The sequence below is a fragment of the Molossus molossus genome, unplaced genomic scaffold (assembly GCF_014108415.1).
Source record: "Molossus molossus isolate mMolMol1 unplaced genomic scaffold, mMolMol1.p scaffold_m16_p_4, whole genome shotgun sequence".
Taxonomy (NCBI): domain Eukaryota; kingdom Metazoa; phylum Chordata; class Mammalia; order Chiroptera; family Molossidae; genus Molossus; species Molossus molossus.
The window spans coordinates 126939148-127010711 of NW_023425377.1; the positions used below are offsets into that span (position 1 = coordinate 126939148).

The following is a 71564-nucleotide window of genomic DNA, read 5'->3' on the forward strand; positions in this document are numbered from 1 at the left end:
GTTGGCTACAAATTTCAGAGTAACTCTCTTCTCCAAGAAATAGCTTAAAGAAAATGCCATATTGTCAATGAAAAAAAATGAGTAACAAATCTCTTCACAAAATGCAATACATTTTATTGTTTTGAGAGTCCTTCATTTTATTATTTTTTTTATTTTTATTTTTTTATCCTCACCCGAGGACATTTCTCCATTTTTTGTTCAGATAGAGTGGGAGGGAGAGAGAGAGAGAGAGAGAAACATCAACATGAAAGGGCCACATCGAGTGGCTGCCACCTGCACGACCCAACCAGGGCCGGGGACAAACTGCAACCGAGGTACATGCCCTTGGCGGGAACCGAACCTGGGTCTCTCTGGACCACAGGCCGACGCTCTAACTGCTGAGCCAAACCGGCCAGGGCAAGAGCCCTTCATTTTAAAGATGCTACAGAAAAATGTAAAATAATGAGACCCGTTCAAAGATTTTTACATACTGGAGTTACATAAAGTAAGTTAACCTCCTATTTTTCCCATTCGATGCATTTAAGAAAACATTATTAGCATATTGAGGGAGGTGGACCCTGGTAATTGGGGTGGGGAGGGGCAGCGGGCAGATGCCTTCGGTTAGACTAGGGAGTCTCTTGGTAAATACAGTCCTGTTTTCAAGTTCTGCTTTGGAAGCCCAGGAGAGGGAATGACTCAGTTCTGTGCAGACTTCTGAGAGGTCCTCCTAAGCAGGGTTGCGCTCTAACCTGGCTCCCTGAGGGCAGAGACCTGCCCCTGTCCAGGTGGAGCTCACCTGTGCTCAGTGACCGCAGATCGGTGTTTGAAGTAGGCACCCCATGTTTAAAGTGTTTTCTCAAAATCCTACCGGATTATATGTTGCTACTATAATTGTTTATCAAGAGAAGTAAGACGTCAGTCCTCCCTAAATTTGAGATTCCGACGGATGCCCCATCAGAGTAACTGATTGACCAGGATGACGAAAGGCATGGTCCGAAGCGGGAATCCCGGAAAAGTCACGGGACCCTAGTCCCTGGAGCCAGAGGACGCAGCCTAACAGAGGTGTGTGCGAGGCAAGGTCAAGTTCTTGACGGAGATCTTATACAGTTGCTGGGGGTCTGGGGTCTCCTCATGCTGCCGTGATTCAAGGGAGACATACACATACCTGAGAAAGATCACCAGTGGGTTTGTCTTGCTTGATTTAGTTTAATTGAAAGGGTTTCAACTAAGAGAATAGTCACTTGGTCACTCAGATTGTCTCAGTAACTGAATGTAAGAGAAACAAAGTTACTTCATTTCTTTTGAAAGTTAACGTGTTTAGCCCTGGCCGGTTTGGCTCAGCTTTTGGAGCATCCACCCGAGGACCAATGAGTCTCAGGATCGGTTCCAGTCAAGGGCACGTCCCTTGGTTTTGGTCCCTCCCCTGGTCGGGCCCCCCCCTCCCCCGGCCGCCCCCCCCCTCCCGCCTTGGTCTGGCAGCAAGTCCATGTGTCTCTTGCATCAATGTTTCTCTTTCTCTCTCTCTCTCCCTCCCTCACATTCTATCTGAAGATAAATAGAAAAATATCCTCAGGTGAGGACTAAATAAATAAATGACAACACAAGTTAACATGTTTACAGGGGAGTCATCATTATTGGATAAACACCTCCCCCACAAAATGGGGCACTTGCCTGACGTTCACGTTGGAAAGGCTGGAATGAGCCCCAGAGAGCTTCCCTGCAGGCTGGACAGAGGGAACCTCAGAGCCCAGGGCCACCTGCGGAGGCTTTGCTCCCTCCCTGTCCCTCCGCCACAGCAGCCCACAGCCTGGGGCTCTGGCAGGTGCCCACAGCAGCCCTCAGGGCCAGAGCCTGGGCACCCTGAGCCCAAGTGGGAGCCTTGGGTCACTGGGGCTGGCTCGGTTCCTCCTGCACACCGAGCTCACTGCTCTGACAAGGGGCCCTGAGCGGCCGCTGCCCTTAGGAATGTTCGCATTCACTGAGGGTCTCCGGGGGGAGGGCTGGGGAGGCTGGTGAAGGGGGAGGGATTCAGAGGCAGGGCTGGTAGTTAGGGAACAGTGACCGGTGCGAAGTACAGCATGGGGATCCAGTCGGTCACGTTGTGATGACCATGTATGGGGCCAGGCGGTACTGGAATGATCAGGCGGACACTTCGGAAAGTAGGACTGTCTAACCGCTATGCTGTGCCCCAGAAACTGATAAAAACAATATGAATGTAAACTGTGATTGGAAAATAAAGACTTTTCTGATGGAAGGGCCGCTGCTAATTAGCTAGAAAGGTAGCGAAGGCGCATGAGCGAGCCACGTGTCTGCAGGACTTGGGGGCTGTCACTACCAACCTGCAGCCCCCTCGGAGGCGCATTTCAACCTGGGTCCAGCCTCGGCGCCCCGTGCATACTGAGCCGTGGTTCTCAGCCGAGTCCTGTCTGGTCGGCCTGGGGCTGCGGGACCTTCCCGCCCTCCGGTCCCCAGCTGATCCCTGCGCAGGGGTGGCTGCGGGGTGCTGGGAGGTCCGATGGAGAGCGTCCTGCACGCTCTGGACCTGCACGCACCCCCTTCGCCTCTGGGAGGGAGGGAGGAGAACAGAGAGGGGACAGGGAGGGGACAGGGAGGAGGGACTCTGCCCCCGATTTGTCCACGCCTGGTCCCCACGCTCCGAGGGTTGGAGCAGCCTGGTCGCTGCGGGGAAGTGGGCGTGTCCCCGGGGCTGCGGGTGGCAATATTCCCAGCACCCAAAATTGGTCGTAGTTGCTCCCGGGGCGCGTCCTCCCCAAGCCTAGGGCGGTGGGTGGGAAGGGACAGGTGCCCCCGCGGTTCACACACGGTGATGCTGGTCCTCACAGTGAAGGGGCGCGATCACCCCAATCGCTGGGTAGCTGCGCTGCCACCTCCCTGGGCTCCGCGCCCCCTCTGTGCACCACACCGGCCAGAGCCGGATGCAGCCCCCCAGGCCCGTGTCCTCAGCAGGCCGCGTTCCAGGCTCAGGGGACAAGCTGGGGCCGTCACTGCAAGCCAGGTCTTGGATCTGTGGTGTGAGGGTTTGGTGTTCAGCATGTGTATTTTATTACGGGTCTTTTATTTTTATTATTCCCATTGTGCTCCCAGCTCACCCCGAACACATACGTATTTAATAAACGGGAACAACTTACAGTGATTTCCCCCCAGATATTTGCAGGTTTGCTGCCTAGCTCCCCTCCCCGCGTGGGAACAGGACCAGGTGCCCAGGCTCCTGCGTTGATAGCAGGTCACAGGGCCTGGGCCTGCCCAGCGGAAGTACTTCGTTTCCCTGGTAACAGAGATCTGCAGGTGGCCCAAGGCAGGGCAATCAAAGACCAAGGCAAGGCTGACTCTGGGACTTGGTGGTCCCTGCAAGCTTGAGTCACCAAGCCCTAGGGGTCCGTAGTCCCGGTAATCGATCCGTGATCCCTGTAATTGATCCGTGATCCCAGTAATCAATCTGTGATCTCTGTTATCTCAGCAGGGTTGATGCGCTCTGGTGAGAAACCGCCTGGGGGGCTGCTGACGGGTAGACGGGGGTGCTCATGGGTAGATGGGGGTGCTGACGGGTACATGGGGGTGCTGACGGGTACTTGGGGGTGCTGACGGGTACTTGGGGGTGCGGATGGGTAGACAGGGGTGCTGACGAGTAGATGGGGGTGCTGATGGGTACATGGGGGTGCTGACGGGTAGACAGGGGTGCTCATGGGTAGACAGAGGTGCTGACAGGTACTTGGGGGTGCTCATGGGTACATGGGGCTGCTGACGGGTAGACGGGGCTGCTGACCGGTACATGGGGGTGCTGACGGGTAGATGGGGTTTTGATGGGGAGACACCACCCCTGAGGGTGCTGGCTTCCTCCACCATACTGCAGATGACACTGGGTTTGTCCTTCACGCTAAGTTACAGTAACAGAAGCAAGCAGGCCACGCTCGGGCCCACACCGTGTTGTGGACTGAGTCAGAAATACCGGCGTTTTACTGTTTATTTTTAGTACAGAGAGATGAGTGCACATTTCAATCTAAGTGTGTACACCGGTGAGTATACTCCATACGGTTTCTATCTGTCTGCCGAGAGGGTGTCGCACAAGTGACAGCGGGAGGAGGCCTCGTACATGGACCCAAATATTTCGTTTAGCTACAAGGAACCAGAGATCCCTGGACAAAATCGGTAAGTAACTCCACTGCTCTCGGGGGGTCAGGAAGGGTGGGCCGGGCGTTGTGGAGCCGACCGGGACAGGCAGTGCCGGAAGGAGGAAGGAAGGATGGGCAGGCCGGAGGCACAGGGACGCCTCTCCTCCCAGGAGATTTCGGACTCACACACAGGGGGCAGCAGGGAGCTGGAGGCCAAGGTCAGGACATGCACCCAGTCTCGGTGCGCAGGGCCCCTGGCGGGTGCTGAGCCCGCGGGAAAGGTCTCGGGACAGGACGCTCGTGTCCTCCCAGCGAATCCCGGCACGGGTGCAGCCCCTGCGGCGGTGGTTTGAACACTATCTACACGTGTGCGTGGTCCCTCCACCCAGAGGTGTGGGTGGGACTTGGGGACTCACGTCTAAGGATGAGAAGCCTGGTGGTTACAGCGGAGAAGCCTGGTGGACACACGTCCCCCTCACGCCAGGGTCAGCTGGTCTAATACCCTCTCCAACACACTGCGACGAGAAGCGACACCGTTTCTGTGGTATTTCCCCCCAAATCAGGACCTCCGTTTGATCGCGATAACATGTCAAACAAACCCAGGTAGGACATTCTCCAGCGCCCTTGGCCTGTGCCCTCCGCAGCCCAGGCAAGGCCGCGGGGGAGGCTGGGCAGCGACCCAGGTGCCTGAGCCGACGCGGTGACTAGATGCACAGCGTGGCCGTAGGCTCCGGAGCGGAAAGGGGAAGCTCCTAGAACACTGGGGAAGCCCAACGACCCCGTAGTGACCAGCGACCAGCACCCAGCCCCTGTGAACGCACCCCTTTGGTCAGCAGCCAGACTCTGAGATGCCAACAGCGCGAGCCAGAGGAGACGGGCTGGAGCCCGGACCAGGTGCAGCCCCCGGCCCATCTCAAACGATTGCAACGTAACAGTGCCCAGAAGAACAGATGCCAGGGCTCGGAGGCAAGCCCCAAACGGTGGTAAATACTGAGGCGTGTCTCTGAAGACGTCGCTCTGGAACTGCAGGGGACGCCCTGGGAGCACTCAGGTGCTCCTTGTCCAGGGCTCCCCACCGACCACAGGCGCATGATGGAGGGTCCTCCCGAGACCTCCACAGGTACCACGTACTCTGCTCTAGAAGGCGGGGGCAACGTTGCTTTTAGGGTCCCCAAGTGCACACGACAGAGTAGCTTAGAGACCAGTTGGAGACTTTATCTTTCGTTTAACATCCTTCCCTAAGCAAATAAGAAATTTGCTGTCAGTACGTAGCGTTTTCAAATACAAACCTGAACTGCAGCTGAGGTCCACAGGCGATGCCCCTGCTTGAGAAACGCCAGGTGGTTAAGCCCCAGCTGTGGTCTGTGTTGACTCATCTGACCTCGACCAGAGCAGCTGAGGCCCAGAGGGCTCACCGGACCCTCCTGCTGGTAAGTGTGGAAAGAAGCCTTCTGCTCAGACCCTTTGACTCGAGTTCACCCTCCCTCCAACAAAGGACACAGCATTGTTTCTTCAAAATCGGCCATATCTTTTGGTGTGTGGGCTACTGCAGTTATGGCACGTTCTTCAACGCCAGCGGTCTTTGTCTTCTTTTAGGTGTTATTTTTAAACTGGGCACAAAGCCTTTATAAACTCACATTTTCTCTGTTTCGGAAAATTACTTTTCTAGAATGTTACTTACCCTCGGCACAAATATTAATAGTTTCCTTTCAACTAAGTGGTAAGTAAACTGCTTCCATATGTCGAAGGAAGAAGCTGGCAGATGGGGAAGAAGAATTGAACCCCATTTCCCCGCATTACCGAGGTGTCCAGCATATTTTATACAGAAACTCTAGAGTCAGCTTCGTGGCATATTTTTATGGAGGGCACATGGCAGCAGTAAGTATAACAAGGAGAACAAAGAAAAATCACAACACTAGTGTAAAATGTATTCAGTAATTAAGCATACTACATTACTACCCTGTGATATTATGTTGCCATGAAAATAACAATGGACATGACTTCAGCATGGACAAAGCTACACAGTAAAAAGTGGAAAGTAAACTTTTGTGCAGACTCTTCACAAATATTTATAAGACCGAGTAAAATATTAGTACAATGAAAACATTACAAATTATTTTTGAAACTAGGTTAAAAACGCATACATGAATACCCCTTCTCACACATTCCATCCCTGACGGGGCCCAAGGAGGCGATCCTCTTGATCAGGGTTCGTTAACTTCCGTGCATACAGGGACCTGGCTGATGAGGCTTCACTTACAGTCTGCGGCCCCAGAAAACAGGACAACCACCGAGACGGGCCCGGAGGACTACAGGACTACACATCTAGACTTCGATGTGAATATTTCTTTGATGTTGGAATATTTTTTAAAAAATTAACACCAGGTGTCCGGCCGGTGTGGCTCAGTGGTTGAGTGTTGACCCAGGCACTAAGAGGTCACCGGTTCGATCCCCAGTCAGGACACACGCCCAGGTTGTGGGCCTGATCCCCAGTGGGGGGCGTGCAGGAGGCGGCCAATCAGCGTTTCTCTCTCTCTCTCTCCTCCCTTCCTCTCTCTCTAAAATCAATAAAGAAAAAGAAATTAATGCCATGGGCCAAGCAAATCACTTTTGCCATCTCCTATGATCTGAATGTGTCCCCCCCAAATCCATACGACCCCTAATGGTGTTCGGAGGCAGGCCTTTGGGAGGTGATTAGATCGTGAGGAGGAAGCTCTCATGGGCGGGATTAGTGCTCCATGAAAGGACCACAGATTGTCGGCCTCCTGCCAAGACGGGACACATGAGAAGTCTCGTCAGAGGAGGTCCCTTGCCTGACCACGCTGGCACCTGATCTGGGACTCCGCCTCCAGAACTAGAGAAATAAAGTACCGCTACTCACAGACTGCCCAGCCTGCGGCATTGGGCTGTGGCAGCCTTGTGGGCAGCGAGCCCGGCCCAGGAGTTAGACCAGACCTGGGTTCAGCAACCTCAGACTTGAGTTCTTTCCAGGTAACAATTCAGAGCCAAGACTCAAACGATAAGAGCAAGTTTATTGAGAAAGTCACAGGGACAGAAGAAATGGGCTCAGGAAACAAGTTACAGAGGCAATAACGAAAGGGCCCTTGGAGCTTAGAAGAGAGGAAGGTAAACTAAGGTTCCTGGGAGGAAGAAGAGGGGGAGGGGAAGGCGAGGGCCTGCTCCAGGCGGGAGGGCGCCGGGTCCCGAGTCCTGTGGGCTTTAAGGTGGAGCTGTTAGGGGAGTTCTCAGGGGAGGGCCCAACAGAGTGGTCATCAGCCCTCCAGGTGCATCCTTTCTGGGCCCTGGTCTCCCCTGATTGGTCGGTGGGCCCTGGATTCCCCTGATTGGTCAGTGGGCCCTGGTCTTCCCTGATTGGTCAGTGGGCCCTGGTCTCTCCTGATTGGTCAGTGGGCCCTGGTCTTCCCTGATTGGTCAGTGGGCCCTGGGCTCCCCTGATTGGTCGGCACCAGGCAGGCGGTCACTAGCCGGTGCAGCTGGTCCCAGGGCAGCCGTGGGTCACGGGTCTGTTCTGCTGCTTTCCTGGGCCTGGCGCTGAAACCCAGCTGAGACCTCGGAGTATTTGATGGGTCAGAACCTCACTGTCCTGGGGGCTTCGTGCTTCAGGGCTGTTCTCCGACCCTTGTTCATCACCCCTCTAGGGTCTCACCGCACGGCCAGCATCCTGCCAGGGAGGGAAGGTCAGGGGGTTGGGACCACATGACCAGCCATGTGCTAGGGGAGCAAAGGTTACCCTGGGGCGAGGTCCCGTTTCCCCAGCTTTGCCCCTTGCTAGGCACCGGGGCTTTCCACCCTGTGACCTTCTGTCCCTGGCCCGTCGTCCTTGATGTGCTCACGTCGGTCTAACTGCCACCACAGGCTGAACATCCTAAAACACCATCATATCTAGTATGTGACCTTGACACCGGACAACAAACAGGTCCGGGCGGCTGTCCCTACCTGAGCCAATTAGGCAGAGACAAGGTTGAATCCTGAGTGTTTATGCTGCCGGCAGTGTGGGGAGCAGTGGGCGACCCCACAGAAGGTGCCCCCCTCCCAGGTCAGCTGGCCGCTTATGATGGGTATTACATGGGCAAGTAGGCAAGGGCAGACCCAGGGGTGAAATGTTGGGGAAGTAGCAAGGGCAGATCCAGGGGTAAAATGTGGGGGGAGGAGGCAGAGGGAACGTTCGGTCTGTGGGTAAAACAGTGACAGATTATAGGCAGGAGAAGGTAGTGCAGGCTGGATCATCCTGTCTACGTGCTCCATTTGTCCACTGATGAGAATTGTTTATCATACCAAATTTAAAAATCAAATTAAGCTTTAATTTCTGCATGAATATTATAATAACAACACCTTTTCAGTACCCTTAACATTTAGGCATGCAGAATCCAGAGAGTATGTTGTCTCTGAAGAACGGCTACTTCTCTTCCCAGCCTACGAGACCTGAGACCTTTTGAACGCTGTCCACCCAACCCGACTGTCCTCTTAGAGATTCAGCAACAACAAAGCATGAGGCACTCGGCCCTTATACGAGCAAGTGACTTTTTTTTTAAATTTAAAATTAATCAAAATGGGAAATTTGCCCAGTGAATTTGCATTTTTCATGCAAATGTGAAGCCTTTGTCATCATTCAACACCCCGGTGGCTCTGGTGATTGAGACATAATTTATTTAGATGGAGCTTTCTGCGCTGCTTTGCCCATTTTTCAAACGTCTCCTCTAAGCAGAGGGATTTTAAGATGTGGACCTCGGGGTCTCTTGTGGTTCTCAGAATAATAAATGATTTGCCATATCATTCACATCTTAAACTTTCTCATGAATAATTGGTCAGATTCTCTGCACTGGACACCACCTGCCTTCTGAATCCCTTGTCAGAGTCATCTTTCTATTTGTTTGTTTGTTTGTTTATCCTCACCCAAGGATACTTTTTTCCATTTATCTTCAATGCAGTGGGAGGGGGAGAGAGAGAGAGAGAGAGAGAGAGAGAGAGAGAGAGAGAGAGAGAGAAACATGGGTGTGAGAGAGACACATTAACTGGTTGCCTCCTGCATGACCCCGACCAGGGCCCGTGACCAAACTGCAACCAAAGCACATGCCCTTGACTGGAATCGAACCCAAGATTCTTTGGTCTGCAGGCCGACACTCTAACCACTGAGCCAAACCTGCCGGGGCTCAGTGTCATCTTTTTACAATTTTACTCCCTTTTGTTGTTAACCGACTGCCACAAACTTTGCTACCGGCACCTAAATTTGTAAGGTTTCACATGTGACACGCAGCTACCAAGGACAAAACACACTAAGAGGCAAGTGCCCAGTGTCTCAAGCTGCTGTCCCCTCCTCCTTCATTCAGCCTCCCCTTCCTCCGTTACTCTGTTTTCTAGTCTTCAATCACTTTTGAAACATTGCTTTGGTTCTTCTGCTAAAAGCATCTCAAGGACGCGCATTAGCAAGACTGCTGTGCACACAAGCCCCTTGTCCTTTGGTTCAGGGTTCTCCAAACTTCATCCAAACGTGGCTTGAATGTTAGCTCAGAACATTTAGCAAAGTATTTTTCTCTCTCGATTCCCTTTTAAGGAATGAGAATGGATGTCTGTAGCTAGGAGACTGGTCTCATCGCCCACACACTCCCTTGGGTGTTTCTTCCCCAGGGGACCTCCCAGCACGCCCGGTTCACCTGCGGGGGATACTTTGCTGAGATGCTAATTTACACTTCGCTCTGCGTCGACTTCCCCTGCACCGTCCCCAAAGTTTCCAAGCACACAGATTCTTAGTCAACTAACTGAAGTTTCTCTTCCCAGAGAGAAGAAAGAGCCTTGTCACAGAGCATGTGTTCCAGCTGTTTTTTCCACAGGGACAAACGCCTTGAGAGGTCTTACTGAGTGGAGTGCAGGAAGGACAGGACAGGTGGGGAGAGAAGAGAAAGGAGTGGGAGGGGAAGGGGCTGGCAGGTGACAGGATTGGGAGAGGGGTGCCCAGGACAGCGGGTGTCACCTGGTTTCCCGTACCATTGAAGAGAAAGGGATTCAGGGAGCAGGGTGGCCCCAGAAGCAAAGACTGTACTCGAGTATGCCAACTAGACTTGGAAACAGCGTCCTGTAGTACCTGCTCAGCACCTGGAACGAAACAATGTTGCCTTCCTGTGCATAGAAGACCTGGATGAAACAATGTTGCCTTCCTGTGCACAGAAGACCTGGATGAAACAATGTTGCCTTCCTGTTCACAGAAGGCCTGGATGAAACAATGTTGCCTTCCTGTTCACAGAAGGCCTGGATGAAACAATGTTGCCTTCCTGTGCACAGCACCTGGAATGAAACAATGTTGCCTTCCTGTGCACAGAAGACCTGGATGAAACAATGTTGCCTTCCTGTGCACAGCACCTGGAATGAAACAATGTTGCCTTCCATCACAGCTGACATGACTAGAGATGCTCCCACCTACAAGCAGCCATGCTCCAGACCAATGTAAATTCCACATCGTTATAAAAGGTGATCTGGAATGACCAGTCAAAACCACTCCTCTTCCTCTGAGTGGGTCGTCTTCTCCTTGCAGATGCATCACAAACTGCCCCTCTTGGTCTTTGATGCACGCAGTGTGTGTCATTTCTGGCCGGCATGGTCGGAGACCGACGTCAGCTGCTTTGAAAGCAGGGACCTTCACATCTCCTGGTCGCACTCAGATTCCTATTACTGTGCTTTGCATCTAGAAAACACACAATTCACATCAGTTTATGAGTGTGGCCGGCCTTCAAATAGTTGTTAGGACGCCAGCGAACCCAGAGAGAGCTCCGTCTTCCTCTCAGGTGAGCGGCAGGGGCTTCGGGCCCCCCGTGTCTGTCTCGGGCTCCCCTCTCCGGGGAGCAGGGTCTGGCTGACCTGGGCCACTCCCGACGCTCAGTTGACTTTGCTTCATGAGAAGTGAGCTGGAGCCCCTCCGGGACTCAAGGGCTGTCCCCAGAGATTGCAGGAGGCAGTCCTAGGAGAAGCGCAGGGTGGACACACACCACCGAGAGGCGGCCACTGCGGGAGTCAGACCCGAGACCCATGCAGCCCTGAGGTGCTGGCTGCGGGGCCTCCGCTCTGACCATGTGCTGCCCACGGCCCGGCTTCTTCCTGGGGGGATAAACTCAGCTGGGCACGGAGTCCACGATCTCCCCACGTCCCCGAGTGAAATTAGAGCACTGTGGGTGAGCCGCATTGCCACGGGAAGGACCGTGGGGGGGGGGGGCTAGGGTCAGTCTGCCAGCAGGCAAGGGGACGCACGTGTTTGGTGTGAATGGAAACCGCACTTGGGAGCCCAGAAGTCTGTCCTTTCCATGTTCCCTGAGTCCTGGTCAACAAAACCCGAGGAGGGGGCACCCTCCTGAGGCCACGTCTCTGTCCCTGGTTGGGGAGGACACATTGTGTGGAAACCACTGAGAAGTCGCCGGATCGATGGACAAGGACAGTAGCTGCATCACGGGATACTGGGGTCACACTTGGTTGGGGGCAAGGGGAGCAGAGGGAGCAGGGTGTCCCTGGCGCTGTGCCCGACCCCAAGCTCTCGGTGGGCGCCTCTCCTTGTCCCCCTCACGGTTCTCTGAGCAGCTTTATCCTCGGGCCGGGTTTGTCCTGAGGAGGTGTCGCAGGCGGGATGTGCTCACTCCATTCGCTCAGAACCAGAGACACTTGTGTTTCCAGGGGCACCAGCATCAGGGACAATGCCTCTGTGGCCCATCCCCGTGGCCTGGGAGCGAGACACGTCCTGCCCGTGGCTCAGAACGGCCACCAGGCTGGGAGGGGGGCAGAGGTGGCCTCCAGTCTTTGCTCTTCTCCTCAGTTACTGCCGACCAAATATGAAATCTCTCCTTCATACGTGTGCCAGTTTTCCTAGTTTGTTTTTGTGGGAGGCAGGTAATTCCTGGTTAATTCTTCCTCCATAGAAGACAGCGCTCCCAGCTACTGCAGTCATTTGCCAGCCCCTGATCTAGAAATGTCAACTCCCTTTCCAGGGACCCTTCCCTGGAGGGTGGGGCCTCCTGGTTCTGACCCGAGCATGAGGGGAGGTACAGGTGAGTTCAGTCTGTACTCACAGCATTGCCAGGGGCTCGGTGGTGGCTTTGGCGAGGGCCTGGCTTCCGGACCAGGCTGTGTCGCGATGTCCGAGGCCGAGACGCGTCCTTAGCTCCAGCCAGCACGTTGGACCGCAGTGAGCTGTCAATCCGATAGCACAGCCGGGGGTAAATGCAGGCTGCTGTCCATGCCATTCAGAAGGAAGACAATGACAACCCACAGAAAACGTCTCCCTCCATGTTCTTCCATCCCAGGCCATGTGACATCTGACGCAACGGGTCGCTGCGGGACAAATGTGTTCTCTCTGCCTGCTGGTCCTTTCACATCCTCGGGAACGTGAGACTCTGCGTGGGCTCCACATCGCCTACCTGCCCTGGTGCTCCCTCGGCCCTGCGTTGTGTGTTCGGACAGAAACAGAGGCCTTCCTTAGGGTGCTACGTGGTTAGACATACGGGAGGGAGTTTTCCTTGTGCTTGTGAATATCATGGGCCAGACGAGGAAACAGTGACCGCTCCCCAGTCCTCTGGGAGAGAGGCCCGTCGCTGCGTATGATCACACCCGTCTGCGGGGCCAGCCGCTCTCAGCACCGGCCGTTCACGTCACTCTGTTTGCAGGCGGTGTCAGGAGCACGGCGTGGGCTCTAAGATCAGCATTCGGATTTATTCCTGCGTTAGCGACAGAGCTCACAAGTGAGCCAGAGTGAACACACACACGTACACGTGCACACACACATGTACAGATGCGCGCGCACACACTCATGCACACACACGTATACACTTACACACATGTACTCGTACACACGCGTACTCACACACATGCACACACGTGTACATATATGTTTGTGCACACAAGTGTGCACATACGTATATGTAGAGGGAGAGCTAGATCCTGTACGTGGGAACCCTGAGAGGATACTGTGAAATATCCTACAGGAAATGCCACTATTAGCGTGATCGCTGGGGATTCTCCCACCTGGTGGCTAACATCATGAATATTGCTCCATTTTATAAAGTCCTATAGGCTAAAATATAAGCTCTTGGGAGATCCTAGAAACTCAAAGTTTTATATAGTCTCACTCTTTCAGGCCCGGTGCGGTGCTTGTCGAGATGAGCTGAGACAACGTGTCCCTCGATGTGGCCGGCCGGCCCAGGGCCGACAGCCTCTCCTGCTCTGCCCGTCTCCCGTGTCGGATTTTCACGGCAGGAGATCCAACCACTGTCTGCACCTTCACTCGGCCCCGCAAATATTCAATGGACAGCTCTGGGGGTGCTCGCAGGAGTGGACAGGCCGGCTGTCCTCGGCGTGGGCGGCGCGGGGGCGGGGCCTTCGGCTGCTGTGCTCCGCTGGGCCCTGGTCCTACACGCTGGCTTCCCAGACGAGAACACCAGCTGGGGTTACGTTACTCATTCAAGGTCACACAGGTCACTCAGCTGGCTGAAGGGCTTGCTTGTATTTGGAAGTGGTACAATATTCATAGACTGTACACGTCTTCCTGTCGCCTCTCCAGTTGAAAATGAAAGCGTCTGACCCCTGTTCCTCTGAAGCTCACGGCTCTCTGACGCAGGAACACACAGATGGCTGCTCCGCTCGGCAGCGAGATCCCAACTGGTAGCTCCAGCCTTGCAGAAGGCTCCTGCCTCGGCGTGGGGCCAGCAGCCGGCTCTGCCCCTCCGTGTCCCTCTGCCGCGACCGGCGGGCTCTGGGGTCCCCGGACGACTCCGCACGAGCTCACAGGTGCAGGGGAACGAGCGGCCCGTGAGGACCCCTGGTGTCCGCAGGCAGCCGGGGGGGGGGGGGGGGGACCAGCTGCCTCTCCAGCGGCTGCAGCGGCAGCTTTGGGTGAATATGTCTCCGTCTTTCCACCAGAGAAGCTCCTGGGATGTCATTTCTTACAACACGTCTCCTGACAAGCTTGCTTCCTTCTCTGTAGACAGCTCCAGCCCGACACACATACTCACTTGGCATGTTGTACCGATGGGAAGAACACTGATGTGCTCGTTGACAAAGGAGCAGGAACAGAGACTGCTCGTCCAGGTTCTCACCTTTGTACCGATGGTAGGAACACTGATGTGCTCGTTGACAAAGGAGCAGGAACAGAGACTGCTCGTCCAGGTCCTCACCTTTGTACCGATGGTAGGAACACTGATGTGCTTATAGGCAAGGGAACAGGAACAGAGACTGCTCGTCCAGGCCCTCACCTTTGTACCGATGGTAGGAACACTGATGTGCTCATTGACAAGGGAGCAGGAACAGAAGATGTGTTTCTGAAACCGTCGGAGACTGTACGTGCCTTGGAACCTACGTGGGTTTTCTTGAGCATTTATTTAAAGGGGTGAAAAGGCATCGCTGCGTCTCCTCGTATTTTCTAAACAAGTCGCTGTCTGTCCGGTGGGCTGTGCGGTTCGAAGCCGGGGTGCAGCCCCCTCCTCCCCGGCTGGCTGGCTGGCGTCCGCATGGGCAGAACCACACTGCCAGGGCTCTTCCGGGCCGGAAGCGGGACTGCAGGTGAGGAAGGCAGGTGAATCAGGATGGGGTGCACCGATTTAAGGACGAGGAGTCACCAGGTCACTGACGCCTTAGCCCGCTTCTTCCCCATTCCTTTTCGGTTTGCCCCCTTCCACGGGTAAATGAATGTTTGTGGCTTCTCGTGAATTATTTGAAGAAAGTCAAAGGTCAATTACTGCAGAAAAAGAAGCCAGTCCACCTCCCTAGAGTCTACTAAACAGAAAACACCTGTGTGCTCACACCTACCACCCAGAACCACCCCTAGAACTGTGGCTACTGACGGATCCCTTGACCAGGAAGGACCGTGCTTTTTCAAACATCTTATGTAAAACGTTGGCATTTCAAACCAATTTTTCTGGGCAAATGAACGCGTTTATCTGCTGACCCCTTGGGGGCAGGTGGTAAGTGGGCTTCTCCCCCCAGGCCTGGACCGCGTACTTAGGCAGTGAAGTTGACAGAGGGGAAGGGGCTCTCGGGGGATGTTACAAATATCTCAGCTGATCTTGAAGAATCCAGACTGAAATAAAGCACAGTGAGAAGGCCTGGGTGCCCCAAAGCAGTATGGGGACCCCGGGGGCCAGCTGGCACAGGGGAAGGACCAGGGCAATGTCTGTCCTGCCTGCTCCGGGGGCGGGGTCGGAGAATTACCTGGGCGTTTGTCGTGAAGCCGTTGAGTAGACAGGAGAACAGTAACCTGGGGACGTGGGTGCAGCAACAATACCAGGGCGGGGGTGAGGGCGGCAGAGACCTGGCACCAAGTGTGTAAAGAATGGGGATACGGGACATTAGAAGAGACAATGGGGTGTGGATCTCTAGGGGGGAGATGTTTAGAATCGGTGCCACTTTGGGGTAGCAGAGGTCTCCCTTCCAAATAGCTCTCTCAAGGCTCCTTCGAAATATTTACATTCCTACTTCTAATTCTTTTGAAAAACTGGCTAAAGGAGGTTGAGTAATAACCCCAACCTGGGGCTCTGTGCTCCAGTCCTGGGGTCCCCGCAGCCCCCGAGCAGCCGGGACTGTGACGGTCCGATGTTAGGGTCCCACCCCGCGCAGTGCCCTTTCTCGGCGGCCAGACCCCTCACTCCTGGTGTTCTCGAGTATTCCCCCCGGTCACGTGCAGAGCGCCCCCTTCTTTCTCGTGCAAGGTCGGGCTAATAGCAACCCTGGACATCCTCAGAGACGTGCTTACCCCATGTTTTTAACTTGGATGAACTCTGTGGTGCCTGTCAACCTTCAAGCTGTTAATATGAACAATAGGACGAATACTATTCTATCTTACAGGCATTTCGTGGTGCGGACATCTTAGGTTTTCACCTCTATTATTTTGTATGATAACAGGCATCTTAATGAAGAGAACGGTTGGAAGAGAAAAAACTTATTTTCATATGCTTCATTTTTACGGTGTTACACAGACGAGACGAAGCAGAATTGAATTTTGTTCACATTCTGAAACTCAGTCAGGGAGGAGGACACGACACTAGTGGAAGGACAAGGAGAGGAACCAAGAGAAACGCGGCGTGTCAGCTGGGGCCTGGGGTCCCCTGACGCCACCGGACCGCCAGCACGTTCCCATGTCACGGGGGTCATGGCACTTACTTCCCTCCGTCTAGAACAGCGGTTCTCAACCTGTGGGTTGCGACCCCTTTGGGTGTCGAACGACCCTTTCACAGGGGTCGCCTAAGACATCACAGTAGCAAAGTTACAGTTATGAAGTAGCAACGAAAATAATTTTACGGTTGGGGTCAGCACAACAGGAGGAGCTGTATTGAAGGGTCGTGGTGTCAGGAAGGGTGAGAACCACTGGTCTAGAATCATAGGGACTGATTTGTGTGTGTCTGTGGGACAGGTTGAACTTTTGGAAAATCGTAGGTCTAATCAATCAATAATAGAACTTTAACCTCCTTGGGACAAGACCGTGAAAATGTTCCTGTTCTCAGACCGTATTTTCATGCTCATGGACACGTGACAAGTGCAGGAAAGTTTCCTTGTTTTATAGTGTTTTTGGTCTTTCAGAATTACGCAGCTGAGTACATCATTAAATACAATTTATCTAAGATGTAAAACTTATTTAAATTGCTTTATTGAGCTCAGCATGCGGTGTTCAGTTCTCTCGAATTTAAACAAAGTTTCCATCTGTTCCTCCGTTCAGCCATCTCTGACGGGTCCTCATGGAATACAGATGAATACGATGTACGCAAGCGGGTTACGGGAGTTCCAGGAAGGTTCGCCTTCTCCATCAAATGCGATTTTGAAGCTGAAACTCATTACTGAAGAGTTTTTTCTGCATGAGCAGGATGTGACTCTGTCTAATTTCGGAGCAGACGTCTATGGACTCCCAGCGCAAGGATGCCAACCTGAACCTGTGGGAATGCCGTGTTTGGTATGGCCCACGACACACCGCTCTCAAAGTCTCTTTATTCTCAAAGTCGGGGCCTGGGAAGAAGTCAGTATAGTTGGAGCTCTTGGTTTTATCATGTTTAAAGGTTTACATACACACTGAATTTCAGGAACACTGATTGCTTTAATTTTTTTTCCATTTACAATGTTTGCAAATTCAAAAGCGACCTGTGTATCACAGGCTCCGGTCCACCTATGCCATTGCAAATGGTAGGGTTCTTTTTTATGGCTGCATAGTATTCCATTGTGTATATGTACCACAGCTCTTTTATCTTCTCCTCTACTGATGGGCACTTGGGCTGCTCTTGTAGCTTGGCTACAGCATAGGGAATGCAGTCCAAATTATTGTAAGAACTATATATGACGTCAGATGGGTGCTAGGGATCATATAGTAACTGATATAATGTCCAATCACTGAATTATACCCCTGAAACTAATGTATGTCAACTATAATTGAAAAATAAAAACTTACTTTTTTAAAAAAAGTAACTTGATCCCTGACCGGTTGTGCTCAGTGGTTAGAGGGTTGGCCCACGGACCACAGGGTCGAGGGTTTGATTTCAGTTAAGGGTGTACCTGGGTTGCAGGTTTGATCCCCAGCCCGGGTTGGGGTCATGCAGGAGGCAACCAATCGATGAGTCTCTCACGTCGATGTATCTCTCTCTCACGTTGATGTATCTCTCTCTCACGTCGATGTTGCTCTCACGTCGATGTATCTCTCACATCGATGTATCTCTCTCTCACGTCGATGTTGTTCTCACGTCGATGTATCTCTCACGTTGATGTATCTCTCTCTCACGTCAATGTATCTCTCACGTTGATGTATCTCTCACGTTGATGTATCTCTCTCTCACGTCGATGTATCTCTCACGTTGATGTATCTCTCTCTCACGTCAATGTTGCTCTCACGTCGATGTATCTCTCACGTCGATGTATCTCTCTCTCTCATGTCGATGTTGCTCTCATGTCGATGTATCTCTCACATCGATGTATCTCTCACGTCGATGTATCTCTCACGTCGATGTATCTCTCTCTCACGTCCATGTTGCTCCCCCCCCCCACTCTATCAGCGTAGCTCATTCAATGGCCCCGTGCCTGTGGGGACTGAGCTCTGTCAAGGACGAGCCGTCTTCTGTTCTCGCTCCTATGGAGACACTTCGTCCACAGTTTACAGTGTACGTCTAACTCAAGGGAAGGAAAGTCCCTGGCGGACAAAAGGGTGAACCGGAAAGGAGCGACAATACGTGGGGTCACCAGGAGTCCGAGCTTTGAGGGCGAAGGATCAGTGCCGACCTTCCAAGGATGCATCGGGCAGTCGGGATCCTACAAGGACCACTGTGGGCGTCCCGGGATGGTGATGCCCACGAAGTCGAAGCAATGTGCTGAGTCTCAGAAACGGTGAAGAGGATGCCCATCCTTGCTACTTCCCCGTCTCACAGCTACGCTCTTTATGGAAGAAGCGCAGACATCTGGCAGGAAAAGGAACCAGCTGAACCAGGCTCACTAACACACTCACTGTGGGGCTCCAGGGACGTGGGCAGAGGACCCTCCAGCTTCCACGTTCTTCTGGAGTAGCTGACGGAGGCCACCTGTCCCTGTGCCCAGCCGTTCAGGGGCACGAGGCTGACGCCCTGTGGTGTCAAAGCGGTAGTTTGCTCTCCAAACCCTGACCCAGGCCTGGTCAAGGCAGAGAGGAAATGATGGGGCTTCTCAGACGCCATCTCTGCTCCTCCCACCTGACAGTTCTGCCAGGTGGGGACCAGGCGGGGACCAGGGGGGACCAGGCGGTGGCTGCCCACACCTGAGTGTCCCCTGGAATGAAAGGATGTTTGGGTCCGGCCATCATGGTCAATGCTACTTCCTGTGTTTTTAATTCCAGGGTGACCTTAAGTTATTTTCAGTTAAAATGTCACCAGTTTCTTTTGAAATGTGTATACTTCATAATCGTTAATACTCCAAACAAGTGTTATAGAGCCAATTAAAAAACGATAAACTTTTGCTTAAATTCCTTTCCGACGGACTCTCCCTGGGGAAGTTTTCCTTTTCGTTTTTGCCAAGATTAAGAAGGCTTATGACAAATAAACACTTGGAAACAACTGTGGCATCAAATCCCTCATCATATATGCATGTCACACCCATCTGGGGCCAGGTAGCCCCCCCAGCAGACTGGCGCTGCCCCCCAGGAAGGGGGACCCACAGAGGCCCGACTGACCAAAGGCCTGGCCCCTCCCCAGGGCAGGTCTCCCAGCAACCATGATGCACAGAACTCTGGGGGGAAGAGGTCAGTGAGAACCCCAGTGACTTTATAGAAAAATCCCACAGATTTACTAAATAATGAATTTAGGGACAAGTATAACAACCTCCGGTACACGGGAATGTCCCCCAGTAAAATAAAAACATATTCACTATGCTCTTTTTGAAATTAACCACAGGTGTGAATCCCAAGAATATTCAATAATTAATTTCTCACCCATTGGCCTTTACTTTGGGGTCCCCTTCCCGAGGAATGTGACGCGCAGCTCACCCTTTACAGGAGAGGTACCCAAGGCTTTGCAAAGGAGATCTGTATTAGTATGCATCAGATTCCTTCCTCCCCCTTCGAACTCCACGACATCTTATAAATGAGTTTTAAGAACCCGAAATGTGTCTCCATAGAGACGGGGATGAAAAGCGTCTGGAGCTCACGAGTTGACTGGACGGTGCGACCCGAGCGCTCGAAGGCCAGTTGTCCTCAGAGCAAGCGCTGCGCCATCTGCTGGCCCTTCCTCATGCCCGTTCCTTCCCGCGCCAAACACCGGGTCTTCTCTTCCGAACCGCAAACTCTCTAAGGGCTCGTCCTCCTCCTGCACAACCAGGCCAATGGCGCTTCAGTTTATCTCGTCTCAGGCAGTATCCGCTTGGTGAGTTAATTAAACCTGGAAATCTAAACACGCCAAATAGAGTTGATGAGTGGAACTGTGTCCTTACATTCCTACCGTTAGGTGCTTGTGTAACACATAGCAGGGTCGATTGCGGGGCCGACCTCTGCCCAGTCCGTCCACCGGTAGGAGGCTCACTGAGCCCAGCCGTCACCCATCACCGGACGGAGCGTCTCCGTGTCTGCTCCCGTCGGTGGAAACACCACACTGCTCTTCATACGCCTTGGAAGTGGTGAGAAAATCCAAACAAGGAGTATACTTCTGTTATCAGACTTTTGTTTTGCTCTGTGGAGGTGAACGGAACTGCCTCAATCATTAGAAACGCCAAGTAATTGGTTTACACTTGAGATACATAGGAAAAGAATGAAATGTAAAGATGAGAGAGTTTACTTAACACAACGTCTTTGAAAGGGACTCCAAACACTTTTGAAAGAAAAGTAAAGGAACGAGAACCACCACGGAAAGGGAAGCCGATCGAGGAGAAAACGACGACAAGAGGGCGTTCGCAGGAATGTCGCCAACACCCACCAGGGGGTCTGGAGGTGGAGAGGCCTTCTAGGGTCCCATGGAATCCGAGCCCCTCTGGCTGTATCCCGAACCGGCTGTGTGACCTCGGGGGGTTCTGAAGTTTCCTGTGCCTTGGGCTTATCTTACTAGAAATGGGGGTGATGATGATAATACTATTACCCACTCCGAAGCATTTTTCTGAGGGTCCCTGGGTCAATACGCAAAGCACCGAGCCAAGGACCATGCCCAGCGGAGAGTAACTCACGGCGCGTAGGAATCTCTCTCTCCTGACGCCCGGTGTCCGCTGCACCCAGACGTCTCCGAACCCAAGGCCAGGGTGAAGTCTTCGCTCTGGGGTGATCGGCCCTTTAGATGGGTGTCTCCAGGTACCAGGGACACAAAACGATCTGTTTTCCTGCCAGCCTCAGAGATGAAACCGTGGGGACCTTCGATGGCGGTGGTCCCAGGGCCCCGGGGCCTGGCTGGAAGCGTTTCTGTGTCGTGCCTGATTTACGTGCACCTGCTCCGGAACTGGCCCCTTGAAATGTCACGTCCGCCAGGAGTTCAGATTCTCGGGCGATGCTGCCTCCGGCCAGACAAATCGCGCAGCCAGCCCGGCTTGCGGCCGTAGGTAGGACCTTTGTAGTATCGCCGGCGCCACCCTAGCCGCGTCCTCAGACGCCGTGAGCGTCAGGGCTGGTTTCCTGGTAAGAACTTCCTCGGGTAATGAAACGGAAGACTGTCTCTGTCGAGTCTGCGGCATTTAAAATCGTTCGAGGCCTTCGGAGTTACTCCTGAGCAGACTGCATCTGGGAGAATCCAGCAACGGGATGCTTCTCGGGCCCCTTCTGCCGACCGAGGTGCATCCACTCTGGGCAACAGCACGGACGCCCGGGGGGTTCTCGGAGGGAACGCGACGTCCAGTTCTGCAGCATGAACTCCTGGGCTTGCACACGGCCGTGGGGGAGGGGTGGGGCGGAGAGGGGCCTGGGCACCATCCCGGAGCGGGGACGTCACCCCTCGCCTGTTAGGACCTGGGAACACACACAGGCCCCACCCCATTTAGCCTCTTAAGAGGTCAGCTCCTCTATCTTTCTCTGTAAGAACCAATAAGAACAGAGCAACAGTTTTTTAAAATATTAAATCCTTTATGCCTTTGAAGGAGCTTAATAGGATACATTCGGATCGGAAAAAGCAGCCCGGGCTCTGGTCGCACCGGGAAGGTGTCGCCGTGCCCTGTGTGCACGGTGGCGTGGCCTCCCCTTCGCGGGATCAAACCGCCGCCTGGCCTCATCCGCACCGCCTGTTGGCTCCCAGGTACCTGCCGCATGCTCGGTTTGAACTGCCGTCCTTCCAAATGTTGTTCCTTTGTCTGGACACGTAGGTGTCTCTGCACTGTCTCCGACCTAGTTCGGACATTGTGTGGACTGTCCTGGCAGGGCCGCTACTGTTTGCCTTTCCAGCGAGGCCCGGGCCTGGCATTCAGTGCAGATGACATACAGTGGCCCCGGGAGAGACACACGTGTCCTTCACACAAGCTCTACCCGCACACGCCGCCGTGAGGGATGAGGAGCCGGGGGTGGCAGGACCTGCGGCCTGTGTCCGGCTGGGCGGAGCAGCAAGCTGGGAGAGGGGAAGCTGGGGAGGCAGGGGCATCAGGGCTGCTCCGCAGGACGTGGTGGGGGCTCTGTCGGAACTCTCCGCCGAGGAGAAGCCTGTTCCCGTCCCAGCTCTCCCTTCCACGTGCACTCTCCTGAACACATGAAAACAAAATGATCAACGGAGTTGGGAGATGCAGCCCACAGCCTGCTGGCTGCGGGGGTTGGGGGTGGGGACATGGGTGAAGGGCAGGAGCTCCCGTTGCAGCAGAAAGGTTACGCGGTGGTTCAACCATCGGCTGACTGCAGTTAACACGGGGCTGCACATCGAAACGTTCATGCAAGAGAAAATCTTAGACGTTATCCCCAGACAGATTCGTAAGGTGGCAGATGTCAGCCAGACCTGCTGCGGTGGCCATTCAGCGGCGTGAACGAGCGCGGAGCATTATGTCGTACCGGGACCGCTGAGGGCCGCGCGTCGTACCCGGGACCGCTGGGGGCCGCGCGTCGTACCCGGGACCGCGGGGGGCCGCGTGTCGTACCCCGGGACCCGCGGGGGCCGCGCTCGTACCCGGGCCGCCTGTGGGCCGCGCGTCGTACCCGGGACCGCTGGGGGCCCGCGCGTCGTACCCGGGACCAAGGGGGGGCCGCAGCGTCATACCGGGACCGCTGGGGCGCCCGAGGCGTCGTACACGGGACCGCTGGGGGCCGCGCGTCGTACCGGGACCGCGGGGGGCCGCGCGTCGTACCCGGGACCGCGGGGGGCCGCGCGTCGTACCCGGGACCGCGGGGGGCCGCGCGTCGTACCGGGACCGCGGGGGGCCGCGCGTCGTACCCGGGACGGCTGGGGGCCGCGCGTCGTACCCGGGACCGCTGGGGGCCGCGCGTCGTACCCGGGACCGCGGGGGGCCGCGCGTCGTACCCGGGACCGCGGGGGGCCGCGCGTCGTACCCGGGACGGCTGGGGGCCGCGCGTCGTACCCGGGACGGCTGGGGGCCGCGCGTCGTACCCGGGACCGCGGGGGCCGCGCGTCGTACCCGGACACAGCGGGGGGCCGCGCGTCGTACCCGGGACCGCTGGGGGCCGCGCGTCGTACCCGGGACCGCTGGGGGCCGCGCGTCGTACCCGGGACCGCTGGGGGCCGCGCGTCGTACCCGGGACCGCTGGGGGCCGCGCGTCGTACCCGGGACCGCGGGGGGCCGCGCGTCGTACCCGGGACGGCTGGGGGCCGCGCGTCGTACCCGGGACGGCTGGGGGCCGCGTGTCGTACCCGGGACCGCTGGGGGCCGCGCGTGTACACGGGACCGCCAGGGGGGACCGCGCGTCGTACCCGGGACCCGCTGGGGGCCGCGCGTCGTACCGGGACCGCTGGGGGCCGCGTGTCGTACCCGGGACCGCTGGGGGCCGCGCGTCGTACCCGGGACCGCTGGTGCGGCGCGTCGTAACCCGGACGGCCTGGGGAACGCGCGTCGTACCGGGACCGCTGGGGGCCCTGTGTCGTACCCGGGACCGCTGGGGGCCGCGCGTCGTACCCGGGACCGCTGGGGGCCGCGCGTCGTACCCGGGACCGCTGGGGGCCGCGCGTCGTACCCGGACCCGGCTGGGGGCCGCGCGTCGTACCCGGGACCGCTGGGGGCCGCGCGTCATACCCGGGACCGCTGGGGGCCGCGCGTCGCTCACAGCTCAGAGGAGTGCGCTCCTTTGGTCTGGCCGGTGGAAGGCTGCTTCACGTGGCCCTGTCACACCGCAGTCTGTGCGAGAAAGAGGGTCAGAGTATCTTCTACTGGCTGTTTCTAACCGTCTGAGATCCCAAATAGTTAACATGTCCGAGCTGCATATTTGGGGGTACTCCTTCAGAGTTCAGTGTGGACACTCGGTAAAGGGGCTGAATTCGTTACTACAAATGGGCTTCTGGTGAACATTCAACTTGCCTGCAGGGATGACACACATTCAGATCTGCTGGTCTCTTACCGAGGGCCCCGTTCCGGACAAGGGGGGACCCTGGCTTTTCAAAATAAAATGAAAACTAGTTCACACACGGAATGGAGGAATTCTCCAGTTTTAAGAACTAAAAGATTTACAAGCTTCTCTTTAAATATTGGAATTATTTTATCAACGTAATTTAAACACAATTTTTAAACAGGCATCTGTTTTTTTTTGTTTTGTTTTGTTTTTTTAAGCTTTGGAAGCTACTTCATCGCGGTATGAGCGACATACTCAAACAAGTCCGTATTTCACGTATGCAGTGTAGTCGGTCTGGGGACGAGCATTAAACATCACCCCTCACACGTGGGGAACATATTCCCCACCTCCACCCTCTCTATTCATTCTGCGGTTACTTCTGTGACCAGGAGAGTTGTCAGAAGATGACCCTCTTAGCGAATGTCCGAGTGCACAGCACAGAGTTTTAACCACAGGAATCAGACAGCAAACCTCTCTGACCTCCTTGTCTTGTGTGACTGAAGCATCGGACCCTTCGACTAACACTTTCTCTCATATGATGCTTGACTTATGACCGAAAAAGGAATTCTCACATACGCTTTTCTTTCTCTGCAAAATCTTCACGAAACGAATGTGCATTCCACATTTACATAGAAAGTAGGCCATTGACGAATTCCCAATGCTTTGATGGCACAGATCACAGAGTGTGATAAAATGGCTTATAGCCTACTGAGCATTATTGACAATTCATGACCGATTTTCACGCTTTCTTGCGATTGCTTGTCAGAGGGATAAAATACTTAGTTTTGAAATGAATCTTGCAGTATCTCTGGGAGCACAGGTTATCCCGTAGGATCTGATCGGGCAGACAGATTCACCTGCCCGTTTTCATAACAGCCGGGGCCTCTAATCGTCCCCCAGATCCCTCAGCAGGCCGCGGTGCCCTGTCCTCGGGCAGCCCACTGCGCATGGATGTTGGCAGCAGTCAGGGCTCGGAGGACGTGCTGAGAGCAGCGGACGTGACTGTTGATAGATGAAGCCCAGGAGCCGTGACCTTGAGCCCGGAAACTCGGGACATGGTGACCCCTCCACAAACAAATACCAACGGCTTCATTCTAGGAAACTGTCTAGAAAATTTAGCTTAAGCCCTAAGAAATGGAATTTGTTCTTCACCGGCAACTAATAGTTATAGTGTTGCCTTATTCTCTGTAATTTGATCCTCGCTAAAAGTAGTATATTTTTGAGCAGTTATGCCTTTTAAAATTTTACTTGCTTGCCTCACCCCATCAGAATATGGAATACATTCCCTCGTTGCTGAAATACATTGTTATGAAGTCTCTCCTTGGCATCTCCAGTGTTCATCGATCACTGCTTCAGAAGGTAAGTAAGAAATTACAATAGATCTCTATGAGCACCCGACTCCTGAAGAAAAATTAAAATGCTCTCAGAACACCTTTGAGAAAGAAAACACAAGCCAGTGTCCCCCCAAACGTTCCAGTGTTTGTTTTCTAATAACAGGGACGTTTTTGTACAGACTCAGAGTGATGATCAGAAGCAGACAATTCACAGAGGTTGGATTTCCGCTTCTCGCCTGTCATTGTACTTGATGATTCTGTTCTGTTTCCCGCCGAAGTGTGACCACCCACGCAGGTAGACCGGGATGGGATGATGGAACGTTTTCATTCCCAACGCTTTCCACGGAGGTGTGCTCTCATCCACACGGCGCCTCCGCACGGGCCCCGCGCGAGCCCCCAGCTGTCAGAGTGACTGATGAGGCTGACGTCTGCGAACGTTTCCAGGCTTGGGTCCCTGGCTGTTTGGACAGAAGAGCAATGAAAAGTTTTGTGAAATTTATTGGTCAATATCCTGCTGGGTCAGAAGTCTTAGAAGAGAAGTGATTTTCAACAGAGAACACTCCTGCCGGACTGGGGACAACGTGAGGGTTTCCTGGCGAGTTTCGCTTGAGTCACCTTCACACTCGGTCTCAGAGGACGTGGCCGCCGGGGCCCCTGGATGCTCTCCGCCACGTGCTCCGTGAGTTTCCACCCACGACGTCCCAGCCACCCCTAGGAACCTGTCAGGTCGATTCTCGCTTCAATGACCCTCGCTTCCGTGTGTGGCTTCTGAGTGTGGCTTCTGCGTGTGGCTTCCCGTGTGGCTTCCGTGTGCAGGCAAGACACTGCCTGGGCCAGTAAGTGCCCGTGTCCAACCCCGAGATCAAGTCAGTACACGATGCTGCCGGGCGGGCGGTAACCGACTGCCCTCCACCCGCCCCGCCCTCGTCTGTGGCTCCCGGGGACACGGGTGCCGAGCACAGTGCCCAGGGTGCTGTACGCAGTCGGAGGCCCTGAATCGCCAGACAGACAGACGGCAGGGCTGAAAAGTGTTTACTGGTGCATTCTCCTATCAGCCGAGGGCCAGTGACTTGGATAAAAATACCAGTGGTCAGAAAAAAATAGCTGTCAATGTGGATGCCCCAAACACCGTCGTCTTTGGAACAGCAGCTGACCGATGAGTTACTCACACTGTGGTCACTTACCTAGTTCACACACACACACGCACACACACACACACACGAGTCGGAAGGCTAAGCATGATTTTTAAAAAAAGTTTCCAGAAGTAATGAAAACAGGCTTACAATATTCTCAACGAGAAATGTAATAATGAATTAATCAAAAGTCTGCATTTTAATAATGACGAGTGAATAATTATTTCACTCACCCTTCCTTGACTGAATCCGAGGGCGGGACGGCCCGGCCGGTCCCAGTTCCGCACAATCGGACAGAGCCCTTCAGCCCACACGCCTGCGGCCCCTGAGCTGCCCTGTGGGCCTGGCGATCGCTAGATGACAAGCTGGGAAGGGCAGGGGCCTTTCTGTTCACTGGTGCACCCCAAATTCACGGCATGGCATCGACACAGATGGGGCTTCAGAAGATATTCTTAAACGAATGAATAGCTGAATGAATGAATGAATGAACAATCGGAGGGTGTCCAACAATCGGTGCATTAATCGCCAACGCACGGCGACCCTCAGAAGGCAGATGTTATTACTAATAAGAGGACAGTGTCGGGAGTTAACTCCCAAGTTGTAAGCGGCAGTCGGACTAAAACCCCTGTGACTTCAGCTCCTCCCTTTGCCCTGCGAGCATGCTTTGGTGCTTATGGCTTCAGGGGAATACACTTGAATTTAGGGGGTCAGAGCACACACTAGGTTTTATTTTCCCTTTGCATGTTAGCGTACATAAGCCAAGCGGGGTCCGCAAGTATATGCCCATGCGGTACCTGAGTGTGTGTGCATGTGTGTGAGCATGTGTGTGTGTGCAAGCATGTGTGTGTATGTGTGCACGTGCGCACATGTGTACTCTAGTGTGTGCATGTGTGTGTACACACGTGGGCACATGCACACTCACAAACTGTTATACCTCTTCATATAATTATTTTTGGAGCAATATCCCTTGTGAAATTACAGAACATATTAAATAAACATTTCTAAGTGTCAGGTAATTATCTTTTGTTCAGAAAAAGACATTGAAATAAAAATAAATAAAAAACGGAGCAGGCGAGATGCATTATTGGGGGGTCACCTAACCTAGAGCAAAGCTCCCGTCTGGAGGCGTCCTCGGTTTCCTACGGCTGCCCCGGGGCCGGGCGGGGGCGAGGAGAAGCGGACAGGCCGATGTGGCTGCCTCGGCCCGTGACGGTCCCGAGCTTCTGCGGACAGCCCGGGAAACAACTCAGGGCCCGGTGGGAAACGGAGGTGACCGTCCCCGTTTCCTGGATGTGGGCAGCTCAGGAAGGCCGTGCCGTGAGGGTGACGAAACGGCTGTCTCTGTGTCGTCAGTCACCTGCTCAGGAGAGTGAGGGCCACGGGCGCCCCGGCCTGGCTGTCCGCCCCGCAGGGTTCCAGCACGTCCCGAGCCATCCTGGTATGTCCATGCACCAGGCCACCAGACACCTCCTCCCACCCCAGCCTCAAGGTCAGCCGGCAGCCCTCCGAAGGTCACCTCCAGCAATGCAGTCAGACTAGAACCACGGACCCAACCCTTCCCAGGAACGCCCGTCGGAAAGCAGGTTAAAAAAGATGTGAAAACACATATATGGGTGCATTGAAGGTGATAATCACAACAGTCTACAGTCAGAGATTTTTAAAAGATGGTGAACCAAAGAATTGACGAAAATGGGAAAACTATCAAATAACAACCCCATTAGCTGCCCTTCTTCAAGGCCCGAACCTTTACTGATTGTGCAGTCTGAGATCCAGGCTTCTTCAATAAAAGGACAGGCAGAATTCTGTCTTTTGAATTCGATTTTAATCTGCTAGAGCTGCAGAAATGTGTCATGGACATACTTAAACATAACATCACGAATGGTTTTAGTTCGTTGAGGCAGTTAAAATGCAGTCTCCCTTCATCAGTGCAGACACACGTCCGGTATTTCGGGCTGGAGTGCCCGGGTGTGTACAGACTGACGGCGCGAGGTTCTCCTGCCGTGCTCTCACTATTTATGATCTATACAGTGAAGACACAGTGGAGTCCAACTTCTACTTCTATACACGTTACGTTTTCACTGCATTGTGGTGAATTTTCATGTTTAGTGACCTAAAGAAAAACTCCATATATTTTTTTAAATACAGTAATTTGAACACTCTTTGTGTCTCATAAAAATAGATGAACCTACATTAACGAGTCACCTTCTTAGATACTCACGACTCGTCATCGCATCAGTGACTTCTCCCAAGTGTAATTATAGTTATTGAGACTAAGTCACTATCTGTCTTCGTCAGCTTGGGCTTCTATAACCCGTTACCACACACTGGGTAGCTTTTTGAAAAGCAGAATTTATTCCTCATAGTTTGCGAGGCTAGAAGTCCCAGATCAGGGTCACTAATCCCTCCATGGGGGTCCCACCTGCATGACCTAATCCAGCCCCGATCACTCCCTGCAGGCTCTATCTGGACATGTCACCGCATGAATATCAGAGTTTCAACATGTGGACTTTGAGGAGACACACACATTCCGTCCACGTTCGTGTTAGATAACTACACTTATTTCGTGGTGCGAGGGTGTGGAGGCGTGCTTATTAGAACCTGATATCATTTCATCTCTCTGAATCTGACTGCATACTACACGGATAAGCATGGCCACCTGACTTGTATCTGCTTGAGGTCTACCACAGGTTTGTAAACTAATTCTTAAACAGAAATGATGAGAAATGTGTGTCATTGGATTGCTATTACTCCGATCAACGTCTTAGCGTTGCTATGCAGATGATGGACTAAAACGGTTTCCGGAATACTCATTAGTCTAAGAACTTGGTGTAGATCATATCATGTAACAATCTGTGTTAGTTTCTGTTATTATCCCCATTTTGCAGATGAGACACTGAGGTGCAGCAATGATGTGACAGAGACACGTCGGTTGGTTGCCTCCCGCACGACCCTGGCCAGGGCTGAGGACTGAACCTGCAACCCAGGTACGTGCCCTTGACCGGGAATGGAACCCGAGACCCTTCAGTCTGAGGTCCGATGCTCTAACCCCTGAGACAAACTGACCAGGGTTCGAGATGTTTCTTTATTGTCAAGTGTCTGCCACGGTTGAGATTGAGCCCAGAAGCGTCACTTACAATACATACGCTTTCCAAAATGTCCCTACCACACTGCGCGCCTGAGCACCGCACGGTGGCGTCTGCCCGGCCCGGCTGGGGTGCTTCCTCCGAGAAGGAGTCGCACACACGCCTTCGGAGGCCAAGGACCGGCAGAGAGGGCGGGTCGGCCACTCATCTGCTGCCAAGGAGACGGTGCAGCAGCAGGGCTACTCCGCAGAGCTCGAGCTTGGCCGAGGGATCGCCGCTCACCCTCGGCTGTGACCGTGCGGATTTGACGCTGTCACTGTCACATCAGCTGAAGTCTGAGCTTCCAGAGTGGACATGTTCCACACGGCTGACGCACGTGTCCAGCGAAATGCGTGAAGCGTGACGTTAGGCCGTAGTATACCTGCACATAGTATGAAGCCGCAGGCTGTTAGAGGAAGTCACACGGCCCAGGACCCGAGCTCCAGTTCCAGCCTCCCCCCTGCTGTGGCTGCTGCAGTCACGCAAGAGTCTGAGCAATCGCAGCCGAGTTTCAGCAGAACAAGGGGGGCTGCGGGTTCAGAGCCCGCGAGCAGGACGCCCGAGGAAGGGACAGGAATTTGGAGCTCATCCGCTGCAGGCTGCGTGGGCCACCTGGAGCGGTCTCGGCAGGTGAGTTAGCAGGTGATGCGCGGAGCCTGAAGGAGCAGCTGGTGGCGGGAGGGGCTCTCCCCAGTTCTGCTTCTCCGGATGGCGTCTCAGTTCCCGCTCTGTCTGGGCCCCGTCCGGATGCCATCGCCCGAGGGCCAACCGGCAGCCTTTCCCGCCACGCGGTCCGTGGGTGGAGTTCTCCGGGGAAGTGAGGATGAGTTTCTGAGTAAACAGAAACGTCATGAAGACACGCCGGTGCTGGCGGACCAGCCTTGCCGCTGTGGTCTGGTTGGTTTGCTCGAGTACATTCCAGCGTCCGGTCTGCGGAGCTGTGCAGTCGATGTTTAACGAGGCTGCATTCCATTCTTACTGGGAAATAGCCTAGATGAACCCCAGGAGTTGCAAAAGAAATGAGTATTTACCGCCCGGAAAGCGGCAGAGCCCAGTGGCATTCACCCTGGCAGCCTGTAGACGGTGCTCATCCATCTACGTGGGACCTGATGCCGAGGAGAACACTGTCCCTGCTGGGGCAGGACACAGTGGACGAAGAAAGACTGTCCTTCAAGGAATGTTTGCTGATGAAACCTTGAGTTATAGTTTCTGTTTCAGCCCCTGCGATTCTGTTACAAACGGTTCCCGGGGTGCACCTGCTGCAGACCAACGAGACAGACCAGACTCAGACTCCGAACTGGGTTCGAATGAAGACAGCTTTATGAGCCGCGCAGCGACTGTCCCATCCTACGCAGAGGAGAGCGCAGCCCCGAGCTCAGGGGTGGGCTGCTTATATAGTTTCTTAGCCCCTGTTAAGAAATTGGGCTGAGGGTCTGCGAGCGAGCATGTGCAGAAGAGAGATCTGCGGTCAGCGTCGTGTCTGAGGGTGAGCAGCTCTATTGGCACAACGTAGTGGTCAGCTCCGGCCGATGCCCATCTCCTTCCCTCCTGCCTAGTCCCTGTAGCCCTCTGAGGGTCCAGGGCAAGGGCTACCAGGTGGGAAATTTTAACTACAAGTTTTCACAGTACTTTAGCTGTATGTTCTCGTGTTTCATTGCCCTGTTGTCTGTCCGTCACCACCTTTGGGGCGCTGGCCGAGTGAAAATCCAGTCCCAGGTTGATGAGACACTTCTTAAATGTCAGTGACAGTGACAACAATGACCTTGCTTCAAACGGAGGGAAGGATGAGGCAGGACCTCCCCGGAGGAAGCAGCTTCTCCGTTGCTTGCAACAACTTCAATAGATTTGGAGATTGTTTTAAGTGTATATTTGTTGATAGAAAATGTTCCTCCACAACTGAAAATAAAACTATGAGTTCTCTATTTCAACTCCAAAATAAGTTTTTGGTTAGTAAAAATAAAAAACTGCCCGGCCGGTGTGACCCAGTGGCTGAGCGTTGACCCTGCACCAAGAAGTCGCTGATTTGATTCCCGGTCAGGGCACATGCCCGGGTTGTGGGCCCGATCCCCAGTGGGGGGGGGGGAGGGCGTGCAGGAGGCGGCCAACTGACATTCTCTGTCATCAATGTCTCTGCCTCTCTCCCTCTCCCTTCCTCTCTCTCTAAAACCAATAAAGATAAAAAAAATTAAAAGATTTCATAAAAAAAAGAAAACTGATCAGCTTTAAATAATTTCATGTGTACATTGTTACAACCTGACACACCAAGGTCATTGTCGACTGAAAAACAGGCAAAACAGAAAAAATAAATTTTGTTTTGAGTCGAAGAAAAACGAAAAGTTTAAGCCAAGTGGGGAAAGCAGTGCTGGGCCCCGTGGCGGGTCGTGGAAGCCGTGTGGCGTCACCCGCCCTCTGACCCGTGGCGGGTCGTGGAAGCCGTGTGGCGTTACCCGCCCTTTGACCCGTGGCGGGACGTGGAAGCCGCGTGGCGTTACCCGCCCTTGGACCCGTGGCGGGACGTGGAAGCCGCGTGGCGTTACCCGCCCTCGGACCCGTGGCGGGTCGTGGAAGCCACGTGGTGTTACCCGCCCTCTGACCCGTGGCGGGACGTGGAAGCTGCGTGGCATTACCCGCCCTCGGACCCGTGGCGGCGTGAGCTGCGCAGCCTGGGGACAGGGACGCTGTGAGCCCCTCCGGGACCTGCTGCGCATGACGCCCTCTGTGGCTGCTCTGCGTGTGAGGCATAACATCCACCTAAGTCCTCACGCGGAACTGAACATTAGAGACATTAGTGGCAAAAGACTGAGCTGCGGCAAACAGGCAAAACAAACTGCTGGAAGACACACTAACCTCACACCTGACACGAGTTCACTGATGATTATGTTGCAAAGGAGAGGACTCTGGTCCTTGAGGAAGACAGACAGCCCCGGGACGTACAAGTGACAAGAGGCTTTCAAACAGACCTACATTTCCAGGGGGCGGGGGCGAATTACAGTTACCGGCGGTCTGGGCAAAGGGCGGAGGCCCTGGGGTCAGGACGGACTGTCTGAGGCTGGCCGAGCAGAGCCCACACGGCGGCAGGCTGGGTCTGCGTGTGATTAAGGAGTCGATGTTCTGCTTTGGCAAACACCGTAATGAGGTAGTGTGTGAACTAGTTATGGATGACCCTTCAACATTTTCAGTGCAAATCTATAGATCAAAATTGTAATACACAATTTACCAAAGGAGATAAAATTTTGCAGAAGATTGCTTCAGTTTCTTCTGACCTAGAACCTTCAAAAGCAACACAATATTACTAAGTATAACGTGGTCTCTGATCCTGATCACAGCATAGAATCACCGGCTTCCCCGTGGATGGAATATACTTATGCCAAGTGTATGTGGGGGGAATCCCAGATGGTTGTGAGACTGAATATACACCATTCTGCACAGTTGTAATGTTGAGAAGAGATACTCTAGTTTTTCAAAGCACTTTAATAGAAAGGATGTCACATAACATGTTTCAAGAAAATAAGTACATTTAAAATCTGTGGAGATAAACTTCTGGAAGTAGGTAAAAGAGCAAAAATAGCAAAGAAGATCTGCTTTTATTTTATTTTTAAAGGAAAAATCAAATTAGAAAATCTATCTATCTATCTACCTATCTATCTATCTATCGTTCTATTATCTATCTATCTATCTATCTATCTATCATCTATCTATCTATCTATCTATCTATCTATCTATCTATCTATCTATCTATCTATCGTTCTATCTATCCATTCATCTATTTATATTGTTGACACTATCGCAGATGCCCCCCAGCAATAGTAGGTAGCTTCTCTGAGCCAAAGTCCTATTGTTTCCCTAAATTGTTGAGCTGAGTAGAGTTTAGAATGACTTTTTAAGGTCAGCTTCTCTGTTATCTAGTTTGGAAGGACATTCTGTTTAGGAAACTTAAAATTCAAGACACAATAGCAATTTCAAATTGCTGATGATGTTGGCAGCTTGTGTAACAGAAATATTGGCAGTTGGAGTTCAGGATTATCTCACTAAGACCCGACGCCATTCCGTCTTCGATCGCCGAAAATACAGGATTAAGTGGATCAGATAATTGTGTAAGAGGCGTTTCTGAACTAAAGGGGGATTCCCAAACTCTCCGGCCCGAGCTCAGAGTTTGATCACTTTGAAAGCACAAAAGTTTCTTTAAAAAGCAAAGGACATCCGGTTTCTGCCCGGCATGTGACATTGGAACAAGGTGTTGCTCTCACCGTCACACCAATAACAGAGACGGTCAGACTGTCTTGAAATTCACGAACCCGGAACCCCGCAGAGGGCTGAGGTTCTGCAGCCGCCGACTCACCCGCCACGAGAGAGGAGCAGTGTGTGAGGCTACACAGCAGCGCACACTCGCCTCTCTGAGAACCGAGCAGACCTCGTGGGTGCCGGGCGGGCACAGGGCCGTGTGGCAGGAGAAAGCCTGCAGCCCCCGGGCTAGAGACACGTGGGGCACAAGGGCAGTTTCGCAGTCCGCAGGCCTCGCTCCACGGGCCCTGCCAAGCCGCAGGAGGAACCCACGGGCCACTAGCAGCAGCGGAGGCGGGATGGGGAGGGCCGGTGTGCACGGAGCCTGCCCAAGGACACGTCCCCGTCTCCCTACAGAGCCAACCCCTGGCCTTCTACAACCTCGCCAGACACTGTGCAGTCAATAGTTTCATTTCTCAGGCGGGTCGGTGGCTGGTGAACAGTTTTGCTGTAGGTTGCAAAACGGATTTTGTTCATTCCGGCTCATCAGACCCTCATGCTACGCTTCATTACGGTGGTTTTCCGTCTCGCTTCCTAAATCCAATTCGACAAAGACAGCTTTTTGGTTTTTTCCAAGATGCTAATGGCCTTGTTAATTAAAATTCCAGGTCCACCTCCGGCTCTCTCTGTGAACCTGGGCACGGTCTCCATTCCTCCGCGTCTCGGGAAACCGTGGCACCTGGCGCTGGAGTGGCCGCTGGACGTGCGGGTCTCCTCGCGGGAAAGAAGGCGGACATGGAGCAGAGGTGTGCTGGGAGTGTGCTCGACCCAGGGAAGTGGAGTCCGCCCTGCAGGGAGACCCCCGACTCTCACCGCCACCCTGGGTCACTGGGATCCTTCGGGCCACACAAAGCATTCAAAAGTACTGCTGTGATTTCTGAACTTCCGTTTATATTTAAGTTCGGCATTGTTTTTGCAGGACTTAGGGTGCCGCGTGCAAGGAAAATTGATTTTTTTTTCCTTCTAAAAGTCATGTATCAAATTGAGAAGCCAAAGCTTCATTCGTAACAACAGAAATAGCTTGTAAGTGTCTCCAGCTGATGCTTACAGAGGAGTGCCTGTGTTCGTGCCTGTGTGTGCATGTGTGTATGCATATGCGTGTATGCCTGTATGTATGTGTGTGCACACATGTATGTGCACATGTGTGCATGTGTGCCTGTGTGTATATGTGTGTATGTGCATGCATGTCTGTATGTGTGTGTGTGCACCCATTATGTTCACGTATATGTATGAGCCTGTGTGTGCACCTGTGTATGTGGGTGTGCATATGTCTGTGTGTGTGTGTGTGTGTTGTGCATGTCTGTATATGTGCATGTGTGTGTGGTTGGTCTTTTTGTTGGTTGGTGATCTCAACAATCTTAAAACTTTAAGGGTCAGGGTCAGGGTTAGGGAGAGGGTTAGGGTCAGGGTTAGATTCACCATGTGATCCGTCCCCGTGTCTCTTGTCACACTTATCTTTTAGTTTCTCTTCTGAGCCGTGGGCTGCAGTGTGTACATGTAGGTAACAACCACTGTCTGGCAAAACTGAGAAAGGCTGTTTTCTGGACTAGTGTTTTTATGTAAAACCTCCCTAGAGGCCACGATACGTTCAGCTCAGGGACCCTGGGATCATCGCTGGGTCTTGGCAGCTGGGCCGAGACCATGTGCCCTGCGTGGCGAGGCTGCGGCCCCGTCCTGAGCGTGGGGCTGGGCGTCGGCAGGCTGGGGCAGGCGTCTGCACGGAGGCTCACGTACCGCACCCGGGGCCTTGATTCATAACGGTTCACACATTTCACGTGGGCCTTGCTCTTCACATTACTTCCCTCCTCCCTGAAGCTTTCCCCCGAATCACACTCTCAGATTTCCGCAGCATGATTCTCTCACGCCTTGTTCACACTGACACGAAGGCTTAAAAATATAACGCCTCCCGTGTTTCAACTTTGAATCCATTTCCATAAAATGGGACAGCAAAGCAAGTGACAGTGAAGGTGATTTTCTGCCAACTTTTGTCATTTTCCTGTTAAGTTACTGAAGTGATTTGTTACAATTAGAAGGCGAGGTATCACTCAATGAAAGTGCTCACCCCTGTGCGCCCAGCCACCATGCTTGCGGCCACCGGTGACGTGTCAGCAGCGATGCCATCACGCAGAGGCCCCTGCAGCTCTGCGTCTGCGTCGCGGCGTTGACAGCGGAGAGGACGGCGAGCGGTCCGCGGACGCTCCATGCACAGGCACACGCCCGTGCGGGAGGAAGACGGGTTGTCGAACATCACACGTGCACGTCGGCTCCATCCGCTGCCGGGGTGAAAATCATTTCTGACTCGCGAGTTCCTCTGGAATCACGAACGGAACCTCAAGATAAGCAAGAAAACAGATGTTTCGACCTCCTGGGAATCGATACCTAATTATGCGGGGATCTGCTGCATCCTGTTGCCCGGGAAGCAGGCCTGGAGAAGTTAATTAATTTGTCTCTCCCTTATCTAAGCACATCCGTCACTCAAGTCCCCACATCTTCTGCGTCAGTCTGAGCCTCTGCCACGGGCAGGGCCTCCGTCGGCGACCTCGAGGGCCCTTGGAGGCTGTCACAGGGCTGGTCCCAGAGGGAGGACTGTTTCCTCATGAGCCGAGAGGTGTCGTCCCTGGGGTTCACCCTCTGACTTTCCGACGGTGCAGTGCCGGGTGCTGGGTGCCCGCTGCTCCTTAATGAGCGCCTTTGTCTGTCTGTGCCGGACACGAGCCCTCGGCGATGCCAGGCGCCCCTCGCCGGGGCGTGTAGCCGTGCGAGGTGAGCCGTCCGGGGGGTTCACGCAATCTTTGGGTGCCGTGCTAAGTCCTCATGGTAAGTCGAAGACCTTCTCGAGTTTTAAATTACACAAGTAGAAACAGACGTTTCCCTTACGATAGATCTCGGCAGGAGTCAGGCTAAAATGTAGCGATTGCTTTCCTGGCCGAGGAGCAGAGTTCTCTATCGTGGCCGGGTGAGCAGAGGACGAGGAGCAGAGTTCTCTATCAAGGCCGGGTGAGCAGAGGACGAGGAGCAGAGTTCTCTATCAAGGCCGGGTGAGCAGAGGACGAGGAGCAGAGTTCTCTATCGTGGCCGGGTGAGCAGAGGACGAGGAGCAGAGTTCTCTATCAAGGCCGGGTGAGCAGAGGACGAGGAGCAGAGTTCTCTATCAAGGCCGGGTGAGCAGAGGACGAGGAGCAGAGTTCTCTATCGTGGCCGGGTGAGCAGAGGACGAGGAGCAGAGTTCTCTATCAAGGCCGGGTGAGCAGAGGACGAGGAGCAGAGTTCTCTATCAAGGCCGGGTGAGCAGAGGACGAGGAGCAGAGTTCTCTATCGTGGCGGTGAGCAGAGACGAGGAGCAGAGTTCTCTATCAAGGCCGGGTGAGCAGAGGACGAGGAGCAGAGTTCTCTATCGTGGCCGGGTGAGCAGAGGACGAGGAGCAGAGTTCTCTATCGTGGCCGGGTGAGCAGAGGACGAGGAGCAGAGTTCTCTATCGTGGCCGGGTGAGCAGAGGACGAGGAGCAGAGTTCTCTATCAAGGCCGGGTGAGCAGAGGACGAGGAGCAGAGTTCTCTATCAAGGCCGGGTGAGCAGAGGACGAGGAGCAGAGTTCTCTATCAAGGCCGGTGTGAGCAGAGGACAAGGAGCAGAGTTCTCTATCGTGGCCGGGTGAGCAGAGGACGAGGAGCAGAGTTCTCTATCGTGGCCGGTGAGCAGAGGACGAGGAGCAGAGTTCTCTATCGTGGCCGGGTGAGCAGAGGACGAGGATCAGAGTTCTCTATCGTGGCCGGGTGAGCAGAGGACGAGGAGCAGAGTTCTCTATCGTGGCCGGGTGAGCAGAGGACGAGGAGCAGAGTTCTCTATCGTGGCCGGGTGAGCAGAGGAGAAACAGAAACCAGCTGCCTGCCGGAGGTTCCACTGGTCTAAGCGCCTTCGATCTGTGGACTCCGCAAATCTCATCCCCTGCAGACCTCGGTCCGTCTGGACTCCACTTGGAGCCCGAGTCGAAGGTTATTATCAAAACGCATCTCAGGAGACTTTGGACTCTGGTGTTTCTCTCCCTCCATCAGCCTCGTCCCCGAGCAAACCCCACTGGCTTCCTTCCCCAGGTGTGCTTGTGAGCAGGTGAACACCTAGGACATAGGACAGAACCACGAGCCCAGGGAAGGGTGACCGGGCTTGCGGACACTAAGGACCAGGACTGGCAGCTCGGCCCTCTCCCCGGCCCCGCGATGCCGGACGCTCGCTCTCCCCTCCGTCCTCCCTCACCCCTGCCCCCACTCCCACCGGGGACCTGCATCTCAGGGACAAGAAGGATGACAAGGAGCCAACATCCATGACAGCAGAGCTCTGGCCTGCACCCTGCTTTCCGGTCCTTGGGCCTGTCTGCACACCACCCCTCCCCCATCTCAGGGACTTGCGGTGTCATCCGCTGCAGCATCCTGTCCAGTTCTTCACTGATGCCATCTGTCCACCCTGCATAGGCCTAAGGGTTTTACTGTCCCCCGGAGGGTTCAGGATGAGGTGCCTCTGTGCCTCTGAGGATGGTTTTGAGCTAAAGGCAACCAGACCCTTGGGCTCAGGAAGAACTTCTGCCCCACCCCTCCCAACCCCCTAGAAGTCTTTGAGTCAGGGGCCTGGCCCATAATAGCATATTATCAGAGGCACCCCTTCTACCCCCATGGGGTCGGGAAAACGGCTAAGCACTAAACGTCTCTCATCGTCCCGCAGTGACCTCCTACCCTCTGAAGCCCCGAGTGATCCTTAGCTCAGAAGGTCTACAGACCTCATTCTCTCTGTGTCCCTGAACCTCTCACGCATGTGGGGTTCCCAGACCTACGTGGATGACTGAATCAGGTCACGTCCTCTTGTTCATCTGTCCCACGCTGCCGCGGTGACCAGGCCGGAAGAGCCGTGGATCGACCGCTGTCGCGTTTGGAGAAACGGACGATGGCCGCAGAGCGGCTGCGTCGCAACCCTCCTCCGTCCACGTGTGGATGTCCTTCCTCCACTTCAGAAGGGTGAGCGGCATTTGGGTGCTAGTCACGAGATGGGCACAGTTCATGCCAGCCCCCGCCGACGACTATTCGGAAATGGCATTAACGTGGATTTTCTTTTCACATGGCCAGTGGTACGTCCATGTTGTACACCTTTCAAAACCATGTTCTTTGTGTGTGTTTGCAAGAGCACCGCATCGGTTCCATTCGAGCGGACGGATTGAACAGGGGTAGGACTGCTCTCCTCGGTGGAGTCGGCTCACTCTGGTTGGGAAGAGGACTCTGTTCCAAGCACCTGTCACCGAGAGAAGCCCAGCAAGAGACAAGCGCCGAGTGAAACAGGACACGGAGTCCACACGGCGATTTTCACTTATCTGCTGTCCACCACCTACTCCCCACGCAGGTGACACGTCACACTTCACGAGGTGGGCGGTAGTGAAGGCCCTGTCCCCTCCCACGAGGCCAGGCTCCGTGTCCTGCCCGGGGTCTTGCCCTGAACGTGTCTGCGTCTCGTCTCTCAAAGGGTAACGATCCACCGTCCACTCGTTATTTTGTAAAGTTCAAGGGATACATGACCAAGGATCATGCAAGAAATCCGACGGACCATTTCAGAATCTCATATTTCTGCTTACATGTCGGATTTAACCGAACTGATTTAGAGCGCTGCGCGAGTTCAGTGACAGGCAGAGATTACGTCCAAAGCCCAGGTTCCGAGAACGAGTGTCTGCTTTTGAGATTTGGCCCATTAGGACTACAACGAAGCTACACATAACGAGTTGCTTGCTTTTTCAAAAAAATAACTTGGTAGGAAACATATTTATTATTATCTGCATACCTATATGTATATATTTATGTTCTATAATAGTTAAGTTCGGTGAATATATCCGTATATCCGTATTGTCAGCAACAGAAGACACTGGGAATGGATGTGGCTGTTCCGTTGAACTGTTGATGCATGAGTGAGTGGACACATGGCAGAGTGGACACATGGCAGAGTGGACACATGGCGTGAGTGGACACATGGCGTGAGTGGACACATGGCAGAGTGGACACATGGCAGAGTGGACACATGGCAGAGTGGACACATGGAAGAGTGGACACATGGCGTGAGTGGACACATGGCAGAGTGGACACATGGCGTGAGTGGACACATGGCAGAGTGGACACATGGCATGAGTGGACACATGGCAGAGTGGACACATGGCGTGAGTGGACACATGGCAGAGTGGACACATGGTGTGAGTGGACACATGGCAGAGTGGACACATGGCATGAGTGGACACATGGCAGAGTGGACACATGGCAGAGTGGACACATGGCAGAAGAAGTAACAGTCCCCACACTGTACTGTGGGGGAGGGCGGTGGGCATTCTCCGGAGGAAAACAGGGGTTAGACAGAATTAAACCTGTATTTCATCAGGGAGCTTTTACATTGACTACCTATAGATGGATATAACAGGTATCAAGACTAGAAATTATCTAGCTCTTTAGCTCAAGTCATCACAGGATATTATTAAACATGTCAAAACTTTCTAATTAAATACAAGAAAACCCTTTGGGGTAAGTAGTACAAATCTCCATGCATTTGCTCACTATGTTAAAAGTTCAGATTTGAAGAAAAGACAAGATGGTACATTAGTGATGCCGGTCTCCGTCTCTTCAACTTCTCGATTAATGGGATAAAATTGTTAGTTTGCTTCCTTTCGTCTTTCAGGAGCTTGAGATATATACACACCCACGCACACCCACGAGTGGACGGAGGAATGTGGTCCCCATGGGGGGAAGGGACATGTGCTATTCTGAAGGTCCCCTCACCGGGTCACAGCGCCAGCAACGCCGAAGGCCCGGACCTCGTTCACCCAAACAACTGATCAAAACTGAAATTCAGACTCCGGTTCCGGCACAAATGACACATCCCAGAAGTCCTGACATCGCTTCCCCCCCCCCCCCCCCAGGGCTGTGTGTGGCTGCTCCTTGCCTAGGACCCGCCGATTTTACAACCCAAACAACCGGAAGTCTCTCCTGACTGCCACCGAAGTCACTTCAGGGAGGATGTCCGTCTGCAAGGCCCAGGGACGTTCTCTGCTCTCCACTCAACACGATGCCGGAACTCCAGTCAGACCCACAACCGGAACCAGGTGTGGCGACGTCTTACCTGATGGTACGTAGGAAGTGCAGTTTGCCATTTCTGAGTGAAACGTCAAGATGCTCCCGGTGGTGGCTGTCCCCTGGCTCCCGATGGCGGCCGTCCCCTGGCTCCCGATGGCGGCCGTCCCCTGGCTCCCGATGGCGGCCGTCCCCTGGCTCCCGATGGCGGCCGTCCCCTGGCTCCCGATGGCGGCCGTCCCCTGGCTCCCGATGGTGGCCGTCCCCTGGCTCCCGATGGTGGCCGTCCCCTGGCTCCTGATGGTGGCCGTCCCCTGGCTCCCGATGGTGGCCGTCCCCTGGCTCCCGATGGTGGCCGTCCCCTGGCTCCCGATGGTGGCCGTCCCCTGGCTCCCGATGGCGGCCGTCCCCTGGCTCCCGATGGTGGCTGTCCCCTGGTGTTGCATGGCTGCAGCTTCATCGCCTCATCTGTCTCAGCCGAGCCCCACACTGGTGTCTTCCTTATGGCTCTATGTTTCTCTCTTTTCTCAGAAGGGTATCAGTCACACTGGATTGAGGTCCAGCCTAATGACCTCATCTTAACTTGATTATATCTACAAAGACCCTGTTTCCAAATCCAGTCTCATTCACAGGTTCTGATTCCTGCCATTTAATGGACCCAGGATGGGGGAGGGGATGAGCCGGGAGGGGAGAATGCTGAGAACCGCGTCAGACAGGAGGAGGTGTCTGCAAGACCCCTCCTGGCGGGAGGTCCAGGCAGAGGCAATGAGGAAGCCCCGGGGGACCCCTGGAGGGAGGCCCGGGAGCAGGTGCTGGGCTAGGAAGCCCCGGGGGACCCCTGGATGGAGGCCCGGGAGCACGTGCTGGGCTAGGAAGGTCTGGGGGAACCCTGGATGGAGGCCCGGGAGCAGGTGCTGGGCTAGGAAGGTCTGGGGGACCCCTGGAGGGAGGCCCGGGAGCAGGTTCTGGGCTAGGAAGCCCCGGGGGACCCCTGGAGGGAGGCCCGGGAGCAGGTGCTGGGCTGGGAAGCCCTGGGGGACCCCTGGAGGGAGGCCCGGGAGCAGGTGCTGGGCTAGGAAGCCCTGGGGACCCCTGGAGGGAGGCCCGGGAGCAGGTGCTGGGCTAGGAAGCCCTGGGGGACCCCTGGGGGGAGGCCCGGGAGCAGGTGCTGGGCTAGGAAGCCCTGGGGGACCCCTGGAGGGAGGCCCGGGAGCAGGTGCTGGGCTGGGAAGCCCTGGGGGACCCCTGGAGGGAGGCCCGGGAGCAGGTGCTGGGCTAGGAAGCCCTGGGGGACCCCTGGAGGGAGGCCCGAGTCCTGACTGCACTGCGTCTGCACCGCGTTTTGGGGTGCAGCTCTCCCCAGGACGCCCTGCAGGTACAGCCTGGGCCATGGCCTGTGGTCAGGTCTGAACGATCGCCTGGTCTCCTGGAGCCGACTCCTCCGTCCAGCCACCATTCATTCATATGTTAGCGGCAAAGCATCCCCAGCTGCGCTCGGACCGTTCCTCTCCGCACGGGGCGTGCACTCCGCCCCCAAACTGCGTGCTGCCCGTGCAGAATGCTGGCTCGCCGCTCAGCTCTTACCGCCTCCTTGGGGCCGAAAGAGCCATTGCGCGGGTGACTCCGCGGGCCAGTGCGGGAGCTGAGCAGGCTGGTGGAACAAAGGGGGTTGGCGGACTTCGTCTGGAGCCGAGACTGCCATGCGCCCCTCTGCACACGTGGGGGCTGTGACACCTCATCTCAGATGCGATCTCAGCAGACCTTCCATTTTCTCCTGTCAGCCTGTTGGGGATAATGGTTCGTCAGTTCTGAGGTGGCGAACGTGGCTTAAAACGCGTGCGCATGGGGCGAAGTGGGCCGTTGAAACGTCCTGTGCACCCCGCCCTTTGACGTTAATTATGCGTATGGAACAGACACGTTTCAGATTCATGGTTTTAGGGGCAACAGGTGCTTGCCTAGCACGATGCCATTATGCACGCAGTAATACATACAATTACGCACGCAGTGATACATGCATTTACCCACGTAGTAATACATACAATTACGCATGCAGTAATACATGCAATTACATACGCAGTGATACATGCAATTACGCAATTACGCATGCAGTAATACATGCAATTACATACGCAGTGATACATGCAATTACGCACGCAGTGATACATGCAGTTATGCACCCAGTGATACATACAATTGCGCACGCAGTAATGCATACAATTATGTATGCAGTAATACATACAAAAGTAGACGGGGGTCGTGGCTGCAGGGATGGGTTTATTCACACGGTTCACTAGCAAACCCGGTTCAGCTCTCCTTGTGGAGAGGCCGGGGGCTGCGTCTTCCATCTTCATGCTCTCCCTCCCCTGACTGTGTGCACGGACACTCCTGCCCAGTGGTCTCCACGGACCATGAACCTGCCAAGGTCAGAGCCTCGCCAACCTGTCAGGACTAGAAGATCGACTTGTAGAATATCTCTCCTCTGTAGGGTTCAACATACAATGGGCTTGCTACTCACAAAAGAGTGAGTCGAGTTTCTCAAGCTGATTCTAATCAACCTGGTGTGTCACGTTTTAGGAGGTTTCTGCCAGCCAACCAGGGCCGCTGACCACACGGCGCCCTGCAGCCGGATCTTCCACCCTCCTGTCCCAGAGGCTGGTGGTGGGAGGGTCTGAATTCGCTTGGCCTGTGTTTCAAGGTGTTCTCAAGGCTGTGTATGTTTAACTTTATCACACTGAGAGAATAATTCAAGGGAAACAAAACATTTTCATTTCTATCTGTAAGAAAAAACATGAAATACTTTACTGAAGGTTTCTCAGATCATACAGTTTTATTGATCTTCATTCCATGCCCGCTTGGACTCTGACTTGGTTATCTCGAAGAGAGTTCTGAGAAAACTCAAACATCTCTCTCTTAGCGTGACCTTCCGGAGTCTGGTCTCTATTTCATTTATTTGGTCAAGTCGAATTTCTGTATTTAGATATTTACTGAAGTATAAAACACATTCTGCCCCTTCCTAAATCTAACATGGCCGGAATCTAACCGAGCCCTCCCAACCTCTCTTTCATCTGATGGATCGGTCTGCGGGGTCCAGCATGAAACAGAACGGAATTGGCACCTCGTTCAATATGTTGTTCTCATTACCCTCTTCCATAACTGCACTGGAAAACTAAATGTTAACATCCTGTATCATAAATAATCAAGTTTTTGTTGATTCTACTAATAAAGGACGTGAAATTACTAAATAAAGCTAGAAAAATTTTAAGATACATGTACAGCATATAAACTCAGAAATGGTTTTCCAAGCTTCCTACATCAATTTCTAATATTCTCTGCTCTGGCTCCTTTTCAGGTCTAATGCTGACTCAAAACTTCCTGAGTTTTTCCTGCTACTTTCTCAAAAAAATTAATTATTTACCTAAATCACATATTATGTGTATGCATGTATGTATATTATGTGTATATGTGTTTATATGTGTATATATGCATGTATATGTAGGCATATGTATATGCACACATATTTATGGGTATGTGTGTGCACGTGTACACACGTGCATATGCATGTCTATGTGTGCATGTGCACACTTGCATCTACATACATGTACACACATGTGTGCATGCATGTATATGTGTGCATGTGTGTGTATATGTATACACCAATGCTGATTTCTCTCCAAAGTCAAATCTTTGACAGGAGCACAATGTAGAACACAGATACAAATCTACTTTCTGGCCCAAATTAACAAATGGCTTCCGGACAGAAAGTGGCAGCTCTTGTATCGATACAGCAGGTTCTGTTGTTTTTGTAAAGCACATGGTGGGAGTCTCTTTCTCTCGCCCCCAAGATCCAGTCACTTCAAAAAATCTCTGTCCCTTTAATATTGAACAGATTAAACTGTCCCAAACTCTTACAAAAAGCCTAAAACACTCCTCTGAAAGTCTCTGTCTTGACCTGTTATGTATTTTCTTGACCAATTAAACATCACAGTTAGAAATACATATTTCTAGGCATGTAATAATATGACATGCTATTTATTTAAATATATTTCCCTTCTCCTAAATGAAAAGAAATGTGATAAATAAGTATAATAGTAAAACCCTAAATTAAATTTACTTGGTAAAATTACCTACATTTTCTGTTCTTTATCTTATTTTTTAAAAAAATCCTTACCCAAGGATATATTTTTCCATTTTTGCCTTCAGATAGAGTTTGGGGGGGAGACATCGACGTGAGAGAGACACACAGTCTGGCTGCCTCCCGCATGACCCGACCAGGGTGGGGGACTGACTGCAACCGAGGTCCGTGTCCTTGGCCGGAATCGAACCCGTGACTCATTGGTCCACGGGCCGATGCTCTCACCTGAGCCGAACTGACCAGGGCCATTTTCTGTTCTTTTGAACCTGGTAAAAGTTATTCTTCTGCTCTTTCCTGAAACTCTCTGGGAATCACGGACGTTTACAACCCTTCAGTGGAAAATGAGAAAGGAATTTTAATTTATTAACTTTTCAAAGTCCAAGTTTCTCCAGGAAGAGGAATTAAGTTAATTTAGATGAAAAACTACCATCAAATGTTCTTCGATTGACTAAGCTGGAATGGGGCAAAGCTACAAAAAAAAAAAAAAAAAATCACGTAGTCACTTTGTAAACGATTCAACAAATGATGTGGTCAGGTCTCTACATCAAAACCTGAAGCAGAGAGAAGACCCCCCTGTGGCGTATTCAGAGTAGGGGGCTTATGCATCATTCACTTCTTTAAATTCTGTTTCACACACAGAGAAAACTCTGTACCTGTGCACGCATGTGGATACAGAAATACTGTCACGGACGCAGGCACACTGGCGAAGGCAGAACCAGTCGAATGTCAGTGCAGGGCACGGGTCATGCAACGGGAGCGCACCTGCCCTGTCTCCGCTCCCAACTCCAAAAGCAGATGTAACTCGTCAGAGAAATTCTCACTGTCCATTTACTTTCGTACGTATTGAGCAAATTCATTTCAGCCGTTTATGGCCTACGCTGTAGAGGACTTTGGAGCATTTTCAGAAGTGCTGAGAACAAGTGCTCATTCTGGGTCACCGAAAGGATGAGCCGGGTTTCCGGCGCCCACAGAAGACACCAAACCCGGCCACGTCACGTCACTGGTGTAGGATTCTCATTATGACTCGGTCAGATGGCGCGGACACAAATGATCCATCCTTATTTCCTCTTAAAAGATGGAAGGACCTGCAACGCCATGTAGCTTCCTTGGGAACACGTGGCAGCTTATTTATTATAAAAATGTGGAGTGACGCGGCGAGTCCCCATGGCAGAAACAGTGTTTCCTGACGCCCGGGATGTTTCCTGAGAGAGGCAGGCAAGTCACTTCCGTCAGGGCAGACCGGGGACAGCGGACATGGACATCCCACCTGCTTCCAAAGCAGTACCGACATCTCCAAGTTTTATCAACAGAAGTGTTTTAAAAGATTCTTTTGTGTTCGTTCTTGATTTACCTTAACATTTCTTTGTTATTAAAATTACAAAAGATAGCAAGTAATTTAATTGAGTTATTTTCTTTGATCAAGTGAACACCTGGTTTGTGTGGGTGGAGACACGAAGCTTGGAATTCTTACATCGTGTTCACGTGACTCGCCGTCACCATCTGAACTAAGGATTCAAGACCTTCAGCCTGGGACCAGGGCAGGACCTCTCTGATGGGGGACATGTGACCCTGTTACACAGGGCTCCCTACAAAGGTCAGTGTCTGAGTTCCGATTTAATGTAAACTGCGTTTTGGCGCCGGGATAATTCCATTTTAGTTCACCATTCATCACACAGTTGGGTTTTTATTCATTTCAATAGATGGGAAAGTATTCGACAAAATCCAGTATTTCTTCATGATAAAAAGTCAACCAGCTGAGATTTGCAGGGACCTTTTCCAGTCCGATAACAGGTAGCTCCGAAAACCCCACAACTCACATCATATGGATAGTGAAAGATTCCACGTTTCCCCCAAAGGAGAAACAGGGCAGGCTGGTTCTGTGCATCTGCGAACACCCTGAAACTCTGAACCCTGCACTTCACAGGGGCCAATTCTGCTGTGCAGATTATATCCATTAGGCTGTTGCGTAAAAAAAGGATAAATCTGTAAAACAAGAAAACACGACTAGGATGCAAGTTCAGTTAGATAAAGGGATGCCCAGTTATGTGTCCTTGGCCCTCCCGGCCTGTCCAGCATCGGCGGGAAGGAGCATTTCTAAGGAAAACGGGAACGTTCACAGGTAACACATCGTCCGACTATGTCAACAGGCGGCCCGGTGACAAGTCCCGTCAGCATCTCTGCTCCGTCCGCCAAGACGCAGTCAGTGAGACCACGAAGGTCGTTCTTCTCCCCCGGGGTGGGAAGCCGTCTCTCCCCACTTCCTCTGGGAAAGGCAAGACGTCCCCCGTTTGCTCCGAAGACGACACGGTGGCACCTGGAAGTCGTTACGCAAAGGCGGACTGTTTTCCGGGGGCATCTGCCTGCGTGTGAGATTTCCTACCCCTCCCCCCCCCGCCCCGTCTTCGAAGAGAAACGGGTTAGAAAATGAGTCCTTGTGCCTCCTGCGTGTCCACCGGCCTGCGAGGATGGGCCCAGACACGAACCCCCTCGCCGTTTCAGCCGGTCCGGCGGCCCTCGTAGAGAACGCGGAGCACCTGGGTGCACCCCGTGGGCAGGGGCGGGCCGCGTCCCCCGCCGGGGTCCCCACCCTCGGGTCCTCTCACGTCTCCCCTTGGTTCTGCGCCTTGGCGGCTCGTCAGCGCTGGGAAGTCCCTTCAGAGGTGACAGTGCCCGTGGGTGCTGGTCGGGGGAAAGGAGGGCGGTTGGGGCAGCCCCAGGGAGATACTGCTCACTGCGACTCTGCGGGCTCCCCGGGGCACCCCGAATGTGGAGAAATCATGACGAAGGAGGAAGAGGTGGGCGCGGAGCCCTCCCCACTCAGCTCTGCTGGGGCCTGAGGCCGGGAGTGGTGACTGTATCCCGTCTGGGCTGGGGCATCCCGGGGACGGAGGCGGGCTCCCCAGGGCACCCCGAATGAGGAGAAATCATGACGAAGGAGGGAGAGGTGGGCGCGGAGCCCTCCCCACTCAGCTCTGTTGGGGTCGGAGGATGGAGAGTGACCGAATGTATCCCGTCCGGGCTGGGGCATGCCCGGGGACGGACGTGGTCACTCCAGGGCAAGACGGAGGGAGAGAGAAACGGGTGCGATTTCGCATCATGTTCGTCAGCAGAGACACAGTGCAGAGCCAGGGGCCCCGCCGAGGCTGAGAAACCAGGGCAGACGGACCTGTCCGATGATGCCCACGAGCCCCCTGCACCTTCTGAGTTTGGGGAAGGTGGGCGGCGGCGGGCTGGTCAGAGGAAGGTGCGTGCCCATCAAGGGGATGCCAGAGAGTGGGGAGAGCCGCCGGAGGCTGCGGGGGCTGCAGCGTCTCTTCCAGGGGGGCCATGCCCCTCAGGCCGCTCGCCTCCTTGTTCAGTGGAGATGAGAGCAGCCCAGGGTCCACTCACACTCTGTGGCCACGCTTTCCATCGGCACGTAAGGTTCCAGGGACTGTGCCCGACTTGTCTCCAGATGCTACCCCTCAGGAAGCCCGTGACACAGTAGCGACACCCACACCTAAGCGAGCAAACCAGCTGCTGGAGGACACCCGGGCAGGGGGCTGTGAACCGAGCGGACGAAGCCGGAAATTAAAATCAAAACAAGACCGAGCCGACAGTGTGCGGTCCGATCGACCTACTTCTGGAGGGCGTCAAAAAGCACCTGTTGGGAGGCAGGGCTGAAGCCTTGTTTGGAGAAGAGCGGAGGGTCACTGTCTGAAGGTGACGTGCCATGTGAAGTGGGAAGTGGCTCAGACGTGCAGGACGCAGACCGAGCGAGAAGAGGTGGGGTGCCGGGCGGTGAGTGCTGCTCAGTACGTGGGGGCGGGCAGGGTGGGGTGGGGCGGGGCAGTGCGGGGCGGGGTCAGGAAGTGCGGGGCGGGGCCGGGCAGTGCGGGGCGGGGTCAGGAAGTGCGGGATGAGGTCAGGCAGGGCGGGATGGGCCTGGGCAGTGCGGGGCGGGGTCGGGCAGTGCGGGGCGAGGTCCCCAGTGCGTACGGGGTCGGACAGGGTGGGGTGCGGTCGGGCAGGGCGGGGCGGGGCCGGGCAGTGCGGGGCGGGGCCGGGCAGGGTGGGGCGGGGCCGGGCAGTGGGGGACGGGGTCGGGCAGTGGGGACGGGGCCGGGCAGTGTGGGGGGGGGTCGGGCAGTGTGTGGGGGGGTCGGGCAGTACGGGGTGGGGTCGGGCAGTGCGGGAGGGGGTCGGGCAGTGTGGGGCGGGGCCGGGCAGTGTGGGGCGGGGCCGGGCAGTGGGGGACGGGGTCGGGCAGTGTGGGGCGGGGCCGGGCAGTGGGGGACGGGGTCGGGCAGTGTGGGGCGGGGCCGGGCAGTGTGGGGCGGGGCCGGGCAGTGGGGGACGGGGTCGGGCAGTGTGGGGCGGGGCCGGGCAGTGGGGGACGGGGTCGGGCAGTGGGGACGGGGCCGGGAAGTGTGGGGGGGGTCGGGCAGTGGGGGACGGGGTCGGGCAGTGTGGGGCGGGGTCAGGCAGCGGGGATGAACCCAGGCAGGGGCATCAGAAGTCTTGCAAGGTTTTAGCTGAGCAGTGAGGCCGCGCATTCAGCTTCCGCCGTGACTGGCTGCAGCGTGGCGTGTCCAGGATTCGGGAGAGGAGAGTGGGCAGCTAGGGGACCATGTCATAAAGAACACAGGTGAAAGCTGGTGACGGCACCCACGTGGCCTGATGGAAATGGACCAGCGTCGAAACTATTTTGGGTGTGACCGGGTATGGATTCAGATGGAAGAAAAAGCAGACAACGGCTACATTTTCGACGTGGCCACTGCGGGCTTAGCGGAGATGTTGTCCAAGGTAAGGGAGAAATGCCCCCGGGGGCACACAGCAGGTTTGGGGGTAGAACTCAAACCCTCCATTTTGAACATATTACTTGAAATGGGCCTTCGCAGAACCAAACTGAGACATAAAGCAGGTGACTGGACGGGGTGGACCACTGACTGACCTCAGGTCTTGGGCAGAGTCAGGGCAGAGGGAGAGTTTCCAACGTGAGGACCAATGTACTGACCAACGTTTCGGCTTCTACGGAGAGGGATGAGGCCAGAGAGCACAGTGACTCTAAGTACTGAGGACACTAACAGAAAATCGAGGAATCGAAGGAATCACTATTTTTTTTCCTTTATTGATTTTATTTTAGGCAGAGAGAAAGTGAGAGGGAGAGAGAGATAGAAACATCGGTGAGAGAACATCTATTGGCCGCCTCCTGCACGCCCCCCACTGGGGATCGGGCCCTCAACCTGGGCACGTGCCCTGACCAGGAATTGAACCGGTGACCTCTTGGTGCAGGGTCGACGCTGAACCACTGAGCCACACCAGCCTGACAGGAATCACTATTAAGGGCAGTGCACAGTTAGTGAGAGGCAAGATGAGCCACGGAGGGTGTGGGGGGCAATTTCCCAACCTAGCAAAGGGCTCAGAGGCTGTGCAAACACACACACATCATAAATGCTCAGCACAAGTCCCGCATTGGCTCTCTAAGCTGTGCTGACCGTGCCGTACACCCCCTCACCTGACCCGAGAACACCGTGCCGGGAACCACGCCAGCAGCCACGCGCCGACTCGCTCTCACGAGCGGCGACCCCGGCTCCCAGGTCCCGGGCGCGGGGTCCACCTCTGCTCTCCGCCGCTCCTCGGAGCTTCCCAGTTCCCTTTGGGAATTCTATTACCTGGGATGGAATTCCAAAGTTCCCAAGGAGCGACACAGCACGTGGAAGTTGGAGGAAGATGAAGTTGCCAGATAGGCGAACACAGGCAGCACTTTGTACCGGGGCTGTATTCGGAGAACACGGGCTTCCTCATCCACAACCGATTCTCGCGCCTTCGCCTGCGGTTGGCACCGAACTGTGCGTGCTGCTGAGACGCGGGCATCCTTGAAGATTTTACGAGCTCGCGTTTCCTTCGATGCTGGACGGCACGGAGTGGGAGGGGGGCGGAGAATCGCTGCGATTCGGCTCCTGCTGCTTCTGTTTCCTCATCGGGGCTGAGCCGAAGCCCGGCCCGGGCCAGAACACATTCCTGCTCATTACGAAGACCCCGCATGGCTTTCAGCCTCGACGCTCAGCAAACACCGCTGTGCTCCTTAATGGAGGCGTCGTAATTAGACATCAAAGTATCCACGTCGGGGGGTCCAGAGGCGGTGGGATGCAAAGGAACGATTTGTTCACGAGTGACTGGGCACAGTGCTGAGAAGCCTGTTCCTTCAGAACGTTTGGGGCCAGAATACATACATCAACGCCCTGGGGGGGGGCCCACAGATTCGCTCGCCTGTTCGGAGTGTAAACACGAATCTGTGATTTGGGAACGTTTCACCCAGGTATCCGATGGCAAACTTTTTGACACTAAACTCAGTACTCTACACAGAAGCCTGCTGATACGGACAGCCGGTTGCAGAGGTCAACACAGAAGCTCTGGGCATGCTGATGTCCAAGCACACTCAGGTACTGTCCGCATTTCTGTGTGTCCTTGTGTGTATGTGCAGGACCCAAGCACACTCAGGTACTGTCCGCATTTCTGTGTGTGCTTGTGTGTATGTGCAGGACCCAAGCACACTCAGGTACTGTCCGCCTTTCTGTGTGTGCTTGTGTGTATGTGTAGGACCCAAGCACACTCAGGTACTGTCCGCCTTTCTGTGTGTGCTTGTGTGTATGTGCAGGACCCAAGCACACTCAGGTACTGTCCACATTTCTGTGTGTACTTGTGTGTATGTGCAGGACCCAAGCACACTCAGGTACTGTCCGCATTTCTGTGTGTACTTGTGTGTATGTGCAGGACCCAAGCACACTCAGGTACTGTCCACATTTCTGTGTGTACTTGTGTGTATGTGCAGGACCCAAGCACACTCAGGTACTGTCCTCATTTCTGTGTGTACTTGTGTGTATGTGTAGGACCCAAGCACACTCAGGTACTGTCCGCATTTCTGTGTGTGCTTGTGTGTATGTGTAGGACCCAAGCACACTCAGGTACTGTCCGCATTTCTGTGTGTGCTTGTGTGTATGTGCAGGACCCAAGCACACTCAGGTACTGTCCACATTTCTGTGTGTACTTGTGTGTATGTGTAGGACCCAAGCACACTCAGGTACTGTCCGCATTTCTGTGTGTGCTTGTGTGTATGTGTAGGACCCAAGCACACTCAGGTACTGTCCGCATTTCTGTGTGTGCTTGTGTGTATGTGTAGGACCCAAGCACACTCAGGTACTGTCCGCATTTCTGTGTGTGCTTGTGTGTATGTGTAGGACCCAAGCACACTCAGGTACTGTCCTCATTTCTGTGTGTACTTGTGTGTATGTGTAGGACCCAAGCACATTCAGGTACTGTCCACATTTCTGTGTGTACTTGTGTGTATGTGCAGGACCCAAGCACACTCAGGTACTGTCCTCATTTCTGTGTGTGCTTATGTGTATGTGTAGGACCCAAGCACACTCAGGTACTGTCCGCATTTCTGTGTGTGCTTGTGTGTATGTGCAGGACCCAAGCACACTCAGGTACTGTCCGCATTTCTGTGTGTACTTGGGTGTATGTGCAGGACCCAAGCACACTCAGGTACTGTCCGCATTTCTGTGTGTGCTTGTGTGTATGTGTAGGACCCAAGCACACTCAGGTACTGTCCGCATTTCTGTGTGTACTTGTGTGTATGTGCAGAACCCACAGAATGCCCGAGAACGTTTGGTTCTCAGGGTATAGTTTTATGTCCAGATGAACGTGTTTGCTGATGCTTATGGAAGGGATGCTATTCATACTATTCATAATGGAAAAGCTTGAACTTCTGCCTCAGCTTCCAAGAATCTCATTGTGAAAAATGATTTTCACTTTCCGTAAGGACCAGCCAGCAAACTGCTATTGTTCAATCCCCCCCTTCCTCCGGGGGTTCTGTGAGGTCTGTGCACCTGGCCGCACGGCACCGCACTGCCCAGCCCTCCACGAAGTGTCCCGCGGCCGGGAAAGCGCCCGCCCTGCCGACGCTGGGGGGCCACGGTCCCTGCGCCTCCCTCTGCTTCACGATCTGCTCATCGCCCTCTGTCCACGGTTCATATCAGTCATTTCGCTTTCCCACCTTCATAACCCTCTTCAGCACTTAGACAGCAAGGCCCTACTTCCGGGCCAAGCAAAGCACCACGCAGGAAGACACGGCCCTGTTTCGCCGGCGGGTGCACAAGCCACCAACGTCCTAAAGCCCTGAACAGCCAGGTCCAGCTGAGGGACAGGGCTGGGCCCCGGGATTAACAGCCAGCAGGGAACGAAAGGTCCCTCTGCCTGGGCAAGTGCGAGACACAAGGGAGGGGGCTGGTTGGTAACAAAGGACCAGCGACCGATCGTGAATCAACCTGCGCCCACGGGCCCCTCGGACGCCATCGGACAGAAGGAGATGGACGAAGAGAGAAGCTTGAGGGTGAGGACGGCCAAGGGCAAGGTAACAGGAGAGGAAGCAAATGTTGCCCTTCCAATCAACAGCTGTACCTCCCCGGAGAGGTGGTTCCGATGGCAACAATGTTTCATGCAACTAGCACAGGGAACCAGTGATCCGAAGGAAGATGCCAGCGACCCTCCAGACGGCGTCTGTCACCCAGTCATGCTTTGTCCTGGAGAACAACCAAGTGAGGATCATTGTGCCAGAGCAGCACCCTCTGTGGGAGTCTCTCGTAAATGACTCGAGATGAACCCTCCCGCTGCGGAGAGTGGACACTAACATTAACATTCTGCTGTTGAAGAATGCCAGACCCGAAGGCAACCTTTTCACAGGAACAAATACTATTTTCCTTCTTTGTTCCATTCAGAAGCGACACACTGTGACATTTACTCTAAAGGTGTGTGTCGCAGCAGGTGCTCTGTGGAAGTATCTGGTTTAATTAGATTGTGAGCCAATCGCAGGCAGAAGCCACACACAGGCAATGACGGGATAACGTCTATTAGCACCATTCGAAGACAAAGACGGTGCTTTGAACCATCAAGTCTCCACCATGTACATAAACCATTGAAAATGTGTCCCTTTGGGGGCGTTGTTTACATTCACGTCCTCTTTTCGTTTCTTTAGTGTTTCTTATCTCATCAGACCAGGACTGTGTTGCTTTTCAGGAAGATGACTGTCCCCGTGACTAACGTATGCTTTATGAGAACAATTTGACCGATAGGATTTGCGCTGTGGCCGTTATGTTCTTCAAACACTGTTTGGAAGAATTTTATTTATTTATTTATTTATTTATTTATTTATTTATTTATTTATTTATTTATTATTTTTTTGCAATCCCAATGTGATTTTCCAAAAAAAACCTGAGAAGTTCAATAAAACAGACTGGTAATCTAGTAAACCTGTCATGCGTCAGTGTGCTGATCATTAATAATCACTGAGAACTTCAGGACTTCATCATAGATAATGAAGTGCAAGCCAGGAACAGGTGTCCACGTGCTTCCGAAGAGCGAAATACACCGTAGCCGTCTTGGGGCTCCTGGTAATTCTTGCTCATTTCACAGGGACACGGTTGAGAACTGCTGAAGGGACATCCCACCGGGAGGTGACCGCCCTGGACAGGGAGTCCCTGCAGGATGGATCTCGTGAGCCTGTCACCCCTCCTGGTCCGTGTCACCTGCGAACGTCACAGGAGCAAGGAAACCAGAAAGGCTTCTCTGATTTCAAAACAGGCCACATTCTCGAAGGAACCTCGAGGCTGGGTACACCTTCACCTCCATGACAAAGAAGAACATTAAGACAAAAGCAGTAATGACCAGTAGGACCAGATTTCAGACCTCCTGCTGTTTGAACCCCACCTATACAGCGGAACCCCAGGCCCGATGTTTCCACACTCCAGATTATCACAAAGCGTGATAGTTGTTATCAAACCGTACCTACCACTTCATTCAGGAAGAGGGATATCATTCTACTGATGTACTGAGGACATTTAGAGAAAATAGTTGATATGTTATCTTCTCACACAAAAGAAAACCTCAACTATCATAGTTTTCGTTGCCCATTGGGTTAAGGTATCTGAATGAGGGTTTTAAATTGTAGTCTATTACAGTGGGGAACTATTTTCTTAGCTTTGATGAACTTCACGACTCTCCAAAATCAAGTCTGCTAACCACATTCCCAGGGATTTGCCTCATTATCTTCTCACTTAAATAATCTTGGATGGGACGGCATTCAATATGGAGACAGCATGTACTGATGGTGAGAATTCTGTATCCATCACGGGCCGTTTTAATTTGACTCACATAATAAATCTTATCCGGGCCACTGTCACCATCTATTAGAGAAAGTAATAAGCCATCAACCCTTCAAACACAGCACTGCTATTATTATTCATGGGTTGTAGAACACTTATTTGTTTACCCGGTACCGAGGCTGTCAAACCCGCTTTTGCTTGGAACATAAATATTTACTTTCCAGGATGTATTTCAACTTCTTTTATTTCAGATTTTGGTTCTAGTTCAAGTCATGTGTCAGACAGTAACTATTTTTAACAGGGTAATCTTTTGACATCAAAAACATCTCCTCCCTATTTTTTTAGAAGAAAAATCTTGGAGTCTAACTAAGGTACAAATGGCCCCACAATTCCCAAGAGTTTCACAAAGTGAGCTGGTCCCCTGTAGTTCCAGATCCAGACCTTCCAACTGCAAGTCACGATCGCACGGTGGGACCCGTCCTGACTCCAACAATGCAATTAGTCCACCCTTCATGGACGTTATGTACCCAAATCACGGAGTAGCTACTCTTTTTTTTTTTAATCCTCACCCAAGGGTATTTTTCCATTTATTTTTAGACAGAGTGGGAGGGAGGGAGGGAGAGAGAAACATTGACATGAGAGAGATACATCGACTGGTTGCCTCCCACACGACCCCAACCAGAGCCAGGGAGCGAACCTCAGTGCAGGTTCAGTCCCGGTGCCCTTGACCACAGTGGAACCTGAGACTCTGGTCTGTGGCCAAGCCTCTGAGTGCTGAGCAGACCGGCCAGGGCCAGGGCAGCTGCCCGTGTCCAGTCTCTTTCGCTCAGCCTAACGCTTGCCGGACTTCTCCCGTCCTGTTCCCTGCAGCACACCTTCGCTGACTCCCAGTCTTCCTCCACACACATCACAGTGTTTCTGGTCTACTCCCGATGGCATGCGGTCTCCCGGTGGTACTTGCTTTTTGTTTAATGCTACCCCAGCATCATCGTGCTTCTGTGGCGCTCGGGTGCACGCTACTTTGGGGACAGTCCTAAGGAAGACACTGACTGGGCTCCTGTCCACCTTCAGATGCTGCCGGTCCCCAAGTGGCCTGACAATGCCCCGCGTTGCTTACATACATGTACGTCTTATGCTGGACAGACAATCTACATTCTCATTGGAAAAAGTACACAGAGCAACTAAATATCCCCTACGCAACATAGATTAAGAAGTATTTATATGAAGAAGTATTAAATGTCAGCCAACTGTTTTTGATCGAACACATGATGCAGTGACACAGGTGTGACATCTGAGAATTCCCAAAATATTTGCATGAGTGAACACCGACCCATTGATGAAACAGCGAACGTATTGATAAACATCATTGTAGCCTAAATGTAAAATTAGATATATAGGTCTCCCAAACAAAAACCCCCCAGTCAGGGAAGTGACAAATTATGCGTAAAAAAACCCCACAGATTGCAAAACAACCCCCTGGAGAAGTTCTGGAACATTTTACCTTTCTGGTTGGACACATCACGCACCCTGGCAGAGAAGGTCGCGGGGCAGATTCGCAGGGGCAAGAGCATGTTTGCTTGTCGTCAGGACTACGCCCCTCCTTCTGGGCTTCAGCCGAGGGATGGACCGAATACAAACCCCCGGGCCATGGGCTCAGGGCGGTGCCTTGATACCAAGACTCAGCAAGGGTCGTTCCTCACGACTCTCTCTAAAGTGAGGCACTAGAGACACATAGAAGCAGAATCCAGATTTCAACCCACAGGTATTATTTTGAAAATATCCACATTTTAATGTTATCAGTACTAACATAGCATGAGGAGCGAAGAAACATGAATATTATAAACACATATATGTACATGTCCACATTTTGGGAATGTTTTTAAAAAGGATCTTTGAAGGACACCAACATAATGATGTTAATCTGTATAAAGTACGCGTATTTATCGTCTGTGCTACAACATTTCTGGCTTCTCCTAAGACTGAGGCTAATACTTCCAAGAGAGAAAATACTTGAAAAGAGGAAATAATTGTCACTCCAAACCCACGGTTACATCATTTATCAAATTATATCATTTTATTAAATACATTTCAAAATCAATTTTTCTGTCTCTATTTTGGATAAGAAATTCTATCTCTAGAAGTAAGTCTTAAGATATTGAAATATGTGATAGCTATTTCAGGATTCTGTATGACATACGAGATTTTAAGAACTTAATGACTCTTACAACCATGGAAAAATGTTAATATTACAACATAAAAAATTTGGTATGATTACCAATGAAGAACATCTACATATTTGCAGAAATAATCACCCGGACACCTTGTTGAATAACATACAGCTCATGGGTTGTACTTAATCTTTGTCTAGGCAGGTTGTCAATGGGCTAACTAGTTCCTTAAATTGAGTACTGTAATTCACTGCGGTGCTAAAATGTCACAGCATATATAAAATCTGTGGACATATTAATAGAAACTATGATATTTGAACTAATAAGCATTGAAAATGCCATAAAATGTCATCCCAACGAAAGAACTTTGCAAAGAAGTTATTACATGTCAATTACTTTAAATTCCCAATTATTTTAGTCGAACTTAAGTTTAAAATTTTAAATTTTCTTACTTTCGATGACTAATATGATTTACATAATTTATACATCATGACATTTTGCTTGTTATTAATGAAAGCAATGTAATATTCTCACACAGGCATTTCATTTGAGGAAACGCCTCTTTTTAAATTTCTTTCCCCAAGACATGTTGCACTTTGCCTGTCTGTGATCTGGTGAGAGAACCGTACGATTCCTTATAATAAAATCAGCAGAGCTAATGCCTTCTCATTTTCGGGCGTTAACGTAAATATAAATGCAGGTTCCAGTATGAAGGAGGAGCGGTCTGCAGATCTGGACGTGTCGAAACGCAGGGCCCACATGTCCAAGGTCACCAGTGCGGCTCAGTGGCTTGGTCTTGTCCTGTGCACCAGAAGGTCGCTATTGGGTTGATTCCCGGGCAGGGCGCGTGGCCAGGTTGTGGGCCTGATCCCCGGTGAGGGGTGTGTAGGAGGCAGCTGATCCACGCTTCGCTTTTGTATCGGTTTCTCTTTCTCTCCCCCTCTCCCTTCGTCTCTCTCTAAAAATCAATAAAAAATATGAAAGAAAACAAAGACACCTGAGCGTCGACCCACAAGGTGCGCAGCAGTGGACAAGATGACAGAGGAGATTCTGCCTCTGGTCCCCAGGTTTCTGGCCGCCCTGGACTCGGGCCCAGGATGCAAGGCCCCCCAACCCTGGTGCAGAGCCCAGCAGGCGATGGGCGTGGCAGCCAGGAGGCTGCTGGTTCTAACCGGTCCCGGCCTCCCCCTGGGACACTGGCGGGACAGCGGGACTCTGTGCAAACCGAACCCCGAAAGGTAAACCTCTGCCGAGCCGAGTCTCTCAGCTCACGCCTCCGGGGCGCAGTCTCCGCCAGGGGAAGTATAAGAAGGCTGAGCAGCAGGCCCCCACCTGGGGGCGGACGGGCCCTCAGAACTGCAGCTCAGCCCGAGACCCACAGCCTCCGGGTGGATTGAGGGACCCCACTTCCACCTGCCGGGGCGGAGGGGTGAACTCTGCCTGCCGAGGGAGGGTATTCCGCATTTGGGAAACTTTTCCATATGTAACCTTTGTCATTAGAAAAAATTACTCTGCATGTTAAGAATATGAGCAAACGTGCCCTGGCCGGTTTGGCTCAGCGGTTAGAGCGTCGGCCTGCGGTCCAGAGAGACCCGGGTTCGGTTCCCGCTAAGGGCACGTACCTCGGTTGCAGTTTGTCCCCGGCCCTGGTTGGTCGTGCGGGTGGCAGCCACTCGATGTGTCCCTTTCACGTTGATGTTTCTCGCTCTCTCTTCCCCTCTCTCCCTCCCACTCTATCTGATCAAAAAGTGGAAAAATGTCCTCGGGTAAGGATTAAAAAAAAAGAATACGAGCAAACGAAGGGAGCACAGAAAATAAAACCCATGTGACCCGGACGGCTGACCCACGGGGCACTGGGAGGCCACCCAGTCAGGTCAGTATAGAAACATATGGAGAAAAGGTGTGAAAATGTGAAGAATTTCAGCGGAAAATAAACAAACGTTGCGCCCAGAGCTGAAAAATCAAGTGTCAGCGTCTAAGGCTCTGTTCGAGGATTGGAGCAGGCTGCCCACGGAAAGTGCAGGTTAGTTCCCAGGACACTGGGCGGACACAAATGCAGAACCGAAGAGCAGAGAGGACACCAGTGACGGGACAGCCCCGACAGAGCAACGCGGAGCAGGAGCAGGAGCACAGTGGGAAGTGGCGAGTGAGTGTGTTTCCAGAACAGGAGGGAAGGCCATTCCGGCAGACAGATACAACAGGCACAGATACAATGTCTCAAAACTGAAGCAAAACAGCAGCGCAACAGTCGAAATCTCTGTGGATCCCCAACAGGACGGATAGGAAGCAGCTGCACTGAGCGTATTACATCTTATCTGCTTTCAACCTCCGTGAAGAGCAAAACCTCACCTTCTGAAGATCGCTGGTCGAAACATCAGCCTTCACACCTTCTCTCCTCTGCGAAGCAACACGCCTTCTGAAAAGAAAACCAAATTACTACCGTGACATGAAAACAACGATCCTTGATTGTGATTGAAGAGATATAAAAACTGAACGTCTTCTAAGCCTTTTATTTAAAACTACAACTTGGGAATTTCAGCCTGTGTGGGAAGTGGACCCTCATTCACCATCGCCGGCGTGGCCGCCACTCACCTCCCCGTGTTTATTCGCGTTAGCCACGGGAAAGGCTTCCCTTAGAGCTGAGAAAACAGCCAGAAAAAGATGAAGAGCAGAACAGCCAGAAAAAGATGAAGAGCAGAAAGAGGTCAGCAAGGAACAGGCAAGAGACACCCAGAAAAGTTTGAGAAGGAAGGACGAGAAAGAGGAGAGGACGCAGTGGCCCAGGTCTTCATTGTGGCTTTCAGTTTAGTGGAGCAACCAGATACAACATGCATTTAATTAAGCAATGATATATTATAATACACATTATAAAGACCAAAACAAGGTCTTGGAATGAAACAATGAACCGTGTGTATTTGGTGTCTGTTTGCATAAGTGGACCGAAAGAAATTCATGTGAATGAAAGAATTATGACGGATCCCAAAGCAAATATTTTCCCAGTCCCGTGAGCATCCTCTGGATAGCGAGCAGCTACAACATCACACTTTTAGAGCTGAGGGTAAGCTACCAGCATTATTTAAGGGAAATTTGTGAAGCAAATAACGTTTATGAGATTACTGATGCTTCCCAAACCCTCCCTCCTCACTCTTAAAAGACTGGGCATATTTCAAATCACACTCAAAATGTCAAACATTTTCTAGAATTGAGGGCAAACTGAGGTTGGCTCCGGAGGGCGTGCGCGTCATCCTGGCCATGGCCAACCCACCCGCACTGCACTCCGACAGGCTCCCTGAGCTGCAGGGAGAAGGCAGGTGGACGCTGCCTGCCCACGTCTCTGGGTCGCATGTGTCTCGCCTCACAGTCTAGGATTGAGATCTCTCCTCTGTGCGGACTCCCCAGATCACGTTCTCAAGCCAGTCACCCCTCGATGTCAGATTCAGCGGCTGAGCTCCGGTTTCCCCGCCTGTCTTCACGCAGGTGTCGCCCGGTTCCAACTTAAAGGTCCCAGAGAGAGGAAACATTTCTGCAAAGGCAATGACGACCTCCACCAGCGACATGTCCATAGAGGTAACAAATAAAAGCCAAACGTTGTCACAGTCCACTTTTCCAGAACTCTGGAAAGGAGCCAAACGCCTGCCACAAGGCGGGGGTGTTGCTTCTGGTCTCTGCTGACGTCGGACCCGGCCTCTGGTTCGCACCCATCCGGGCCCCTTGCAGGGGCACAGCCTGAGCCTCGCGGGCAGAGGAGGGCCGGGGTGTCCTCAGGGAGGCCCATTCCCACAGCCCTGTCACTGTCCCCGTCCTCACTGCCGCCTGCACCAGCCTGGCACAGGGGCCTGTCCTAGGCCACCGTGCCTGCCATGAACCCCAACCCGGCTGGCAAACCGTCCTGCCTCTAACTAGCAAAATCAACTCCAGGATCGCGGGACAAAACCATTTCCTAAGAGGAAGCTCAGAGCACTGAACAGCGCCCATTTGGAAATATTTAAACTTCAGAAAGACCTCTCGTTTCGTAAGGAGAGTTAAATTCAATGGTTGGGGGGAGGGGGGGAATGAACACTTTCTTAAGAAAAGGGAAAAAAATATAACACAGCAATTGAAAGTCTCGTTCCGCGAGAATAAAGCCAAAGCACGCTATGCTTGAAATTTAATAAGCGACCCGAGAGAAAGCTACTAATTATGCACAAATGCAAGGTTGTTCCAGCGCTCATTGCGTGTCGTGGTACGTTTCTTTGTCCTGGTGACAGGGCCTCTCCTACCCTCACTGCTGTCACCGGCCTTTGTGGAGCTGGGGGCGGGGTCTGCTCCCCCCTGCAGCCATTTCCAGAGGAAGAACAGGTGTGAGGAGCCCTCGCCAGGGGCAGGGCTCTTTCTTCTTGAGCCTAGCTGCGGGGGGGGGGGGGGGGGGCGGTGCAGTGACCCGGGGAGTGACCGGCGCAGTGACCCGGCAGAGTGACCGGTGCAGTGACCCGGGGAGTGACCGGTGCAGTGACCCGGCAGAGTGACCCGGCAGAGTGACCCGGGGAGTGACCGGCGCAGTGACCCGGCAGAGTGACCCGGGGAGTGACCGGCGCAGTGACCCGGCAGAGTGACCGGTGCAGTGACCCGGGGAGTGACCCGGCAGAGTGACCCGGGGAGTGACCCGGCGCAGTGACCCGGGGAGTGACCGCCGCAGTGAGCCGACAGAGTGACCGGTGCAGTGACCCGGCAGAGTGACCGGTGCAGTGACCCGGCAGAGTGACCCGGCAGAGTGACCCGGGGAGTGACCGGCGCAGTGACCCGGGGAGTGACCGGCGCAGTGACCCGGCAGAGTGACCGGCGCAGTGACCCGGCAGAGTGACCGGCGCAGTGACCCGGCAGAGTGACCGGTGCAGTGACCCGGGGAGTGACCGGTGCAGTGACCCGGCAGAGTGACCGGCAGAGTGACCCGGGGAGTGACGGCGCAGTGACCCGGGAATGTGGACCGGCGCAGTGACCCGGGGAGTGACCGGCGCAGTGACCCGGCAGAGTGACCGGTGCAGTGACCCGGCAGAGTGACCAGGGGAGTGACCCGGGGAGTGACCGGCGCAGTGACCCGGGGAGTGACCGGCGCAGTGACCCGGCAGAGTGACCGGCGCAGTGCCCGGCAGAGTGACCGTGCAGTGACCCGGCAGAGTGACCGGTGCAGTGACGGCGGACAGAGTGACCGGTGCAGGGACACGGCAGAGTGACCCGCGGGAGTGACCGGTGCAGTGACACGGAGAGTGACCCGGCAGAGTGACCGGGGAGTGCCCGGCAGAGTGACCCGGTGAGTGACCGGGGAGTGACCGGTGCAGTGACCCGGCAGAGTGACCGGCAGAGTGACCCGGGGAGTGACCGGCGCAGTGACCCGGGGAGTGACCGGCGCAGTGACCCGGCAGAGTTGACCGTGCAGTGACCCCGGGGAGTGGACCGCGCAGTGACCCCGGGAGTGACCGGCGCAGTGACCCGGGGAGTGACTGGCGCAGTGACCCGGCAGAGTGACCGGCGCAGTGACCCGGGGAGTGACCGGCGCAGTGACCCGGCAGAGTGACCGGCGCAGTGACCCGGGGAGTGACCGGCGCAGTGACCGGGGAGTGACCGCGCAGTGACCCGCAGAGTGACCTGTGGCAGTGACCCGGCAGAGTGACCCGGCAGAGTGACCCGGGGAGTGACCGGCGCAGTGACCCAGGGAGTGACCGGCGCAGTGACCCGGGGAGTGACCGGCGCAGTGACCCGGGGAGTGACCGGTGCAGTGACCCGGCAGAGTGACCCGGCAGAGTGACCCGGGGAGTGACCGGCGCAGTGACCCGGGGAGTGACCGGTGCAGTGACCCGGGGAGTGACCCGGGGAGTGACCGGTGCAGTGACCCGTTACCCCCTCGCAGGAACACACTGTCGCTGAGACCATTTCCATGGCTGGCTTCTGTCCCTGAGCAGATCCCTGTCTCTCTCACGGCCGGAAACGTGGTTCTCAGCGCTCAGCTCTGAAATCAACAGGGTTCTTTAAATGTGCCCTCACCCCAGGAAGTGTCCCCCGGCCGTGACTTCGGCTCCTCGGTGTTTCTGTCACAGAAGCATGGCTGGAAGGCACAAGGACTCTGAGCCGTCCCCTGGGGAAGCAGCAGACCCGGCTGATCACAGCTGGCCGCCGCGGTCCCTCCAGGCACGTGGTCCGCGCCTCCCCAAGCGGCTGCGGGCCCTGGTACAAACCAGCAGGAAGGACGCCGCCCAGCGGCGGGGTCACCATCTGAGAAGTGGACTCGGTGGTAAGGGAATACTTTCATAAAGCCCTACTGATACGGATGACGTCTGTGATTCTACAGATAAAGTTAGTTTTGATTTTAAAATCCACAGGTGTTGCAACTGAGTTTTCAGTTTGAAAGGTTCACCTGGGTGGTGCGCAAGCCGGCTGAACGCGGCCCCGACGGTGGAATGGGGCTTATTAAAGAAAAGGGGGTGCGGTGGGGTTATCCAAAGGGAAGGGCTGCGCATCACCGAGCCAAGGGGTGCTGGTGTAAAGGACAAACACATGCTGTGTGAACGTACAGTAAGAAATGTTCCCATGAGGCAGACCTTACCCCCTAGACTTTAAGAGAACGGCAAGAACTAGCAGCCAGAGTCAATAGATAACCATTATATTGTATCGATAACCACTGGGTTGTGCAAACCGAACCTGCTTGCTCCCTCAGGCGCAACGGCTGACGCAGATCTCTCTTCTGCCCGTGCTCGCTCGCAGACCCTCAGCCCAGATTCCTTAACAGGGGCCAAGACAACTATGTAAGCAGCCCTCCCCCGAGCTCGGGGCTGCGCTCTCCTCTGCGTAGGATGGGACCATCGCCGTGTGGCTAACAAAGCTGTCTCCATTCAAACCCAGTTCGGAGTCAGAGTCTGGTCTGTCGCGTTGTTCTGCAACACTGGCCGATGACGGCTGCCCTAGGAGCTGGAGTTTCATCCTTACATGTGTCCACTGGAGAGAAACTTTTGTCCTCGGTGGGTTTGGGGGGCTTGGCTGGGGGTTCGGGCAGCGGGTTGGGTCCACAGGAACGTGGACCCCTCGGGGGCTTCTCTACAGTCTTTGTTCCTTATATGGTTTGATTCCTGGGGTCCGGCATCTCCTGTCCGACACTCCCTCCTGGTCGTGTTCCCCAGTGGCGGGCAGCGTCCCAAGAGGCCGAGAAGGGTTACATTGCCTTGTACGCCTAACACACTATTATTGGACATTGTGCAGCTAAAAACGGAGACTTCTGCTGAACAGACATGTCGGTACTCTGCAATGGAAGCCTCTCTTATCTTCAAAGCTTAGTCTCGAACCTCGTGCTGCAACTTCTCGTCCGCCTCCTTTCTGAGGTTGCTGCCTACGCTTCTCCCGGGCACCAGAGTGGTTGGCCCGGGACTCAGCGACGGGCCTCTGACCCGCTCCCCAGCCCCTCTCGGCCCGCTGCCGTCTTCTCTGCGTCCTTGACTGAATGGTCCCCTCTCTCCTCTTTCCTTCTGACCCTTTGACGTCACCCGTCTGGTGACGTCACCGACACATTTCTTCAGCCCTTCCTCTGGAGTTTCCAGGGCCCGGCTGTACATTGGTTTGTCAGGATATTGACCGCTGCTTTGTCCGACACCACTGCGCTGTTTTCATAATGCTGGGTGACAAAGAGGAGAGGCCCCGCGTCGCCGTGTGCTCTGGCGCTGAACGGGTCTTTGGAAATGGAGTTACGACCAATAGACAAGTCCTGCGGCTGCGCATACGCACAGCCTCCCTGGGGGCAGCATCGCTCAGCCGACTGTACATTTGTCACTGAGGGTGAACCCACGTGGACGCCTCATAACCACGCAAGTCCATGGTCAGCCTTAGTGTTCACTGTTGATGTGCATGCTATTGGTTTGGGCAAATGTGTAAGGACCTATCTACCATTGTCACATCGTACAGAATAATCAAAACCCTAAAAATCCCATTTATTTTATGTTTTAAATCCTCACCTGAGGATACTTTTTCCCATTTTTATCTTCAGACAGAGTGGGAGGGAGGGAGAGAGAGAGAAACATTGACATGAGAGTGACATTGAGTGGCTGCCTCCCACACAACCCTGACCAGGGCCAGGGACCGAACTGCAACCGAGGTACGTGCCCTTGACCGGAACTGAACCTGAGACACTAATCCACGGGCTGACGCTCGAACTGCTGAGCCACCAGGCAGGGCCCACTATTTTATTTCCAAATCCCCACCCGAGGACATGCTTAGAGACAGGTAGGGAGAGAGATGGAGAGACACCAATGCGAGAGAGACACATCAATCAGTAGTGACCCCTACACACCTGCAACCCAGGCACGTGTCCTGACTGGGAATCGAACCGGCAGCCTTTAGGCGGGCCGACACTCAACCAACTGAGCCACTCTGGTGGGTAAGAACCCCACTCCTAAATCTAAAAAACTAAGTCAGTGTTAATCTTGTCAAAGGGAAGCTAATATCCCTATGAATTTTATAAAAGACTGATGATAAACCCCCAAAGGAAAACCTAGCTGTGGTTTCACACCGCTTACTTCAAAACAGTCGTCTGTAGAACAGCGACAGGAACTCCCCCTTCAGGAGTATCGTCTGATGGGTTTTAACGTCCTTCTTTTTAAGTTTTCTTCTAAAAAATGAGATCTTCCTTTTAAAGAAAATAATTATGCACGAGTTGATAGGAGAGGCCACATAATATACTATATTTTATCTTTAAAAAAAAATCTGTGTTACCATCATCTCATCACACACATTCCTCACACTGATAACTAAGTAAACAAACAAACACGAGCTGAGCAGGATGTTCCCCACGGACAACAACCATAAAAGCAATAAGGACGACTTACAGGGAGCGCCCCGCCGCAGATAACAGCGTCAGTGTTAGAGGCAGACATGAGAGAACGCAGTATCCGACAGATCCTGGGCGTGGCCGAAATGGGGGAAATATAAAAGGCACAGATAAAAAAAATTAACGCCAGTTGAAATGAGCTGTGCACAGAAGGGAGGTTGGTTTGTTTGGACTACGACGCGTCGAGATGGTGTCTTGGTGACAAAGATTTAGGAAAGTCCCCGGAACTGGGCTGGTTGCGTTGGCTCCTGGGAGCGGAGCACAGGGCCTGGGACAGTGGCCCTGGCACGTGCCAGGCGTGTGACTCGGGTTCTCCTGCTGTTTTTAAGAATTCGGCTCCGCTGTGATCAGGAGATTCCCCACTTTACAGAGCTGATCTGACCGCTAGACCAGAACCCGTTCAGCTCCCGCCGGACGCTCGCGGTAGGTTCCCAGGCCCCTCCTTCCTTCTTCAAACATCCCCAGTGGTGTTGCGCCCAGACGGACACACACTCCCAGCCCCCTCCGCGGACACGGGCACCTGGGCCCCTTCTTGTCAACAAGACCGTTTGCAGGAGGCCAAGGTGCGGGAACCTCCCGACTGCTCAGGAACCCCAGTGCACCCCGCTCATCTTCCACTGCTGTCCCCCCCCTTCCAAGTTGCATACTTTCTGACAACGGGGGCTCCCGAGGCATCGTGGGGCCGGCGGGGTCCAGCCATCAAACAGTGACCAGAGCACAGAAAGAGCCCAGAACACGGAGGATGGCGCGGCCCCTGAGCACAGCCTTGGGCGCCTCCCCCGGAACCGTTCTTCTGAGGAAACGTGTCTCCCTCTTCGACAAAGTGACTCTGACTTGTCCCCACTGTTGGTGTGCAACCAGAACACGTCTTTTCTGCCACCGTGTGCCACAGGCTTAGAGGACAGTCTGCACCTCGTAAGACTCGATACACCTGAGCTGTTCTGCCCGGAGGAGCCGAGAGCCCCGAAGGCAGCTGGGCGTGGGGTTGCCCGCTCAGCCGACTGGAGGCATCGGTGGCAAAGGTTTGTGACATGGCACACACCGAAACCTCAGTCTGGGAAGAGGGGCAGCGAGCACCCAGGAAATCATTTCAAGTAGTGTCCATCCCGGTGGGTGACCTGAAGCCCCGCTGATGCGCCCACAGTCCCAGAGAGAGCAGACCGTGGTCCACACGCCGCCTGCGAGTGTGGTTCATGCGCACAGCACGGACCGCGCCACTTTGTACCGGGGGCATTCAAAGCTGCACAATGAGCTGGTCGGTGTGGCTCAGGGGTTGAGAGTCGGCCCTGCACCAAGAGGTCGCCAGTTCGATTCCCGGGCAGGACACATGCCCAGGCTGTGGGCCGGATCCCCAGTGGGGGACGTGCAGGAGGCGGCCAATCAATGTTCTCTCTCATTGATGTTTTTATCTCTCTCTCCCTCTCCCTTCCTCTCTCTCTGGAATCAATAAAGAAAAAAAATTAAAAATAAAATAAAGTCGCACAATGATAAGTCCATCTGTTCTTATGTGTTTAATTTCCTGTTACCTATTATTTTCAATGTTGAATGTTTCTGTCATATTTGTAGGCTTGAACGTAGGGAGTTCAATTTCATTCCTCTACCTTGAAATATGTGCGATAGAGTTCTCGATAGGACCTCCCTCTTGGCCTTTGCAACAGTCCGTCCTTCTGGCAAAACTGCTGTGTGCCTGTCAAGCTTCTCTGTGACCGACAGGGAGCACCCCGCGAAAGGACGCTGGAATCCACCCAGCCAGCACCATGCGGGTGCTCTGCCCGCGGGAGCACGGACTGCAGCCCTTCCCCCTTCTCATTCAGTTCAGTGTCACCGACAAATTCGCGAAAGACAGGTGTGCTTTCCATACCAGGTATTCAGGAATTATTGGCAGACACATCGAATGGTGTTGGTATTTTATTTTAGAAATAAATGTGCAATGAGATCATTGTTTGTACAAACCACATGAAGGAAGCTAGAACCATCCTACACATAATGAGTTATTTGAGGCTGATGTTACCATCCTGGTGGGGAGAACCCATAAAGCTGTCGTACGACTATTTACTTCACTGATCGTGAAATCAAGACACTGAATTTCCGAAGGGCTGTCTGTCACCCAGGCAGTCAGGTGCAGAATCATCGAGTAGGTACAGAAACACACACTTTGGCCTCAGTTTACCACTAACCCTTTCCCAGTAACCCAAATAATCCTGATTCCTCTGGTGTAAGCACTCGGGCGCAAATGCTCCTCAGCGTGCAGGAGATACACAGACACAGGCACCTGGGACTCTGGAAAGGCTCATTGGGGTTGGCTTTCATGGCTCTGAAACTCTTTGTGATAGAGTTCTGCCGAGTAATATTGAGGAAAAATAAGCCAAGTGTTCATGTAACAAATTGCAAATGATCTGCGAGTACTGAGTTATCTGCCCGAACAGGCAGAGAGCACACTTGCTTTTCCTTTTAAATTTTTTGTTTGTTTGTTTATTGATTTTTAGAGAGAGAGGAAGAGAGAGGGAGGGAGAGAGAGAGAAACATCAATGAGAGAGAACATCGATAGACTTGCTTTTCTGGCTGCGGTGAATGCACAGGCCGGGCCGGGACTTCAGACTGAGAAATGGCTGTTTCATACAATGTTTACTTAGAAACTGTATCGAATGAAAGTATCATGGTGCAAAATGGCAAGCCCAGAAGCGCTCGCTGTGCACAAGTGCACAGTACGGCCACAGGATCATTTTGTTGTAGGCAGAGACGAGCTGAATCTCAGCAACTTAACTGAACAGCCAAACAGATGTTACTTTGCTGACGAGGATAATGAGATGAAATTGTTCAATTTAGCTTTAGTGTTCTAAAACAAAGCATTTTAACTTAAAAATTTAGCTTAGGACAGTAATTTTTAGACGGATCGAAAGGAATTTTATGCAGAAACATTGTCGTTTTAAAAAACTGGAAACAGTTATTGCTACAATTTTATTATTCTCTCATTTTCATCCCAAGCCTTGGTATTGTAATTGCTCTTCTAGCCACACGCTACTACCAAGTGTAGTTGTAGCTGAATACAAACCAGGCTGGATGGTAATGAGAGTGACTGGTGTGGTGTTGAAGTGACGGGGACGGTCTCTCTTTAGCACGGTCACACCCTGCACGGGTCCCTGGGTGGAGGGCAGGCTGGCGGCTCTCACACGGGTGGGCGTTGTGTTCTTCTGCTCCACGCCCACCAGCGTGCAGGGCATGGCGTCCCCAAGGGGCAGAGAGGCAGGCCCTGATGCTGGCGGTGGGCTGGGAGCTGCCGTCATGCAGGGCTGAGCTGCTGCTGAGAGCCACTGCCTGCCTATGGAGTGTCTTTCTTGGTGGGTGGCCCGGGAGCCTCCCGAGAGGGACACAGCGTGGCGCGGTGAGAACCTGAGGCTCTGCGCTCTGCCCCAGGGCGCCGTGGTGGCAGCGGGCCGTCTGGGACAGCAGCGGATAGCAAGGACGCAAGTGCTGGACGACGGTGTTTGCTTCGTAAGAGTGTGGCGCCTGGCGAGCACCGGTTACACTCTACCTGTGCGCTCAGGGCGCTCTGGTTCAGCAGAAAGTCTGCCTGTGCATCTCCTCATGCGGGCTACTGTAGCTCAGACACAGATTTCCAAACTCACGTGACGGAGTTTTAGTCCACGTTTTATCTGTAAGATACAAATTACATACACACACGCACGCACACACATGTATTTATAATAGATGTCCCCGCTCCATGCACACCCATGCACAGACACAACAAAGTAGAGCACGTGTGGGAGACACTGCCTCCCCCGGGCTCATGTGATGCATCACCCGCGTGCTCATGGGTAACCCTGCCTTCCTCTGGACCTGCCCGAACTCCCGCTGTTCGAAACTCCCTTCATCATCTGATACTGTGACTTCCAAGTGGTAAGTGTTATACTTTGAAAACCTGCTTCTAGAAAACAAAGTATTACATTTGTAGAGGGAAAGTAATACTGAAGGTAAAAGATTACACATGCTTAAATCAAACTCACAATTTTTGCCAAATGGGTGATCCCTAGTGTAGAAGATCTGGGGGCTGGAGGGGGACCCCTAAGTGGACAAAGATTAAAGTATGAAGGAAGAGTGGAGGGCATCATCACGTGGAGGAGATCCCACACTTGTGAGTGAAGCAAAGGGAGATTCTCGTAATTAAACATGAAGAATTTAGGCTGAGTAGGAAAGTATCAGGAATTAAGAAAATGTATTTGTGGTAAATTCTATCAAATTCATTTTGTCAACTATATTCAAATATAAACTGCCCAAATAATAAGCAATTTGACTTTTAATCAGGTCTCACTTTTCTAGCTCTGGCTGGGCAGTTCAGTTGGTTAGAGTGTTGTCCTGATACACCACAGTTGTGGGTTCGATACCTGGTCAGGGCACATACAAGAATCAACTGATGAGTGATTAAATGAGTGGGACAACCAATCTCTCTCTGTCTCTCTCTCAAATCAATAAAAAAAAAAATTTAAGAAATAGTTTTGCTTCTCTACAGTTAATACATAGATTCATTTCACTAAGAAATGTGAAATAATGCCATGGATCTGTGCCAGGACGGCAGGAAGCTGGGGAGTCTCACAGGTCTGTGATGTCACCTGTTGCTGATTAAGGCTGTTGAATTCCATCTCCGTGTCCTGGCCCTGAAATCCGGCTTCAAAAGTTTAAGCGATCCTGCTCTGCCGATGGGGTCAGAGTTCGCTAAGTGGGTGCAAGACTGTGAACAGGTAGGCAAACCGGAAGAGATGGCCCTCAGTGCCCAGTGGGAATGTACGCTGCCCAATTAGGCCTGTTACTTCCTGAGTACCCGGTGCCCCACCCTGGCAGGGAGCTCACCCACATTTACGTACGGTTGAACTAAGTACCTCTCATGAGAAAATGGCCTTAATATGTCATCATCCCAGAATTATATCAAATACCACAGATTTATTATTTAGAAGGTAGAAAGGAAAAAGGTTGTTTTAGCAGAAACATTCTGGCTTGTTATCTAGAAAAACAGAACTAAATTATATATTCTGTTCCCACCATCATGACGAATGTTTTTATTTTTTTTATGAAAATTGTAATTATTGTAAACATGCATGTATGATCGAATATAATAATGGTTTGGGTCCTTTGCAAAGCATTGTCCACACAGATATACTTTTATAGCATCTTTGTTATAAAATCCATAAATATAATGTTTAGAAAGAAATATATTTGTATAGCACACCTCCAATATGCATTTCACATAAGATAGACTTGTATATGTATGAAAAAGTTAAATTGGGG

The 71564-nt window shown here is 53.2% G+C and overlaps 1 protein-coding gene across 1 annotated transcript; it reads right to left on the reverse strand.

Moving 5' to 3' along the window:
- Positions 1 to 22735: 22735 nt before the first annotated feature.
- LOC118644002 (basic proline-rich protein-like) lies at positions 22736 to 23727 on the reverse strand. The gene is made up of 2 exons (XM_036282293.1): positions 23613 to 23727; positions 22736 to 23535 (listed from the first exon to the last, which is right to left on the reverse strand). Exons 1-2 carry the CDS (start codon positions 23725 to 23727, stop codon positions 22736 to 22738), a joined length of 915 nt encoding a protein of 304 aa, XP_036138186.1.
- Between the last annotated feature and the right edge of the window lie 47837 nt (positions 23728 to 71564).

What these genes read in the sequence shown, in the direction of transcription:
- LOC118644002 (XM_036282293.1), bottom strand. Translation starts at nt 23,727, where the DNA reads ATGACGCGCGGCCCCCAGCGGTCCCGGGTACGACGCGCGGCCCCCAGC. An exon ending in GCGGCCCCCAGCGGTCCCGG is followed by an intron (nt 23,536 to 23,612) that starts GTACGACGCGCG and finishes CGCGTTCCCCAG; the next exon opens with GCCGTCCGGGTTACGACGCG.